The 72089-nt window shown below is 36.3% G+C and overlaps 1 protein-coding gene across 1 annotated transcript; it reads right to left on the reverse strand.

Annotated features, from left to right (window-relative positions):
* Window positions 1–6708: 6708 nt before the first annotated feature.
* On the reverse strand, window positions 6709–50188 carry LOC145672734 (very long chain fatty acid elongase 7-like). The gene is made up of 8 exons (XM_081741909.1): window positions 50065–50188; window positions 35312–35422; window positions 32185–32375; window positions 26753–26833; window positions 23887–23943; window positions 20188–20293; window positions 11922–12058; window positions 6709–6961 (listed from the first exon to the last, which is right to left on the reverse strand). Exons 2-8 carry the CDS (start codon window positions 35376–35378, stop codon window positions 6797–6799), a joined length of 804 nt encoding a protein of 267 aa, XP_081598035.1. The 5' UTR covers window positions 35379–35422; window positions 50065–50188; the 3' UTR covers window positions 6709–6796.
* Window positions 50189–72089: the final 21901 nt, after the last annotated feature.

Below are 72089 nucleotides of genomic sequence, written 5' to 3' on the forward strand. Positions count from 1 at the left end.
ATATATATAATCAACGAAAAGAGGTCCCATGGAAAAGGCCAAGTAAACTTTTGATTTCTTTTAACCTCTAGAATAAGTTCCTCAAGGGAAAGGGTGCGATTTTTAAAACAATTGATATATCTTCTTTCCGGCGCCCCCTCCAACCACGCGCCCGGGGCACGTGCCCCCTCTGCCCCCCCCCTAGTTGCGGCCCTGGCTGTAACAGTTTTAAAGATAATGAGTTCAAACCAAAACCATATGAATGATAATGGAATTGACAACATTCTTCGTTCTGTGCACATTGAGACGTACTTTAGAACGTCGAAAAAAGAAGCTCTGAACATTGAGGTTGGAAACCTAGAAATGGACACTTTTGAATTCACATTTACAAAGGAAATAAATAAGATTCACCTTCAATTCTTTGTCTACATAGAGAATAGATAGTAAACAACGTCCCAAACAAGTTTAAGATCTGAGAACTATATACTTGATTTTTTGGAAATTTTTAAACTTTGTGAATTGTCGATAATCGTGTATTTTCACCATCAAATATTTCAGGAAGGACAGAAGTAAAAAATCCCAAATTTCCACAAAATAGACAATAGTTGTGCAGTAAGAAGTGAGAACAAAAAACAACAAGGTTATTCCAGTTTCCTTAGTAGAACATACAGTGTAAGTTAGAAAAGTTTAACTTCCTACGATTACTTCTTATATGCTAAGGAAGACGGATGTTTAATGAAAATAAATAATTGAGAAATTAAAATTTTATTCTCTCTCAGCAGGAATCGAACATGGGTCCACGTCAGAGTTTGCGTGGGTCAATGAAAACTTGTCCCACGACCCACTGACCCACCACCCACCGTACCCCACGACCCACTGACCCACCACCCACCATAACCCACTCTGACTCACGACCCACCGTGACCCACCACCCACCATGAACCACTCTCATCCACTTTGACCTACTCTGACTCACCAAACTCCATCGTCATCAAGTCTGAACACGATCCACGGCCTCTTCTGAACTGACTAAACAGTTTACACTTGTAATAAAACAAGACTGTGAAATTGCCACTAATCGGAGTTTGAATTTCTAGTCAATCACTCAAGCACCACTCTGTTACAATAACGGTGGATCTGACCTTTACGATATAAAATGGTAAAGTATTTGTCAGTGAGGAAATCGAAACAGTTCGAGATGGGGGGAAATTAGTGTGTGCCTAAAATATACTTGTACAAAGAGAGTATTCTTGCAAGTGTTAATTTCTGAACGCATTCCATAAGAAACTTCTATTCGCAGGAAAATACCCCTGTACAATATGGGAAAGGTTATGATTTCTCAGTTCACAGTATTTTTCTCACAAAAGACTTGAAAAATCAGTTGTTCATAGGGTATAAAGGTGCTCAGATACCCTATGTGAGAGCAGCTCCATAAAGTATGCTCATAATTGTAATTTGTGTAATCACTAAAACACCATGTTAAATTTAAGTCATGAATATGCATAATTGCAATTATGAATATTTTTCAAAGTAGTTTACCTAAAGCAAAGAAGAGACTTATTAAAAATTAGGTACAAAGTTGAATAACACAAATAAGCCATTAGTAATACAAGTATAAATTTTCCGTAACTCGTAATTTTTCACCTTAAAACAAATCTGAAATCGGATTTATTTCCTGTTGGTAACTTTTTGGCGGTAAATCATCCGCAGTGGAATGATGTCCATCATTCAGCCAAGAAATAACTAGCTCGTCTACTTTGAGCTTGTCTAGCGGTGGGCTATTAACATTGATGAACAACAAGTTAGACAATGTTTGAGCACTTAATCTATTTCTAATATCAGTCATCTGTAAATTCATAAGGGGAAATCCCCGTTTGCACTCTATCGTGGAACTTGATAATACTTCTACCCGATTTCTGCAACTTCTCATCGACAATCTACTTGTTAGACTTAAGTCTGATAACGATTTTTCTCGGTCAGGTTTGAAATACTCAGCAAGAAGTATCATCTCTCTATCACCATACAACATCATTTCCATATCGACCATGTCAGTTGGCAACGTCACCCATGTAGAACAGAAACTTCATTTACCACGCCTTTGATAGGGAATCTTGTGAATAAATTATCAATTAAAGCCTGATAAACATGATTTCTTATTTGTTTATAAATTTAATTTATGTAATTACACATGAAGATTTGGTACCATTACCAAGTTCCCTCCCCCGTCTAGAAAGCGAAAGGGAACGAGGTTCCTGGAAAGTGTTCAGAGGTGAACGGGAATTTCCCTCCTTCTTCAACTTCAATTACCACAGTGCTGTTTGCCATGTGCCAAATTACGATGAATTTCAATTAAATTATAATAGTATAATTATTTCCTTGTTGAATTATCAATACTTTTCAGTGGAAAAAAGGATGAAATTTGAAAGTTCCAAATCAAAGTAAGTAGACCAACGCGAACGGAAAAAAGTATAAAATTTTCCATACAATTATGTGTACAATCCAAACTTCAAATTTCCGTGTAATTAAGCTTACAGTACAAAATTTATTCCTATTCTTCTAACAACTTTATGGGTTGATTGCCCTGTACTGTAAGCGCTCCATATAATAAACATAAGCTTCAGCAATTATTACAACAGAAAGCAATGGATATATGAAGCCAAGCACTGTATTTTTTGTTTCGGATTTTTTTTTCTTAAATAACATCGACCGTTTTCGATCATTTTTACAAACCAACTCACTACCAATTTTCCATATATAGAGAGTGCCCACCCCCCACATAAAGGAGAATTTTAAAAAATGCTAGGACACATTCTGTTTATTTTCAATAAAGAGTTAATATGTACACTGAATTTCAGCTCCGTAAGTTTAATGGTTTGCGAGATACTATTTTTTTTTTTCGCAAAAATTCGGATCCTCTCTATCTCCTTAGGATATTATGCATTATAATAAAAGCAATATAATATCCCAATTTGGATTAAGGCCTAACTATATACCAAAAGTAATTTCATTTGACTTTGCAATTTGACCGTAATGATCAGGCACACATAGTTATATTCAATTCTTTATAAATAATTTATATATTACAGTGATTCAAAAATGTATTTTTTCCAGTAGTCAGCTCTAAAAACTCACAGGTCTCGAAAGCCAAGTTGAAGTGTACGTCCTATTGCTATTATTACTATTAAAAATATCAATATCCAAAAGTGCCTGAAGTTCTTTTTTCACTTGGTTAGATATACTCACGTCAGGTAAGTAGACAGAAACAAGTGGAAAAGGAAGGGAAATGAAGGTCTTGAAAGTAAAACGGAGACAAATTTACCAGTCTTCAGAAGATACTGCCAACAATGCAGTAAGCAGAGAGGGTCGGTAGATCATACTGAGTCGGTAGGTCGCAGTGGGTCACTGTAGGTGGTGGGTCGTAGTGGGTCACAGTGGGTGGTGGGTCACAGTGTATCATGGTGGGTGGTGGGTCGCAGTGGGTCACGGTGGGTGGTGGGTCAGAGTGGGTCATGGTGGGTGGTAGGTCAGTGGGTCACGGTGGGTGATGGGTAACAGTGGGTCACATGCTGTTGACCCACGACCCACTGACCCACTCAGAAAACTTGACCCACTGACCCACTCCATCTCTGGTCCACGTACATTTAAACAGACGCGCTAGCCGCTATACCAGCAAGAAGAGCTTGTAAATGTTTGAGACTAACGTGTAAATAAGATATTCCATTGATTATAATGTTAGCTTGAGATTCTTCTAACTTCTATATCTTTTTTTTATGACCTTAAGTATTTCTACTAATCTAGGCTAGTACTTTACGAATATATATACCCGATACCATGTCAAGATCCACCATGTCTAGATGAATATACCATAAGCCTATCTAGATCCCCGATTGTTAGGTGAGAACGTTTACCTCTGCGCCCTTGTAGTACCTCAGACATTGAACTTTCTTGGCTACCATGCACCCGGAAAATGGTTTCTTCGACACATTGAAACGCCTGTTTAAGTTACCATCTCTAATAGAAACGATAGTATATTTCTAATCTTCATACCTCGAAATGAAATGAAATCTTTAAGTTTTACGTCCCACGCTTATGCCGGCTAGGCTAAAGGAGACAGTGATGATGAGGATGAATGAAATGGTGGAATGAATAAAGTGGGAGCAAAAGGGGAGAACTCCGAGAATACCCTTGCACACAATGTTTGTCCACCACAAAAGTTCACTTGGTGCGAACTGGGATCAATCAAGGATCACATGCACCAGAACGGCTTTACCACTGAACCACCACAGCCCCTGTCTCGAAATGTTAGCATTTTTGAGGTATGCGAGAAGAACACGGTTTAGCAAATAGCCTTGTCCGTGGTTCAGTGGTTAATGTGCGAAAAGGTTCATGATTCTACATCCGTCTTCGAAAGCTTATATATATATAAAGTTGTTCATTCTCCATATGTTAAGATCTTTCTGTCACTGCGCAGTTATCTAATGCTTCGCTGTAAAAATAAAAATAATAATAACAATAATAATAATAATAATAATAATAATAATAATAATAATAATAATAATAATTTCAAAAATTTGAGAAACTGTTTCTTATCTGTGCACCGAGATAATATTTTCTTAGAAATGAGATTTGGCAATTCTCAGTGATAAGAAAATTAACAGTATATTTTCTCGTTTGCTCTATGATCATCCCCTATAAACAGTTTTCAATGTTGTCCAGTCTGATTTTGAAGTTATAAAGAAAAATAATAATGTCGTCATATTTTATGTCTCCTGTGGGGGGACGCCGGGACCAACATGGTTAGTACTCCCTGTTGTTCTGGTGTTTAAGGTAAATGAATGGGATAAAACAAGAACTTGCCTTTGAGTAGAAAAGTCAGATTATGCAACGAGTAAGCTTCGTTTCACAGTGTGAAACTACGATAGACTTCCAAACTCTGTAAACTCGATGTTAAAACTATACGTAGTAAATTTATAACTTCCAGTTGTAATACAGGGGTCACAGATAGAACGTATTCATGTGCTACTAATTGCATATCAAGAAACTTCTTCTCAATATACAGAATGTTTCAAAACAACACCGACAACATTTGGAAAGTCATTCCTGACACAAAGATAAGACAAAAAAAAACAGATCAACCTCGGAGCAAAAATGCTTTCTTCCAGAGTTATAGGCTTCCGAAAACATGAAAAAAAAAAAAAAATAATAATAATAATAAAGTTTAAAGATCCATAGCTCCAAAACTATGGGACATACCGTAGTCGAGTTTAGACTTCATTTAGGAACTACAGGGTGTCCAATATACAATACAACCTGGAGTTTGCGATAGTAGAACTTTTGAACCTGAAGCGATACACAAATAATGATTATACAAAATTTTAAGCTTTGTTCATGCATATATTTTTAAAGTAGTAAGCGGGGGCGCGGTAGCTCAATGGTAGAGCGTTCACCTCCGGTGTTTGGGGTCTCTGGTTCGATCCCAGCTCGCGCCGTGTGGACTTTGCGGTGGATAAACACCGTGCTCGTGGGTTTTCTCGAGGTTCTCCCGTTTCCTCACACTTTCTTCATTTCACTTATCTCTCATCATCACCGTCTCCTTTAGCCTAACCGGCATAACCGTTGGACGTAAAACTTAAAGATTTCATTTCATTTTTTAAAGTAGGAAGCAACGATTGAAGTACACTAGGAACCATACAGTGTTACCAGATGTAACCGAGGGTATAAATCCTTTTTTTTTTTTTTTTTTTTTTTTTTTTTTTTTTTTTTTTTGCAAAACATGTACATTGACTCATAACTCATATGTATTGATGTTCTGTCTTTAAATTTCAGTTTGTTTAGCTGGAGTAGCAAGTAAACTATGGAGCAGAAAAAAGAATTTTTGATCTCCACCCGTAACTAATCGGATGAGGCCTCTGTAAGGTTGAACTAGGGAAATTGAAGTTTTCATAAGTTAACGCTTTGAATTGACAACATTGCTGATGTTTCAGTGCATCAAAAGGTGTGTTAAGGATCTGTCTACAATATGCAATTCCTGAAAACAATGAAAAAGAAACTTTGAAATTATCATGATAAAACTTTTAATTACATGTATCCGGCAACACTGCTACTATTACGAAACGAGTTATCAGTTCTACAGAGATGCTGGAAGTGCCTCCTGTTTTGATTCAAACACTGGTTCACACGTATCACCATCTTGGCAGCAACTTTATGAAAAGTAGAATTGTTAATATTCTCAATGGCACCGCGAATGTTCGTTTCCAAATCTTGTATAGTTCGAGAATATGTTCTTATATACCTCTTGCTTTAAGTAGCCCCATAGAAATGAATAGCAGTGTTGCCGGGTGTATGTAAGTAAAAGTTTAATCATGATGATTTCAAAGCTTCTTTTTCACTGTTTTCGGGAGAGAGCAAGGTGACTCAGTGGTAGAGCGCTTATCTCTGGTGGTCCTTGGTTCGATTCCCGGCCAAGTAAACTTGTGGTGGACAACATCGTGTCCGTGTGTTTTCCCAGGGCTACTCGCGTATCCTCCCACTCTTTCATTCCACCAATCCTTCCCTCATCATTCATTTGCATTAATCATCGTGTCCCTTAGCCTAGAGGACATAATCGTGGGACGTTAAACTAAAATAATGTCATTTTCCTTTCAATATTTACTATACTTATGCATAGCATTGTTTTTGAAATCTAATAAATACAAAATGAAAGAAAATAAGGTAAAATAATATTATCACTTAGATGCAAAGATAAATTATTTATTTACACTTTTTTTTATTTTTTATTTTGACACGCTTGGAGGTTATGATGTTGTATATAGATCGTCTACTGCTTCTTTGGTTTACAATAGGACTGAATATAAAATTTTACAAACTGGTAGGAAATAAGGAAAAGGTTAGGAAAATAGGTGTACGTAAGGATTTTCTGTTGGTACATGCAGTCTCCAATAATTCCCAGAGTTCCATGGCAGAACGAAATAGAGAACTGAACCTGAAACAGAGAGAGAGAGAAATATAATTATCAATCTCTAAACATTAGAACAAAACATGCAGTTATTAATGAACAAAATAGGAAATGAGATATTAGTCTGTTAAGCTGTGGATGTTCTGTTAAAAAGTCCGCCTTAGTAAGAAGTATATTCACCAGTGGCGTAGCACACTTTTGTGGCTCCCCCGGCAAAGTATAGAGAAAGGGCCCTACTTGTAAAGCCGATAGAATTAAGGTTGGAGTTCTACTTCTTTAAATCTTTATTCATCGCAAGACTTCGGGGCCCCATATACTTCGCCCCCCCCCCGCACTGCGGGGATTGCGGGGCAGCTGCTACGCCACTGATATTCACTCAGATCAAAACTGCAATTGATTTTTGTTTCCTGGGTGGAAGCAGATAGAGATAATTGCGTAAATCTGAATCGGTCCGTGAGCTGGACCAGACATTAAGGTTGTGTCTAATGCATGGGAAGCGATGGAACTTCCTCATATATATATATGAGTGGTGTTCATCAATTATTGTCCCTAATATAGAAGGGATTATCTGAAATAGATGAAACTGTACAGTCAGAAACAAATGTTCTTTTTTTCCGTTTGGTAATAATTATTTTCGCAATAGTGGTGGTATTTCTGGAACGTACAACGGTGGTATAGTTGGCACGTACACTCATGTCCAAAATTATTGTTGCATGTAGGGATACGTTGTTGTAGGAATACAATTTGATAACGAATTCGCCCGGTATTTCTTATAATGTTACTATGTGTATAATCGGCAGAAACATGTATGTGGCAAATTTCATGACAAAAGAGCAGTAAATAAGAACAATAAAACGAAAATAAAACTTCCTTGTCCATTTAGCAACATTTTGTTTTACTAATTCTAATTTTCGTATTTATAATTCTTTTGCCATGAAATTTACCACAAATATACATTTCCCGATTATACACATAGTATCAGTATTAAAAGTACCCTGCAAAAATCATTAACAAATTATATTCTTACGAAAAGACAGTTATAGATATGCAACAATAATTTTGGACATGAGTGTACATAACTTAAAATTAAATTCTTTTTTTAATTTACTGAAAACTGTACTCAAATTATCCTTCCATTCTGAAGTTGTTTACAAAACCAATTTCATCAAACTGGAAGAACTTTTGTCACTGACTGTACATGCAGCATAATGTATCCTTTGAATGTTTAGAGACAAAGTTTCAGGCATGTCGGATCTATAATGTCACTGTTTTGCTTTCCTTTTTAGGTCAATGTGAGCGGCGATTGAGAAAATGGATAAATCTGAACAAAGAGACGTCATTAATTACCTACAGAGGAAGGAATTAATACTATGGATGGCCACATTTTCCGGAAAAACGGAAAAAGGAAAATATTTTTCCGGAAACCGGAAAACTCTTTTTCCGGAAATGGCCATCCCTAATTAATACTCAAGGAGATTCATAAAAACATGGCAAATCTATTAGGTGATTACGCCCCTACATACCAAATCATCATAAAACTGATAACGTGACTTCCGGGGCGACATGGAGAGCTGTGAACATGCATCAGGTGCAGGACAGCCCGTAAGACTGTGCACACCAGAAATCATTAACATGATTCACGACTTGATAATGGATGACAGACGACTAATTGTGAGGAGGTTAGCTGAGGTTATTGGCATGTTATTCGGTTCAATAGACACAATTTTACACCAACACTTCGAAATGCATAAGGTATCAGTCCGATGATCAAAAGCGTCAACAAGTCCGTTGTTCAGAGACAAATTTGGCCTTGTCTAAGAAACACCCAGGTAATTTTCCTGCTAGATATGACTATAGATGAAGCTACGTACATCATTAGGATAAAGAGTCCATGCAATAGAGTATGCAGTGACGACACCATGATTCTTTGTACTACAAGAAATTCAAGACAATACCAATCTTATGGCCAAAGTTTTTTTTTTTGGGGGGGAATAGTTAATTTATTATCTGCAGGGCCAAAAGACAATTACAGGTGACTTTTATTCACAATTGATATTAGGGAAACAATCAAGGACAAACTCAGAGGGATGCTACACAGGAAAGTGCTGCTGCTGCTGCAGGATAATGCTCCTGCTCATAGAAGTCACCTTACCGCCGCCACTATTGCTGATGCCGAGTTCAAAATACTTGAGCACCCTCCCTACTCTCCAGATATTTTCCCAAGTGACTTTCACTCGGTCCTTAAGCTTAAGCAGCAACTGTGAGGGACAAAGTTTGTCAACAATGATCATGCTTTGCGGGCTGTAAAAGAACGGCTGTTAGCACAGCCTCCAAGTTTTTTTTTTTTAAGTAGTATTCGTGCTCTGGAACATTACAGTGCATTACAGTGAGAGAAAAATGACAGATTTTCTATGCCATGGACAATTATTGTTGACACTTCTCGTATAATTAACATTGAACACTTCATTTGAAAGTTTTATTAAAACCATTTATTTTACATATTTCAAAATTTGTCCAGGTCTGTATTATTATTAATATTACACGTTCAGTTTTAGTTTTTCTTGCTAGGGTAATATTAGAACGTGTTAGTTTAAAATTAATTTTCTTCCATTACAGAGCTGTTTAAAATTTGCCCTACATTTAGAAATCGCGGTCGAAAGTTCAATTTTTTTTTTTAAGCTAGAAAGGTAAGTTTCCTTGATTACCTCCCCGTGTAAAGTCAAAGCGGGTGGGCTTTGGAATGGCAATAAGGTGGAAGTTCATCTTTGAGCTACTCAGGGAGATTTGAACAGAAAACTATGACAAGGAGATGTGTTTGACCGCTGATAAAATCAAAACCAGTCCTTCGCCTCTAAAGATATGCCACATTGACTTGATCCCTAGTCTTCCGTTTCAAGCGCTGCTATCGGCTGAAGGAAATCCACTCGCTTTCTCTCGCTTAGCAACAGCTGAACCCTTAGGCTTCTTTCACATTATCCGACGATTTGCCGGATACGTTTCCGGCAGTTTGTCGGATAAAAAGCGTACCCTTTCATATTATCCGGCGTTTTGCCGTGGATGAAAAATATCCGAGCAGGGTTGCTGTGCAACTGAAGAAACAAAATCTTGTGACACTTGTCGTGTTGTGGTAGTTGAAATGGACAGATGCAAAAAGTGTCTTCTACTCGCCTTGTTAAGATAGACAGAAAAAAAGTCAGAGACACATATGGTTTCAGCCTTTTTTAGAGGAGTAGTAACTTGAAGGAGATTTTTCTATACTGTTTCCACAATCGATAGACTTGAGCAAAAGCGGCCAGGTTCTGGATATTTAAAATACGATCCCGGTATTGACCTGTTGTGACTGAAAAAACCAGGATAGAGTCCTTTCAGGATAGTCAGGATCATATGACAACAGTTACACAGATAGCTGTGCTTCCATTTGTTTTCTTTATCTGTTATTCTTGTGTCTTAGCATATATGAGCATAAGATAACAGAACTGTTGCCTGTGTTACTGTTGTCAGACGATTCACAGGTTTACAACAATCGTATTGTGACCGATTACTGAAAACATAGAACATTATTCGTTACTTGGCAGAGGTCCCAAAGATATTTTGCAAAGCTTTGCTCATATTAAACGATAAATATCAATGCAAATTCTCTCAGGTAGTAAATAGTTATTTTTGATATACTCGGAAGGCGATGTCTTTGTGCTGAAGTGACACACAAGTAACACGCTACAGTGGTAGTCATTTTGTGTTATTTCAACACCTCATTTTTTACAGTGCACAAATAGACCATTTTAAGCAATATAGCATCTTTTATCATCTTTTTTATATCATGAGGACAATTTTAGATATCAACTTGCTGTGAACGGCATTTATGTCTATTTAAAACTATGTACGAAATTGGATGTGATACTTTTTAAATCACATTTTCGAAATAAGGACCTTTGAAGAAAGTTCCTTATTTCGAAATTCCTTCCTTATTTTCAATTCCTCAGAACTTTGTTCGTAATTAATAGAAATATGACATATGCTGACCATAGTATTCGACTTTAGGGTACTTCGGATATGCATTACCACTTCTGTCTCACTTGTGTTATTACTGTAACAGAACCGTTCGAAATTTTGTTGTTTTTCGATGTTTCTGATACTGTAGTATCCATAGTTTGCAACGATGCGTAATAAATATGCTTTGTTAAGTTTTCGTTCACTATGTAGATTTAAAATATGTAATAACCTGACGTAGCGAAATTATTTAAATACAAATTTTTAGGGATTTAGGATTTAGATTTCTATGTTCTTGCCATCTGTGACCATTTAGCCCGTCACGTTTGAGGGATGACGTCCCTCGGCGAGCACACAATCCGGGGAAAGGTAAGGAAGAAAGGATTGGCGAAGGAAGAAAGCGGCCTGGGATCTATAAGTTAGGTACCAGCTTAGCATTCGCCTGGCGTGAATGAGGAAACCCCAGGAAAACCTCATTCAGGGTAGCTGGCCTGAAAAAGCGGTTTACACTTTTTCGACCGAGTGCCCCCACCGGAAATCGAACTCGAATACAACTTTTTATTGGGTTGGCAACAAGGTTAACCTGGTTGTATGAAAGAATACGTCAAACAATGTCCCCCACCCGACAGTTGAATGGTACAGAATTTTCTTTTGTCCATTAACTCAAAGTTACAAGGGTGAATCAAGATAAATGCTACAGTCAGCAACAAAAAAGTTCTTTCCGTTTGGTAAAATTTATTTTGAGAATAGCGCTGGTATGGCTGGAACGTACATAAAATTTCATTCTTTTTAATTTACTGAAAACTGTACTCAAAATTGTCCTTCCGTCCTAAAGTTAATTACGAAAGTACTTTCATGAAACGGAAAGAACTGTTGTCGCTGACTGTACAAGGTTTAATTATTTAAAGTTTATAGCGTAATTATTTTCTTTTCAGACGAAGGTTGATTAAATAACATTACTTGGGATGATGTACTATTATAGTCAAGAGATTCCACGTACCAGTTGCATTGCTGTCAGGTACTTTTTCCACCAAAGATACTTCTGCACTTTTGGTCCCAAAGCTGCCAAAAAGTAGTAGAGATACATGATGCTGTGAATAAGACAGTTCAAAGCCATTGACAACGCTGCTTGTCCTCCTGAAACGAGATAAAAATAAGGAATTTTTTTCTTTAAAAAATAATAAAAATTAAAACTATTTCGAAACGATACAAATTACATACAAAGATAATTGGTAGGTAATTGTTTATTTTTTTGTGTTTTTTTAAAACATTCATCTCTCCCCCCCAAAAAAAAAAATTCCATACACTGTTGTTTGTTTTAAAAGATTTAGGAACAGCTACCGATTACTATGTCAATGGTAAAAAAAAAATGGCCAACATTGTATAAAATTGAAATTAAGTTTTTATCCGAACAATTTTCTTCCCCAGGGGAGTGTGGTAGCTAAGTGGTAGAGCGCTTACCTTTGATGCGTGAGGTTCGTGGTTCCATTCCCGGCCATGTAAGTTTGTAATGGGTAGTATATCATTGTGTCCATAGGTTTTCTTAGCTACTCCCGTTTCCTCCCACTTTCTCATTCTACTAATTCGTCCATCATCATTCACTTGCTTTAATCACCATCTCCCTTAGCCTAACAGGCATAAACGTGGGACGTTAAACTCAAAAATTTCATAGATAGTTGTTTGGCTCGATTATTCATCCCGCTATATGGTAGAGCTCCCAGACGTCCCGGTTTATCGGGGACATTCCCAGATTTACAACATTTGTCTCATCAAATATCGTGTATGCCACGTGAAAAAAAAGTTTGGTTTGTAGATAGCGTGATATTTTGTGAATTAATATTGAAACCGGAAGTGGTACACTATTTCCGGTGTTGACATAGAGTATCTGTATAGTGAAGATGGAACACATTGTTAGAACGCTTAAATGGTCTAATCTATAGATTTCTGGGTCGCTGAGATGAACAGTGACACTTCCCATGTTATTTAAATCCAAATTCACCCTTTTATGTCCAAAATGTCCCCGTGCGAAGGACGGGTATCCTGCTAGTTAAATAACTCTTCAAGCCTTATTTTCGCTTAACTATAAAATTGTCCAAAGAGAATTAAAGTAAGATGTTTGAAGATAAATTCCCATGCAGAGTTATCGAGAAAAACGAAACTTCTTATGAAGTTAAATTATATGTGTCGTAATTGATAGTATTTATTCTGCTACTACAAATTATTATAATCACCTAAGTGTTAGGGTTACTTGTAATATAGTAATGTTAGTATGTAATGTTATTGTTCCATGATAACTCTTAAACGAATTTTTGAACTCTTTCTACACAATAGATAAATAGACCAGCTACATCGGCCGAGTTCATTAATGGGGTCAATCCGTTTGTATATTAACGAGTAACGGCGTCTTATGTCCACCCTTTAGTCTACGTAATAACTAGAGATCGGATATTTAGGCATTAAAACCTAGAAAATAGGCAGGCAAATATTCACTTAAAATTTAAAAAATAGGCAGTAAAATAGGCACTAAAGTGTAACTCGAAATAACTCAATACAATTAAAAAAAATAAATTCAAGTCATAGATATTTTTCAAAGAATATAGAAACATACTTGTTTGTTAATATTTTTTAATGTATATATAAAAACGAAGGTTGACATGTATTCCATGTGTATTTTGTAAATACATTCTATGCAGCGCTTTATCACTACATATAACAGTCCAAATTCTATACATTTTAATCAGTACACACAGCATTCCAAAGTTTTACAGAACTTTATTAGTACACATAGCAGTCCAAAGTTTTATTGCATCTTATTACTACAAACAGCACTTATTTCTCGAAGAGGTAGAATCCTTTCTTGAGATACTAAATTATATATTTTTACCAATAAAGCCTTATTTCGAAGAAAATGCATAGAATAGGCAACATTAGGAACTAAAGCAATTATTTAGGCAGAAAGAGGCCAAATAGGCAAAATAGGCAAAATAAAATTGGCTTAAATTGAAACTATAACAACCTATAAAAACTTTAAAACGTTATTTTTGACCATATCTTCAATATTAAAGAATAGGCATTTTGCCTAACATCCGGTCTCTAGTAATAACCTATTCAATAAAGGCGAATTTTTGATTTTTTTTTTGTGAATAGGCAGCTAGAGTGACTACATCTGGGAGCTTATTAATGGAGTAAATCCATTAGCATCTTGATAAATAACGTGACTTATTCCCGTTCGTTAGTCCACGCGATAACTTTTGGACGAAAGGTAATTGTAGAAGTCTGTTTCTTTCACAATAAACAGTTACAGTGATTATCTCGGCTAAGTTCGTTAATGGAGTCAATCCGTTAATATCTTAACGGGTAATGGAAACTTATCTCCGTCCGTTATCCTGTATAATAATTCTTGAATTAAAATGAAATTTTGAATTCTATGTTTTTCTTGCAATACAGATAGCTAGAGCGATTATCTCATCCGAATTCCTTAATGGAGTCAATCCGTTAATATCTTAACGGGTAATGGAAACTTATCTCCGTCCGTTATCCTGTATAATAATTCTTGAATTAAAATGAAATTTTGAATTCTATGTTTTTCTTGCAATACAGATAGCTAGAGCGATTATCTCATCCGAATTCCTTAATGGAGTCAATCCGTTAATATCTTAACGGGTAATGGAAACTTATCTCCGTCCGTTATCCCGTATAATAATTCTTGAATTAAAATGAAATTTTGAATTCTATGTTTTTCTTGCAATACAGATAGCTAGAGCGATTATCTCATCCGAATTCCTTAATGGAGTCAATCCGTTAATATCTTAACGGGTAATGGAAACTTATCTCCGTCCGTTATCCTGTATAATAATTCTTGAATTAAAATGAAATTTTGAATTCTATGTTTTTCTTGCAATACAGATAGCTAGAGCGATTATCTCATCCGAATTCCTTAATGGAGTCAATCCGTTAATATCTTAACGGGTAATGGAAACTTATCTCCGTCCGTTATCCTGTATAATAATTCTTGAATTAAAATGAAATTTTGAATTCTATGTTTTTCTTGCAATACAGATAGCTAGAGCGATTATCTCATCCGAATTCCTTAATGGAGTCAATCCGTTAATATCTTAACGGGTAATGGAAACTTATCTCTGTCCGTTATCCTGTATAATAATTCTTGAATTAAAATGAAATTTTGAATTCTATGTTTTTCTTGCAATACAGATAGCTAGAGCGATTATCTCATCCGAATTCCTTAATGGAGTCAATCCGTTAATATCTTAACGGGTAATGGAAACTTATGTCCGTCCGTTATCCTGTATAATAATTCTTGAATTAAAATGAAATTTTGAATTCTATGTTTTTCTTGCAATACAGATAGCTAGAGCGATTATCTCATCCGAATTCCTTAATGGAGTCAATCCGTTAATATCTTAACGGGTAATGGAAACTTATGTCCGTCCGTTATCCTGTATAATAATTCTTGAATTAAAATGAAATTTTGAATTCTATGTTTTTCTTGCAATACAGATAGCTAGAGCGATTATCTCATCCGAATTCCTTAATGGAGTCAATCCGTTAATATCTTAACGGGTAATGGAAACTTATCTCCGTCCGTTATCCCGTATAATAATTCTTGAATTAAAATGAAATTTTGAATTCTATGTTTTTCTTGCAATACAGATAGCTAGAGCGATTATCTCATCCGAATTCCTTAATGGAGTCAATCCGTTAATATCTTAACGGGTAATGGAAACTTATCTCTGTCCGTTATCCCGTATAATAATTCTTGAATTAAAATGAAATTTTGAATTCTATGTTTTTCTTGCAATACAGATAGCTAGAGCGATTATCTCATCCGAATTCCTTAATGGAGTCAATCCGTTAATATCTTAACGGGTAATGGAAACTTATGTCCGTTCGTTATCCCGTATATAATAATTCTTGAATTAAAATGAAATTTTGAATTCTATGTTTTTCTTGCAATACAGATAGCTAGAGCGATTATCTCATCCGAATTCCTTAATGGAGTCAATCCGTTAATATCTTAACGGGTAACTTTTGACTTATACAGGGTGTTTCAAAACAACACTGACAACGTTTGAGAGGTGATTTCTGACAACAAGATAAAACAAATTTGCATAGACCAACCTGGGTGCACTAATGCTTCCTTTCGGAGTTATAGGCTGCCGAAAACATGAAAAAATGAACTTTAAAGGTCCATAGCTCCAATACTATTTGACGTACCGTAGTCAGGTCAAGACTTTACTTAGGAACTAATAGTGCGTTATCCAAATATCGAAGTTTCAGAATCCTGTGCCACTTCCGCAGCAATTTTTATAGAGGTAGTTTTGAGTACTTCGAATTATATGCCCGTAGAAAAACTTCCTCTATAAAAATTGTTGTGTGAGTACCTTAGGATTCTGAAAAATGTATTTTTGGATAGCACACATATTAGTTCTTAAGTAAAGTCTTGACCCGACTGCGGTAGGTCCCATAGTTTTGGAGCTATGGACCTGTAAAATTCATTTTTCGGCAACCTATAACTCCGAAAGGAAGCATTTATGCACCTAGGTTGGTCTATACTTTTTGTCTTATCTTGCTGTCAGGAATCACCTCCCAAACGTTGTCGGTGTTGTTTTGAAACACCGTTTATATGTCCGTTGTCCCATATAACTGTTGAACAAAAGCGAGGTTTTAACTATTTTATGCGATATATAGCTAGAATATATCTCAGCCAAGTTTATTAATGACGTCAATCCGTTAACATGTTAAAGAGTAACGGCGAATTAAGTCCACCCTTTAGTCAACATAATAACTCTTGAACAGAAACCTATTTTTGAATTCTTTTCTCGTAATAGATTATTAGAGCAACTATCTCGGCCGAGTTTTTTAATGGAGTCAATCCGTTAACATAGTAACGAGTAACGGCGATTTATGTCCGGCAGTTAGTCCACCCGATAAATCTTTTAACGAAAGTGATTTTTTTTGAAATTTGTTTCCTGCAATAGACAGCCAAAGTTATCTCGGACAAGTTTGTTACTGCAGTCAGTCTGTTAATATCTTAATGGGTAACGGTGTCTTTAAGTGTAACCACCCATAATATCCCAGCTTCTACTATTGAAACAAAGTAGTTGATGTTACACAATTCGCCGTTAGATGGGAGCAAACATTCTCAACGGTCAACATCTACCGGACGAAACTGAAACTTCTTGTGCGTGTGGGCGCGGTGGCTCAGTGGTAGAGCGTTCACCTCCTCTGCTTGGGGTCCCTGGTTCGATCCTAGTTCACGTCGTGTGGACTTTGTGGTGGACAAACACCGTGCTCGTGGGTTTTAACAGGGTTCTTCCGTTTCCTAAACTTTCTTAATTCCACCATTTCATTCTCTCATCATCACCGTCTCTTTTAGCCTAACCGGCATAACCGTGGGACTTAAAGATTTCATTTCATTCATCTCTTGTGACTGATCCTTTTTACTGTCTACCAGATTCTATTTATTGATGTACCGCATATGTAAAAATACACAGTTAAGTGCTAGATTGTGATATATTGTTATTTGTATTTTTCTAACGGTAACCCACATCTCCTAACAGTGACACACAGGTACTCCAAATGACACAGTCTCTAAACCAAATGTGCATAACTGAAATTCAAGCTCACGACATCAATTCGACCTCATGCTCATCACATCTTTTCGACATCACACTCACATCATTTCGACATCACACACACATGCTTTTGACATCACAGTCGCATCATTTCGATATCACGCTCACTGGACATTACACTCACAAGATACCTTTCGACCAGTAGCGTCTCCTGACGTGGATGTTAGGGCGTTGGCAAGAAAGGAAAAATATATTAACCCTCACAACCATAGGTGATACTAGAGGGGGAACCCCCTCTTCCCAGGAGCAAAGATGGGCCCACCCACATTGTTTTACTGATCAAAATTATTGTGATAAATTTACCTCAATTTACGCATAACTATTTTAGTGGCATTCGCATTCAGCATACGAGTATTTAATAGTGACTATACTTTCCCTACTCATCGATTTCCTGAATATAGTCTGTACCTGGAAGTTCTCGCAATTTTCGAAAGTAAGGAACCATGATCCTCACTGCATAATATCCTATTTATGCCAACCTATAAATAGCAATTTAGTTTTAACAATTTAGTCTGGAAATTATAAAGAGCAATCAAGGAGGATGTTATTACGTAAGGAATACATTTGATTATAATAATTATAGTATAAGTAAATATACCCTCAAAATATGAAACTGAAAATCAAATACAAGCAATTATTTACTTACAATTACGTGACCTTTTTTGCTCAAGTCGTCTTTCTTTGCGTTGAAACCTCTGGATTACTGCTTTAGAAACAGTAATAGAGGCCCGAAACCGTAAGTCTTGAGGATGATCCACTAACGACAAAGTAAATGAAAATTAGGGAAATAAAAAGGCAAAATGGAAAACCGTTCTCTAGCTTCAGTCCAGACTTTTTGTTTTTGCATCAACTGACACTTCCAACACAACTTGGATCGAGAAAAAAATGTTTCTTTTCACAGTACTCCTTACGGATTTTAGGAAGAACTCGATTGCACCATTAACTTTTGAATTGAATGATATGTTTAGCAATAAAAAAGTGCGTAGATCATATCCCCTCTCCCCCCCCCCCCCAAAAATGTATTCCGTATTGCTATAAAATATCTGTACATCCACAAATAAATCTGCAGACTTGGCAACGCTTGAGAGAAGCAGAAAACTCAAGACGTTGATTTCCTAACCAACTGTTAGGTGAATTGAGTGATAGTGGTTGATTGGCCTTTAATGACCTATTGTGTAGTGCAAGTAATGGGATAGTCAGAAGAAGAGGAAAGTTGTTAATTTACTGTTGTGATACTGTAACAATAAATAAGTTTGGTAGCATTTATGTTAAGAAGTTACAGCTTTTAAGATAAGGGATTCCGATAAAGAGAATAGTGTTTGAGATTTTGTAAAGTAACGATATGTATGTGATTGTACGTAAGAAGTTAGTAGTTCCAATAAATTAACAAACTTAATAATTACCACTATCGCCATTCAAAGTTACTGGTCTTCGTTTTTTAAGATTATTACACCAACGACTTGGATCACACAAGCACGAAGTGAGGAACATGAAGCGGATGCACAATAGGAGTCTTCTAAAACAGTGAAACTTCAGCCAAAGCGTTGCCAACGACTTACTCGCAGAGTTGCCTCCTCAAAACATGACGGAGACCGCACAGCACTTCTCTGTTCTTTTGCATTTCAACAGTTGATTCTGTCTCGTTGAAAATAAAAAAATCCCAAGTTCTGACGATCCGTTTAATTAAATTAAAATACTCTTTTCTTTATTTTTCGCTGGGCGTTAACACACGACTTGCACACCCAGAGAAAACGCTGCTGCTTTCACCCCACCTCACATTCACAACATGATTTGGAACTCATGCTCAATTCGTGAGGATGAGGTCGAGTGAGCGTGAGTTCCGAAATCACGACCGCCGATCTCTTGAGTTCGGGCACCTTTGTTCTAAACAATACATTCCTAACAGTCGTGAGTACAGAACTACTTGCAACAAAATCATTTCCGTATATCCGTGCATGGAAGAATAAGAGGGGAAAAATTAAAGATAACTAAAGTGATATTTTGTACAAAGATTAAACTGGTACTCACCGGTTGCTATCCTTGTTATTGTCCAGCTTATAATAGCAAGATATACATGATGGTATTTTTTTACAAGGTTAAACTGGTACTCACTGGGTGCTATCCTTGTTATTGTTCAGCTTATGATAGCGAGAAATACATGATTGTATTTTTTACAAGGTTAAACTGGTACTCACCGGGTGCTATCCTTGTTATTGTCCAGCTTATAATAGCGAGATATACATGATGGTATTTTTTACAAGGTTAAACTGGTACTCACTTAGTGCTATCCTTGTTATTATCCAGCTTATGATAGCGAGATATACATGATGGTACTTTTTACAAGGTTAAACTGGTACTCACCGGGTTCTATCCTTGTTATTGTCCAGCTTATGATAGCGAGAAATACATGATGGTATTTTTTACAAGGTTAAACTGGTACTCACCGGGTGCTATCCTTGTTATTGTCCAGCTTATAATAGCGAGATATACATGATGGTATTTTTTACAAGGTTAAACTGGTACTCACTTAGTGCTATCCTTGTTATTGTTCAGCTTATGATAGCGAGATATACATGATGGTATTTTTTACAAGGTTAAACTGGTACTCACCGGGTGCTATCCTTGTTATTGTCCAGCTTATGATAGCGAGATATACATGGTGGTACACATGAAGGAAGGAAGCCTGGTTATTCTTTTTCCTCAAAATGAAGAATATCTGGAAAAGAAACAAGGAATCTATGTGAGTTTAGAAGCCATAGTATTAATGTACTTTTGTGAAGTATGGAAATACGAAGCATCTTCAGTATTTGTAGCTAGGTGAATACCAGCTCTGTAGTTCATTAAAACTCAAAGGTATATACGGGAAAATCAGTCCACATTTTCTCTCACTAGAAGTTACAATTTAATGTTGGGATCTAATGCCTAATCTGCTTTAAAAAAAAGTTAGAAGAGATTTTATTTTAGCAAGGCTATATGAAACATGGACTTACAACTCAACGTGGTATCCGAATCACATGAGCTTCCGCTGTAAATCGAACCTGGGTCTCCAATGACAAAGGCGCGTATGCTAACCGCTTATATACGAGGGGGTTCAAACTTAAAAGAGAATAACAGACTGAGGTGCTATGAAAAAGAGGGAGAGTAAGATCTTTTAAATGACTCAGAGGTTAGCTCTAGCACGTACCTTGCATTCTGTATTGATATTCTGGCACTTTTCTGATGTAATACTGTTCTGGCCATGGATCCGATGCTGTCAGATTGGCTCTAGCTGGACAGATGGCTTTAATCGGGTAGTTCGACAAAGACGTCCCACGGCAAGCTCTTCGATTAACTTGGTTCCCTGTTGGTATCTGCCCGGGTATTAACTCGGGACTGGGTCTTTGGTTGCTTTTCAACCTTCACTCTCGTTCACCTCAACTTCGTGAGTATTAGTTCTGACTCGATGAACTCCAAGGCTACTCGAAAAATTATTTTTTTTTTCAGTTAAACGCCCCATAATTACGCCTTCTAGACTATGGGAAACGATAATTAAAATACGTGAATGATGATCGTGGAATTGGTGTACTAAGAAAATGGGAGGAAACGGGAGTATCCTGAGAAGTTCCACGGACACGATGTTGTTCACCACAAACTTATTTGGATGGAGATCGAACCAGGAATTCCACTTACCAGAGGTAATCACTTTACCACTGAGCCACCAAGGCTTTTAGAGTGACGACAGTATTTGTCAATTTTCAGAATGGTCTTCTAGTTTTCCCTTTCCCATTTTTAAATCTTTTTTTTTTTTTTCATTTGATCATTCTGAACCAAAATCAAAGTTGTCTTCCGATGTTCTGATGCTTCTGGGTATTCCCATACTACACATAATTAATTTCATAGGGTCTATGTAAAAATATTGACTATAACTATAACTAAAAAATATAAGGTTCACTGTTGCATAAAGCAATTCTCCCTACTGGGTCTTTCTCTTTACACTGTTCCCAGCATGAGCCATCAGAAAGCAGCTGAATGATTTATGGAATATAGCTAAAAATGACAAAACTTTTCTACAATTATGCCAAAATTTACAGTTAACAGGATTTAATAATAAAACGAATGGAATATTTCGTAATTTTACTGTACATACGTAAAGGATTCTGTAATATATTTCCTGCCATTCTGAAACGAAACACTTAAAATACTTAATGCATATCAAGGTATTTACAGTAAGCTTTGCTAGCATGATTGACCAGAAATACTCTATATCTCTTGATTTTTCATTCATTCCCAATATTCTTGCGGTAATATTGGCTATACAAATCGGTGATTGTAGATCTAATACAACACTAAAATAACACAATCCTAACTAAAAATACGGTACCCTCAAAACACTACTATGCGGGTTAATCACGAGTTGAAGTTAGCAACGAGAATTGTCATGCTTCTCATCTTCTCTTGATTTTGAATATGTACTTCTTGTATCGTTTTGTGAAATGTCTTATGCAATCTTTGACCATTATTGCAGTGTGCGGATCCAATATTGTGCAGAAAATGGTTAAATCTATACATACATTTAAAACATTTCTCACTATCTCTGACCGTTATTGCACCCTTTGAACCCAATATTGTACAGAAAGTGCTCAAATCTATACATTTAATACGTTTCTCACTATCTCTAACCACTATTGCGCTATGCTGATCCAATTCTGTACAGAAAGTGGTTAAATTTATACATTTAAAGCATTTGTCCCTATCTCTGACAATTATTGCAGTACGTAAATCTAATATAGTACAAAAAAGTGGATAAATCTATAAATTAATACATTTTCACTATCTCGGAGAATTATTGCAGTGTGCGGATCCAATATTGTGCAGAAAATGGTTAAATCTCATACATTTAATACATTTCTCACTATCTCTATACACTATTGCACTATGTTAATCCAATTCTGTAGTTAAATTTATACATTTAAAGCATTTGTCCCTATCTCTAACAATTATTGCACTATGTAAATCTAATATAACGCAAAAGTGGATAAATCTATAAATTAATACATTTTTCACTATGTCTGACCACTATTGCACTATGCTGATCCAATTCTGTACAGGAGGTGGTTAAATCTATACATTTAATACATTTCTCCCTATCTCAGACTATTATTGCAGTATGCAGATCCAATATTTTACAGAAAGTGGTTAAAACATTTCTTCCTATCTCTGACCATTAATGCACTATAGGGATCGAATAAGTTTTAGTATAGAAGTAAAGGCTGAGATGAAACCTATTCTAGGGACGTTGATTCATACCAATAAACTTCTTTTGATCTTTTTTGACCTATGAAGGTCAAATATTGAATCCCTACTGTGACACAGAGATAAGAGCAAAGAGGAATCTACACTTGAAAGCTGATTAAATAGAAACAATGTTCATTATCTCCTAGCGATATTGGCGCATACGGATCAGTATTAAAATAGAAAGAGTTAAACAACTAACACTTCTGGTTGTAAAAGAGAGATAAAAGCAGAGACAGAATATATTACAGGGACAATAAAACCATTCTAAACAACTGTTTCTTATTATCTTTAACCGTTCTCGTTTTCATACATATTGATATGACACATACACAAGGTCATAGGACTACTATAAGAATTACCCAAACTCATGACTACGAAAGCCTTTATCACTGTTTTATTTTAATATCATTCGTGTTTTAATATCTTACACTTGATTGTAATTTTATGAAAATTTTAAGGAAGCTTTCGAAATATGAGTGTGGAGAAGAATGGAGAGAATCAGCTGCCTCGAGTGAAAAACGAATGAGAAAGTCTTAAAAATATGGCGAAAAAGAAAAGAACAATTTTTGATATTGTTAAGAAGAGGAAGAGAAACTATTTTGGGACATTGGCTAAGAAGGAACTGTATCATGAGAGACGTGCTAGAAGGTATGGTGGCAGGAAAGAGAGGGAGGAGGCGAAGGAGATTACCATTAATGGACAATATCAAAATGGAGCAATCGTACGAGAAGATGAAGAAGTTAGCGAAAGACCTTGGAGCATGGACGATTCTCAGCTACGGAAAGAGACCTGCCAACAATGGCAGAATACCTATAATGATAATGATTATGACAACATATTTATGTCTACAATGTTTCTACGTAACATTACTCAAAAGTTTTTATAGTACTGAAATTATCGGAGAAAGCAATTGAAATTTGAATATGTAAGTCGATTTGATTATGTGGCTCAGCCTTAACAAGAGTTATGTAAGTCTACGTTATTTATATCCTAAACCCTACCTCAAAGTTCCAATGATATGCATAAAGTACTCACTGTATCTAGGAAGTCCACTAGCTTCAGAATGTAATAGAACCAAAACAATTGTGCCATCTGTAAAATAAACAATAAAAAAAAGAATTTAATACTATAGTATTAATTAATACTTTTCTGACCAGATTATATAGTTATTTATGAAAATTAAAATAAGTCGTAACAGTTTCAATAATTTAACGTTATTTTCATCAGACGTTAACTGGCAGAAATATCTTCATAATATTAAATTAATATTGTTGTAACAAAAGAGACACTGACCAAAGCTTAAAACACACTTTATTTTAAATTATAATTCGTAACGGTTTCGGATATCTAACAGTTAGATATCCGAAACCATTACGAATTATAATTTAAAATAAAGTGGGTTTTAAGCTTTGGTCAGTGTCTCTTTTGTTAAAATAATCAATCCAAAGCCATGGATAGTCTTAATATTGTTGTGTAATTTTAATTGTTTCATTTTATAATTTTAAATTTTTATAATCATTATTATTTTCACTTTTCTCTTTTATTATTATTATTATTATTATTATTATTATTATTATTATTATTATTATTATTATTATTATTATTATTATTATTTTAAATAAATTATTCCAAATATCAGTTAATTTTGAAGTTTTCTCCCAATTCAATGTGATATCATATATAATTTTATTTTTATTGCTTCTCTTAATAATTTTTCATCCGCCAAGTGAACTTTGTGGTGGACAAATCGTGTGCGCGGGTTTTCTCAGGGTTCTCCCCGTTTCCTCCCATTCTTCATTCCACCATTTCATTTATTTTTCATAATCACAGTCTCGTTTAGCCTAGTAGGCATAACCGTGAGACGTAAAACTTAAAGATTTCATTTCATTTTTTTTCGTGGTTTTTATCCTTTCATTCGTTTCAAGAATCTATCCCATAATTCATGTAGTTGAAGTCCAGTTGTCCTGTTCATTAATCTCAAATTCATTAGATTATTTTTAAAAAGAGTTTTTTGACGCAATTTGTAGACTCTCTACTCAATCAGCTATTGCTAGAATTATGGTTTTAAACGGTACCAGTCGCATGTCCCTATCATTTACCTAAGAAGAGAAATTTCAAAAAATGATTTTTTCCCCTGAAATAATCCATTTTCCCCACTTTGGTCGCGATTATCGCGCCTCGGATACATAATAGAGACACCTGACTGGTACAGTTGAAAACACTGCTTCATTCCGAATAAAATGAAGGTAAAACCATGATCCTAGGATAAATAAGGATGCGCCAGGAAGTTTTTTGAATAAAACTCTAAAAATTTACTCTCTTATTTCTTTAGTTTAAGTTTGTGACGTCACTGTTCCCAAGCATCACACGCGTGACTGCAAAATGCCCATAAAGCATGTTCTTTGATGTTTCCATGCTTGAATGAAAGTTTAAAAAAAAAAAAAAAGGTGTGGAACGCTTTACTAGAGATTTATACAGAAAATTCCATGTCTTATAAGGGTTAGTACAGTGGCGTATTTAGGGGGGAGCTTCTGGACTTAAGCCCCCCCGAAATCTTACTTACTATAGTAAAGTATATAAAATATCTTGCAGAATTTTCACATTTTCAGCAACCCCCCCCCGAAAGTTAGCAAAGCCCCTCCCGAAACAAAATCTTAAATACGCCACTGGGTTAGTAGATAACTGATTTTACGACATTTTAAACTTAAGTGCACTAAATCTAAAATAGCTGTTCAAACGTGTACAAAAGTATTCAGTACTCTTTACCCAGATCGAGTACTGAGACAATAAAATGCATGTTCTCATTCATCTCACTTAATTGGTTATATTAATTTCTGGATTAGCAGATTCTATGAGAGGTAGGGCAAGTCAATTGTTCAAATTTACTTAAATTTAATAGTTTAGAGTTGGTGCTCCCTCGGTTTTGCATACTATGTGGAGCTAGCTGGAGACAATTTATAGTCACAACTCACTACGACTATTTTCGTGGCACCCAACAATCTATCTAGTACTCACGGAAAAGGATGTCTGTCTTCTATTAGGTCTGAATGATTATCAATGTATAGCACAAGAGACTTGGTTTGATTCCTCTTTGGTGAAATGGTGCGTGGTCAGCTGTCTTGTGAAGCTTGGGGGCAAGAATTTAGCTAAACATCATCGCAATGTCTGTACGCAGGATTTCAAGTGTTCTTCTTCAGTGAACACTTCTACACACTCGCAAGTAGCTAAAATTTCGATTATTATCTACCTAGGTTGCTGTTGTTAACATTTTGGTATGTAGCAGACTTTTTTTTTTTTTTTTTAATTGAAGCTACGTTTGAAGATTTGTATTTGCTATCAGTTCATAGGTGTGACTTCGGAAGAGTAGAGCCAGGCCCCTATCCAAGGGGGTTTTAGGGGATTGCCCCCCTAAATTTTTACCTGCCCCTAAAATTTTCACGGTAGGCTTGCAATTAACTATAATATGGTGACGGTAGAGTATGGTTGGATCGGCCCCCCTAACTTCTACCGGACCGCCCCCCCTAAATTTTTGGGCTGCCTACCAGCCTGAGTAGAGCCTTCCGGTCTCCAGTTCGGAAGAATTTCTCTTGCCAGCGCTATATCGTTCGCTTCGACAAAGCTTCCTTATTGAATCTTGCTGTAAAGCCCCATTACACACATCTTTTATGATTTTCCCAGTGCGTGTGGACTTCATGTACCCATGCACTTGCCAGAACATATTCTACCACATTATAGATATTTGTGTTACCTACTGGTATTTGAAGAGAAAATGGAGTAGAAACACACATATCCTACATATAAACAAACAAACAAAAAAAAAAAAAAAAGATATTACAAGATTTTCGGACCGTACTGTATATATTATCTTGAGTAGTTCCGAAGCAAAATCTTTCATACTTACCCTTAAAGCTTTGGGATTGTTGCTTGTATCTACAGGTTCACACATTAAATTGTAGTCCCTCCATAATCCTGATCTGAGAGCCTGAAACATTAGATTCATTTTAAACACATAAATCATAATAACAAGTTAGAATAAAGTATACAACGACAATAATGTACAATAGTGAAAGCTGGATAAACACAAGGACCTAGGAAGTAGAAGAAATGGAAGTGGATGGAAGTAGATAGAAGTAGAAGAGATGAAATTGGATGGAAGTAGATGGAAGTGGATGGAAGTAGGTGGAAGTAGAAGAGATGGAAGTAAATGAAAGTAAATGGAAGTGGATGGAAGTAGGTGGAATTGGAAGATATGAAAGTGGATGAAAGTAGATAGAAGTAGAAGAGATGAAAGTGGATGAAAGTAAATGGAAGTGGATGGAAGTAGGTGGAGGTGGAAGATATGAAAGTAGGTGGAAGTAGATAGAAGTAGAAGAGATGAAAGTGGATGGAAGTAGGTGGAAGTGGAAGAGATGGAAGTGGATGGAAGTAGACGGAAGTGGAAGAAATGAAAGTGGATGGAAGTAGATAGAAGTAGAAGAGATGAAAGTGGATGAAAGTAAATGGAAGTGGATGGAAGTAGGTGGAGGTGGAAGATATGAAAGTAGATGGAAGTAGATAGAAGTAGAAGAGATGAAAGTGGATGGAAGTAGGTGGAAGTGGAAGAGATGGAAGTGGATGGAAGTAGACGGAAGTGGAAGAAATGAAAGTGGATGGAAGTAGATAGAAGTAGAAGAGATGAAAGTGGATGAAAGTAGACGGAAGTAAAAGAAATGAGAATGTAAGATGGATATGTAATGTGACAAGAAAGAATAGAATAAGGAGCGATAATACAGGGTATTTCAAAACAACACCGACAACATTTGAGAGATGATTCCTGACACCAATATAAAACAAAAAGTATAGACCAACCTGGGCGTACATATGCTTCATTTCGGAGTTATATGCTGTCGAAAACCTGAAAAAATGAACTTTAAAGGTCTTGGCAAAAAAATTAAAAAAAAAGTATCAGAACATTTAAACCTCATTAAATGTACCATGCATCCTTCGTGGTTAGCTCGTAGAGTGTAAGCGGTTACCGTATGCGCCTTTGGCGTGGGAGACATAGCTCCAAAACTGTGGGACCTATCGTAGTCGGGTCAAGACCTCACTTAGGAACTAGTATGTTCTCTATTCAAATCTCCATGTCTTAGAATCCTGGGGTACTTCCGCAAGCATTTCTATAGAGGTAGTTGATAAGTACTTCAAATTATACGTCCGTAACCAAATCGTCTATAAAAATTGTTGCGTGAATACCTTAGGATTCTGAAACATGTACTTTTGGATAGCGCTATATTAGTTTCTAAGTGAAGTCTTGACCCGACTACGGTAGGTTCCATAGTTTTGGATATATGAACCCTTAAAGTTCATTTTTTCATGTATTCGACAGCCGATAACTCCGAAAGGATGCATTTGTGCACCCAGGTTGGTCTATACTTTTTGTCTTATCTTGGTGTCAGGAATCACCTCCTAAACGTTGTCGGGGTTTCTTTGAAACACCCTGTATAAGAGGCACTGGTAAGGTGGGAAGCTTGAGTAGAAAGTTATAAAAATGGAAGCTGAGATGGCTGGGATATGTAGGACGATGAAACGACAACAATGTTGGAAAAATAATTGTAAAGCTGAGGTAACAGGAAGAGAACAAGATACAAGAGGAGATGGAGAGAATTGATATGAGGAGCGGAAATAGAAAATGCAGGATGCCCGTAATAAAGGGGGATAGAGGAAAAGAATTAAAGAAAGAAACGTCGATCCCATACAAACATGGGGAAGGCGAAGAAAAAAAGACAAATCAATTCTGGCACTGGCAAAAGTTTGAGCAATCGCATTCACGAAAGAACACCTGATGGGCATTACATTACATTCACCTGAGCTCAACCTTATACAGAAGGTTGTTCGCTTTATGTCCGACCATTTTTGACGGGTACTTACCTTAAGAGATAACGCACCACCACCAACGATCATGTTCAATTGGACCCCCAGCATTGTTTACTATCACACTGCATTGCAGTTTGCATGGCAGCAAGCTCCGGTACAGGACAGTAATGGGAATTCTATTCCACTACTCCCTACAAGCTTTTCGTAGACCATCCTGGGTGCACGGGCGGCGATGTTGAAGACGTAGTTTCAACAATTCAAATGCACAAAAATCCATTGCATTGCTATCTGGGCTTTTCACAGAAATGTCTTCAAACGAAATGACATGAATTCCTAATCCGTTTGCCATTTCCAGTTAAAAGCGTAGTCATATTCTGGCGGTATGACTCGAAGCCTTGACCGTATGACCTGGTTTGCGCCCATAAGGGCCATTGCGTAACTCTCCCATTATCGGTTGATTTTCGGCACCATCTGATAACACTAGCAACATTCACGCACCTACAAGGTCAGACATAACAGTTATCCCGCCAGCAAACTCATAGTTCCAACATGACACGCCAGGTGGCAGCACAGAATCGAAAATTGTCGGATATACAGAGAACAACCTTCTGTACAGTCTGCACATATTAAGCATATAGGAATCTGTTTTGTGTAAGTCTGTGAAACTGCAGAGTGTTTATCACTTAACAACTGTGAATAATAAGAGCAGTAGCTAATGTAGATTCTCACATATTGAAGACAATTACTAAAAAATCTAATTGTGACGTGAAGCATGTTATTAATGTTAGTATTGTATTATCAACTTCGTACTACATTTGACTTGGACCATACTACATGTCACTAACGAAAAGAAAGGACTGTATTCTGAATGAATCATCAGTTGGCACAGTAGTTTGGATGGTTGAATTGGAAGTTTGCGTTTACCACCGAGATTATATGAGACGTGGGACTATAGCTTAATGTGGGATCCGAACCACACGAGTTCCCACTGGAAATCGAACTTGAGTTTCCCACGCCGAAGGTGCGTACGCTAACCACATACTGATGAGGAAATGTAGTACAGTCGAAAATGCAGAATTTTATTAAGAGGGGTTCAAGCCGCTAGGTTCATAACATATAATTTTTGTTCACATTCAGATACTTATCAATTTAAAGGTACCACTGTGAAGTATTACGTCTATTGTCAGTGGCGTATTTAGAGGGTGGTATCGGGCTTAAGTCCCCATCCCGAAATAAATTTGATATATGCAAAACTTTATTTAAATTTGTCGCCACCCAAAAGGAAAAAAATATATATGCTTATTCACACATTGTGCATAACCCCCCGAAACAAAATCCTAAATACACCACTGTCTACAGTAAATATGTAACTGGAGTAGGAAACATATTAGATGTCTGGGTTTGTAACGGACAGGCGGGGACAGCAGCGTCGGCCACTTGGTGATGGGTGTTGCACTAAACCGGCAGTCTGCTGTGAACTGAGCAAATGGTGAAGTGTAAAATTAACAACATACCTGACTTCCAAAGAAGCAAGTTGTTGGAGCTCGGTTACATGGTGCATGTATGACGAAAATGGTAAGTGTGTTGGGTGTGTTGCAAGGGACAGTATACGAGGTGATGACGTCATACGAAACTCATGGCAAACTCAATCGGCGAAGAGTATCAGTGGTCGGAATGAAATTCTCGGTAGCAGGTCTGCCGAGCATTAAGAGGCCTATTTGCTGCGAAATTAAAGTACCGATAATTTTACAATAATTATGTGATATCTTCAAATAGATAAAGGACAATATTATTCTGCATGAGTTACCATTATCACGAGTCACCTAGTAGCTTTCCGTTTGCAGCCGTTTATAAGCGCGGAAATTCATATCGATTTTCCAAATGGCTGGAAATCGGAAACAGATAAGTGAGTCGTGATAACGGTATCTCATGTAAAATAATATTGTCTAACGAGCTCTTGTTCCACTTTTCGATTATCTTTTATCTATTTGAAGATATCACATAATTACTGTAAAATTAGCAGTATTTTAATTTTGCTGTGATGCGGGTTCTTAAAGCTGATTTTCATTAGGATTTTGTGGGACTGTGGAACAACTGATCGAGGAACTCGAACAACACTTAAACTGTCCGCTCCGAGTTACATGAAATGGAGATGCGAAGTCGGGTTGTAAAAGCGAAAAAAGTTGATAAGGGACCGCTTTAACACGATGCTAATGATGCCACGAACATGCACAACAAGGACTGCTGATAACTAGAAACGTGTAATATGGTCGGATGATTCATCTTTCATCCTGTTTCAAATCATGGACCGCGTTTACGTATAGTGAATGCTCAAAAAAGCGTATGATTCGCATTGTGTCCGACCAGCGTGAAACATGGCGATGGGTTCTGTGTTGGCGCTTTCCAGTCGCTTCACTGCTCGTGATTATGTTACTATTTTAGGGGATCATGTGAATCCTTTAGTGCCCTGAGATTGGTTAATAGTAGATCTATAGATATTTCAGCATTTAATAGTAATGCATTTCAATATTAGCCTACATACATATTTACATTTACAAATACAGTAGAAACCCTATAATCCGTCACCTTTGGGACTAGGAGTATGGACAAAACGCAAAAAAGTCGGATTTTCAGAAAATACAGAAAAATACGAATTTACAGTAAAATAAACAATCTCTGGACTCAAACATTGACTGTATTGTTCTCTACAGTAAAAACAAATGAACAGAAAACACTAAACTCTGCACAATACAGTACAGAAAACAAGCATAACGAAAGAAATTATACAAGATATGACGTAAGCACTAAGACATATAAGCGGTAACAGCAAGTAAACAACGATGCTGCGGCGGCAGTACGCACTAATGGATCTTGTGAGTCACCAACGAGCTGGGACAAGTTTGGCTCAAGCACGGTTGGATCAACCGAAGTGGCGGAAGAGCCAAAGGCGGATGAGAGGTGTTCTACTGTAATTTATTTACCGTACACTGCACACAATTACCATATTAACTAAGTTACCTACAACTGTGTAAGTTCTGTGTAAAGAACATCTTTCATTTATGAACAAATCATAATGTTTCACCAGTGTCCGTTAATGAGAGGTTTTACTGTAATAATAATAATAATAATAATAATAATAATAATAATAATAATAATAATAATAATAATAATAATAGATACTGGTGCTAGTAATAGTATTATATTTATTTATTCTGAGCTGTTTTCAGCAGCGAGCAAATCGGAATCTCCACTTCAACATAGTCCAGGTTTTATGACCCACCATTGGGTAACCAACCCATATATGCAAAGAAAAGAAAGGTTTGTTAGCTTTTCGACTTATTATTATTATTATTATTATTATTATTATTATTATTATTATTATTATTTAAACCCACAAAAATTAGGCACAGTCTTGAATTGACAAAACTGAAATATACTAGGTAATACTTATGAACCAGCAGTTGTTAATTTGATACGTACCTCTAAGAAAATCCATAAATTGACTATAATTTGAGATACGTTGTAAAATATTAATACTCCTTGTAAACTGTAAGGTGGTCTGTTTTTCATGTATCGAGGTCCCAAAATTTTGATGAAGTACAAATAGCATAAACATAGGCAGTACGTAGGCCAAGGACTACTCATAAGAAACCAATTCTTTGTTCTTGGATCTGGAATAAACAAAGATCACATTAAATATAATAAATAACTTAGTACGAAGAGCATTCGTAAGGTAAAGTACTTCTGTATCATCATCATCATCATAAGAATTTTGCCCTTATTCGCAATGTCACTTGTCGCAACTGAGAAGTTTCCCATACACCACTGTCTTCAACAAACCTCTTCGTCTTCACGCATGACTTTTCTGTTTTGATATCGTCCATCAATTGTAGCCTTTTTCGCCCCCTTCCTCTTTTTCCTGTTGCCATAGCACATCTCACATGGTTCAGTTCCGTCTCAGCCAATGTCCCAAGCAATAAATAAATAAATAAATAAAAATAACTCTCTAGGCGGACAAGTAATATTTTCGTGCGTAAGTTTGGTATGCTGGCTTTCACTGTAGTCTTCTACTTCCCTCTAACGGCTGTTTCTCATTGCTAGAGACTTTCTATTTCAACTGTGCCCTCGGAAAATATGTGAAACATACTTCTGCCACCCCCCACCCGCCATTTTCTGATGGACCAAACTCTCCGTTTGTTTAGGGAAAGAAGTGAATGACCTCCGCTGTGTTGCCAATTTGTCATTCAGTCGTTTGGTCTCGACGAGTGAAGATCGTAGGCTCCTTAGAATGGCTAACAAGACAGAGCATAGCGAAGTCCGTGAAATAATTCATTGTGGCAACGCTTCCGCATCCAACTATGGAAGGATTTCGGCCAAAGCAACTTGTCCCTCCTCTTTCGAGGGAGGTACGGGAAATCACATATCGACAGCAGCGCCAGCAGGGGCACAGTTGGAATAGAAAGGCTCTACATGAAGTCTTATAGGAGTAATAAGTGCTTATAATATAAGTGCTGCGCTGCTTCAGAATCTCGCAAACTGTGGGCTGTGCTCCGTCATATTTTTGTCCGGGTACAAGGTAAGCTCCCGTGTATATTCACAAAGCAATTGTTCCCGTTTGTGGGAAATTGTTGCTGGACAATACTTTCACAACGACAAAGAAGATCAAGAATGAAGTTGAAATGTGGCTTCAGAGACAGCCACTTGAATTCTATTGGCTATGATATATAGATTATAGTATTATAGCACTAAAGCAACGCCAAAAATATAGGCAGGTTGCGCGCGCACCTTACAGCTCGCTGTTGTCAACTCTCCCTTGTCATGTGCCACCTTCTTCCCATCCTGTTGCAGGAGTAAGCAGACGACAGCCGTTTATCTAGCCACAGCTCAAAGCCTGCGTTCTGCCGTAACCAATCATTCAACAAGCGCGTGAAACATGAAACCTTGACAGTGATTGAGCAAGACAAATGTAAATGTGGCAAGTGCGTAGTTGCTAGTTGGCTGTTGCTCTCTCCACCCACTTTTTTTGCGCGCGCAACCCGCCTATATTTTTGGCGTTTGCAATAGTTAACAAGTGTTTGGATCATGGTAGGAATTATGTCGAAAAATAAACCCTGTATTACTAAATATATTGTACTATACAAGATATTTTGTCAAATACACATTTTTCGAGTGAATGTGATCTTACATTCCAGGTTCACAGGTTCACCTCGTACTGGTTCACGTAGTGGTTGCATTGTTGCCATTTATGGGACGACATTCGCTGTGTCATACCCATAAGGACGGCCGACAAAATGACAGGCGCAGACAGCAATGCTTGAACGCTAGCAACGACAGTACTGTGTTAGAATAACCTAACTTTTTCCCTTTTTTTAAACCACACATTGACATTAGTTTGCCTTTATTATTTTTTATTTTTAAGTTTTAGATCCCACTTCATTTAGCCCAGCTTCATGATCCCATTTTATCAATCAAAATTCTGAGATGGGATTGTTAACCCGAATCCCCAAATATCCTCGATATTGATGTATGACACGAGCTGCTGGACTGACAACCTCACAACTGCACAATATTATTTTTGTATTATTCATTGGGAAAGTACGTGACTTTGTGACTATATTGTAGAGCCGCACCTATTATGGTTTTAAGCTCTTTTTCAGCTCTAAGACTATACTGCACAATATGGTTCCTACTATTTAAAAGCTATGAGTGAGTTTATATCCCCTAGTAACTACTAGGACGCTGGTATGTAAGTTCTTAAACTACTTATTGTTCATCATAATCTTTTTCTTCTCTTTCTTCTCGAGCGGTCCCAGGTTCGATTTCCGGTGAGGACATTCTGTAGAAAAATATACCAGCTTTTCTTTTTAGGCCAGCCATGCTGGGTTTATCTCATTCACATCAGGCAAATGCTGGGATGGTACCTACCATAGAACTCCCAGGCCGCTTCCTTCCTTCCCTCTTTGACGGGCAGTGTCCTCGACGAGAGATGTCATTCTTCATATGTGACGAGCTTAAGGCCATACATGCCAGTAATCCCAGAAATATGTATAAATAAATTATTATCATTATTACTATAGTTTAACGTCATAGAATTATGCACTGAGGATAAAGGAGACGCAATGATGATTATAAATGAGAAAGGGGAGTACCCCGACAAAACCCATGAAAACGGTGTTCCTCTGTCACAAAGTTCATTTACCGAAAGCTGGGATCGAAACAACACATTCTAACTCAGAAAAATTATAAAAAGTGTTAACAACAGAATCATCATCATAGGTATTCTGACATTATTGGCAAGTCATTTACCAGAACTGAGAAGCTTCCATGCTCCACAATCTTCACCTAATCGTTCACTAATTATAGTCTCTTCCCCCTCCCTCTCTTTCCTGCCACCATACCCTCTAACACGTCCCTCATGATACAGTTCCTTCTTAGCTAATGTCCCCAACAGTTTCTCTTTCTCTTCTTAATAATATCTAAAATTGTTCTTTTCTCTCCCACCATTTCTACCACCCTCTTATTCGTTTTCCGCTCAACCCAGTTAATTCGCTCCATTCTTCTCCACACTCACATTAACAACAGAAAAAATAATCTTTCTGTAACTTACCTGCTTTCAAGTAAAATACAATATCGTCGTCATTGTAAGGAAGTTGTTCGTATGTTGTGACAGTCATTGTGAAGAAACGTTTCGGATACTGTGCAAGAAGCAAGTTTTAATCTGAAATAAACGAAATAAATATATTTTCTTTTAAATAACACACGCAATTTACACCAGTAGATGTAGATGCTGTATTGATAACTTAAAAAAAAAAAAGAAGAAATTCAGTTCAATTTATTCACATTTAGTTAAAATATATAGTGTGTTTCAAAACAATACCGACAACTTTTGGAAAAGGTGATTTCTGACATTAAGATAGGACAAAAAGTATATACCTACCTGGGTGCACAAATGCTTCCTTTTGGAGTTATAGGCTGCCTACCGAAAACATGGAGAAATGAACTTTAAAGGCCCATAGCTCCAATACTATGGGAACTACCGTAGTCGGGTCAAGACTTCACTTTGGAACTAGTATATGCCCTATCCAAATATCCAAGTTTCAGAATCCTGCCATACTTTCGCAAAATATATATATATATATATATATATATATTGAGGTAGTTGGCGAATACTTCAAATTATATGCCGATAGCCAAACTCCCTTTTTAAAAATTGTTATGTGAGTACCTTAGGATTCTGAAACATGCATTTTTGGATAGCGCACTTATTAGTTCCTAAGTAAAGTCTTGACCCGACAACGGTACGTCTCATAGCATTGGAGCTATGGACCTTTAAAGTTCATTTTTTTTTTCATGTTTTCGGCAGCCTGTAACTCCGGAATGACGTATTTGTGCACCCAGGTTAGTCTATACTGTTTGTCCTACCTCGATCTCAGGAATCACCTCCCAAACGTTGTCGGTGCTATTTCGAAACACTCTGTATTATTACTTCTTATATAACGTCGCATGAGAACCAGAGAAACGTAACTCCATTTTCGTAGGTTTACAGGCGAGAGGACAAAAATATTATTTTCTTAGAAAGATGTGTTTTTAATAAGATGGTAATTGAGCTACATTACAACAGATGATCGACAAGGAGAACAGATGGCGCTACGTTCTATTTACACCAAGTGGGGCTTTCAAAATTATGTTCAAAACGAAGAAAACGAAAACTGCATTTTTGGAGTTACGTTCCTCTGGTTCTCACGCGACGATACGCAGTTCAAGACGTATTTATTATTTACTTCTTTCAACGATAGAGATGTTAGTTATTAAAATTAATTTGCAAAAAGGCAAGGTATAACCAATAAAATCTAATTGCACAATAATCACATATTACGCACAACGCTCTTATTATGAATCACTATAAGAAAACAAATGAGATAAAAGAGGAACATCAATAATCGAAATACTGCAAGATGCTGTACAATTTTAGAGGGGAAAACCGTAAGTGAAGAATAAGAAAACATGAAACTATCAACCAACACAATAAATTTTCTTGCTCTTGTTTCGTGAATTAAATTGTTATGCTAAAGTTATTACAGAGACATCTTTTATGCAATATTAACTCAATTATAGAAAAAAGTCACTACCAAGGTAAATTTAGCGATGGACGGTTCCTGAAAACATAAACCGGGGTTTCGATTTGTCAAACCAATTTGGAACAGTTAACCGAAACCGAACCAAACCGCTAACAGACCGATTTGAACCAAACCGTTCTGAAACAGAACTAAACTGTCGTGAAATCGAGTCAAGAGGTTTGAAACGTGGATTCGTTTATTATTGGAATATTGAACTGAAACCGAGCAAAACACTCCTCAAACAGAGTCCAGTAGTTCTTAAACCGAGCCGAACCATTCTGCAAACCGAACCGAACCGAAGTAATCAGTGAATTATATAAAGAAAACTGACATTATTACTTTCTTGGAAGAAGGTTGCAAACGGGACATTTTGGCTGTGAGGAGTGGGTACGTTTCCATTGTTTATCCATAACGTATATAGTCCCTGTGTCACGGTAACAACATTCGTCCATGGTCACAAGATGATCTTGAAAATATTTTTCATTGCTTACACACAGAGTCAACACTTCAGATACATTCAACTCATTGCTGTTTCTAAAAAGAAGTGAGCATAGTTGGACACTTTCCCTCATTCCACACATCATAACTTCAAACCTCTTGTATTTATTTTTTTTAAAATATACGTCAATATCTTAAGGCAAGGGAACATTTACTACGTAAGTTTAACACATGTAGCACAAACACCATCCATATGAGAGCAAAAACTTATTGACCGAACCACGTACACAACCGTGGCATTTATGTCTCCATAGGAGATTGTTAGGCACTTGTTGTCCTGTTAGACGACGGAGAACATCCCCATTATTTTGTAGTTAAATGTGAGTTATATACGCTTGAGCAGATCAATGAATGTATAACACTGAGAATATTCCAACTGATCCAATCGAACTAATTATGAGTCATAACAAATTTACCTCCGATTACGGCGACCGTAAACTTAAGAGGCCCCGTCACGGCGAAATTAATTTACCGCTACTTTTACAGTAATTACGTGATACCTACAAATAGATAAAAGATGATAGAAAAGTGAAGAAAGAGCTCGCTGGACAATATTATTTGACATGAGATACCATTATCACGATTCACTTATCTGTTTTCGATTTGCAGCCATTTAGAAAATCGGCATTCATTTTCGTGTTTCTAAATAGCTGCCAAACGGAAAGCTACTAGGTGACTCATGATAACGGTATCTCATGTAAAAATAATATTGTCTAGCGCGCTCTTGTTCCACATTACGATTATATTTGATCTATTTGAAGATATTACATAATTACGATAAAATTAGCAGTATTGTAATTTCGCAGTGACTAGGCCTCCTAAGAAACAAATTTAAAATAAACCAAATTTCAGTACATTTCAAATTCTAGTACATTTCAAATTTAAAAGAAACCAAAAGAAAAAGAAAAAAAACATACCGATAATCTATAAGGGAAGTTCCTCTAAGAGCGCGCGGCCTCTAAGAGTACGCTCAACAATTTGCCAGATCTGGCAACGCTGTACGATGTTTGTTTGTATTCCTGCAGAAGCGTCGTTGTATGAAAGGTGGTTGTACACAAGTTGTCTGCTGCCAGCATCTGTGCCCTACGTTTTATTGGTAAGTAAATATTTTTGATACTTCCAGTGTAATAATTGAGTTCCCATTAATTAGTGTGTATAGTTGAATACAGATATATTCTGTTTCTAAGCTTAGTATCAAATATTAGATGTCACAATCAAGTTTGGGTATAAGGCAGATAATACCATCATATCTGGAAATTACTGCACACTTGCGATAGATTTGTAAAATGAGTGCGATTCCTCTAAGAGTACGCATTTTCTTTCCTTCAAGAGTACGCGCGTACTCTTGGGGACCGGTGATGCCGTACTTTTGGAGGACTGTGTAGACAATTGAATTTGACTATCAGAGAAGATCACCTTGTCAGATTCTTTTCCAATTCTGACACCGTGGGGTTACTTTGAGGCAAAATGAATAGGTTTCTCTAATATAAACAATAGCAGTGTGCATCGCTGTTGATTCGCATAGCCCGAGAAAGTAGGTAGGCCTAGGTATGATGTGAATCGCTGGCGATTTACATGGCTCACTGAAGTAATACTAATGTGAAATCACCGATGATTTACATTATAGCAATGTGAAATTACGCTATTCCTGAAGTGAATGAAGTAGGACAAAATCTCAGAAAAGTGGGTATGATTACTTTCAGGATCAGAAAATTACAAATTTGGACCTACTGCATGCGAACTAACCTCGGAAAAGATTCAACTAACATACTGCAATGATTTTTTAATGGTTTTTGTTTAGCTACAGTTTCTTTTTTTAAATTTTTCCAGAAACTGCCCCAACGTCCGTGCGACAGATAAAGCCAACATTCAGCCCTCTGCAAGAACAAGAATTGGCTTAGTACGTAAGGGACCTTGATTCTATGCTTTACGGTATCACATGCCAACAATTGATGGACTTTTCGTTCGACTATGCAGAGAGAAATCCCACCAACACACCTTCAAGAGAGAAGAAGAAAGCCGGAAAGAATTGGATATATGCATTTTGCAAAAGGAATAATAACATTGCGCTCACCGGAGAAATGCAGCCTTGGAAAAATAATTGACTTCAACAAAACTCAATACACGATATTCTTCAGCAACTTTCAGGAAGTGTTACAAGACAAACAATTTCTCTCTCATAGAATGTTTAATGGATGAAAATGGAATTTTAACTTTTCCAAATAAAATTCCAAAAGTACTTTCGCCAATCGGTAAAAGGCATGTGGGTAAAGTTGTCTAGTTAGAGGGGACAGACGATTACTGTTCTCTGTTACATGTCTCCAATTGGAGTTTACGTGTCTCCAGCCATCATATTTCTCAGAAATAGAATGAAAATAGTGTTGAATGAAGATGGACCTGAAGGAAAGTAGGTAGGCAGAAGGACCTCTGGTATCAGATTTTGGATACATAGCCAGCGAACGTTTTTCGGATTGGTTGAAACATTTCTCTCACCTCGTGAAGCCAACTCAAAATGATGAAGTGTTGCTACTTTTTGATAACCACACCACACACTGCACTTTGGAAGCAGTGCTGTATTGTAGGGATAATTACATTACCTTTCTTTCTCTTCCTCCGCATGCAAGCCACATGCTGCAGCCCCTTGACAAGGGATTTGGACCTCTGAAGACTGCCTTTGCAGCTGAATGTGACAAATGGATGGTCAACAACCATTGATCACCCGTGGGAAGAATAACACAAAGGGACATTTCCGGTAGCATCCACATTGCATACGAAGGGATTGCAACAATTGAGAAAGCTTGGAGTTCGTGTAAGCTACAGGGATTCACTCTTTCAATCCTGACGTCTTGAGCGAAGTAGACTTCCAACTTTCGGCACTGATCGATCAACAATTGTGCTCTGCTGACAGCGAAGAGAATGGTGTAAAAACATCAGATGTTCCAAATGAACCAGTAGCAGTACATCGTCAGCATGTCTGCCTCTTCCTAAACACTCAGGTGTACAGAGCAGGGAAGAAGTCTGAGATTATGACGTTTCCACCGTTTAAAAACAAACTTAAAACATCCACAGAAGCAACTTGCAAGAGGAATAGGCCTAACGATTAAGTTGATGCCAAGACTGAAGGAAGATATCGTGTTTCTTCAGACCAACCACGATCTTCATCCGATAATTACTTCTGCCCTGGATGTGATGAGCAGTACACGCAACCCATCATCGAGGTTTAGGTGCAGTGTCATGCCTGCAAGAAGTGGTGGCATGAGGCCTGTTCAAATTATGAGGGCCTCGGGGTTTTTAAGTGTGACAGCTGCTAATGATCATATAAATGTCAGATTTTAGATGCATAATTTTATTGTAATGTTCTATTTGTTTTATTTGCGCATATAAGTTTCTGTTTAGTTTAAAAGCAGTGTCAACTATACTTTGGTATAATTTGGCAGTTTTCAATTCTATTTTGCAATCTAGGCCTAGGTTAATTGCAGGCTATCTTTTGGTTTCCCTCATTATCAAGAATTTGAATACTTTTGATGTTACATTTATATTTGTATTCATTTAAACCAAAAGAACTTTGTACCTCTTTTCGTATTTCTGTCATAATTTTCTTTGAATTGTGTAATATCATCTTCGTTTGCTGCCTTGTTATAGTATTATTCTCACATAGCAAATGCGTACTCTTGGAGGACACATTGCGTACTCTTAGAGGCATAGTCCTTCAAGAGTGCGCAAATGCATTGTTTTATAACAATACGTCTATTGTTGTAACTATTGCGTCACTGTCTTTATATTTGCCTCCAATTTTGACCTTAAGGAATGAATAAAGATTTGTGATAGAAATTATTACTCTGGGTGATTTCCCTTTTTTTCGTTACGTGTTTAAAGACTAAGTGCGTACTCTTTGGGGAACTTCCCTTAATAATTTGTAACTTTAGAATCAAATTAACTTCACTCAAATATATCCAAATGCAGAATTAGTGATACGGACAAATACTAACGTCTACACTGAAATCATCATTTCCTCGCACCATAATACCTAAGTAAAATCCAATAAGCAGCAGCTTATTCTGATCAAGTTATTCAATGTTTGAATTACGATACTTCATAGTGGAACAGATGGTCTGTCGCAAATCTCTCAAAAGCACCGAAAACAATCGAAAGGAATTTATGATTATCTCCAGCAATAACATTAATAAGCTGAACGAAACTAGGTATTTCTTGTCTTGACCAGAGGCCATTCTCTGGACTATATTATATAATCAATGGAGGTGATAAGGTCTCGCAAATGTGCTGTGTGGTGACTGAAGAACAGTGAGAGAAGATCAGCCCCACATACATATCGAACTACATACTAAAAGTTTAAGCTGCAGGAAAGAAAACTCTTCATTGAATTTCACATCTGAGCTTATATTAAATACTAATTTCTATTGATTGGTAATTAAATATTAACTATTAGTGGAGTACTTTAACGTTATACTTTAATGGTTTAACCTCTAATATTTTAACCTCTCATCCTTTTGTTAGTACACAGTGGCGGTTCTAGAAGGAAATAACTGGGGGAGCAGCGGCCAGACCCCAGACTATGATAGGTATATCATGAGTTTATTATACACTTTCAAAAATATATAAATTATTTTTATCACTCATAAACTGGTCCCCCCCGGCCCAGGGCTAGAACCGCCACTGTGATTATGCCCAAAGGTTATCATCATTTAATTTGTCTTAAGGAGAGAAGAGCGTTAATGTATGGTATTTCCAAAGTATCATTTTAGTATGACCAGAAAAAAACTGCAACTAGACGAAACTCCTGCTAAGGTAATTTTAACTGGAGGGAAAACGCTATGGAACGAGATACACAAACTAATTTTCCTCACCGAATACGTAGGTTATCAGAAGGAATTGCCACAACAATGGAAAGTATCAATCATTGTTCCAATTCACAAGAAGAGCGACAAAACTCATTGTAATAGTTATCGAGGCATCTCTCTTCTGTAAACACCATACAAAATCCCCTCAAACGTTCTGTTAACAAAACTGGCTCCATAAACGTATGAAATTATTGGAAATTTTCAGTGCGGATTTAAATAAAATAGATCCACTACTAATCAGATATAGTTAACAACTAGTCGAAAAGGAACGGGAATTATAATAATCAGCGTCAATTATTTATTGATTTTAGAAGTGACTCGATTACAAAGGAAACATTGTACAACAGTCTTATGGGGTTTGGAATACCGAAAATGCTAGGTTAATTAAGATTTGTTTAAAGGAATCCCAAAGTAAAGTTCGAGTAGGAAAATATTTGTCCACGAGCATTCACGTCGAGAATGGTTTTAAACAAGGTGATGCATTATCTCCACTCAGGGGCGCCCATGTTGTGGTTTCCAAGAGGGGGCAAGTATAAGCGACATTTCAAATGTAGTCTCAAATTTTGCGGTAACTATTCTAAAATATCCATTGGGTTTTCGATCTTCCGAAGCACAATTTCTCTAAAGGGGGGGAGGGCAAGCGTCCCAACATGCCCCCCTGATGGACGCCCTTGTCTCTCCACTATTACTCAAGTTCGTTCTAGAATACGTTGTAAGGAAAATCAAAGATAGCAATCAAGGCCTAGCGCTTGATGGCACTCATCGGGTTATGGCTAATGCTGATTAAGTAAACATTACAGAGAATTATATGAGAATGATAGAGAGAAATGCAAAGGTTATTATTATGAAACGACTGTAGAAACATACGGGTTTAGAAGTAAATGCAGACAGGCCGGTAGCCAGCCCAAAAATGTAGGGGGACCCGGCTACAGTTAGGGGGGGGCCCGATCCAAAAACATTATATAGTTCATTACCATATTATAGTTCATTTGCAAGCCTACCGTGAAAATTTTAAGGGGGCCCGCAAAAATTTAGGGAGGGCCCGGCCCCCCTAGACCCCCCTGGATACGGGCCTGAATGCAGATAAACCAAATACATGCAAGTTTGACGTGACTATAATACGGTAAACTATTGATACGTTAAAATATAAAATAATATTTTCGACAACTTCTTAAAGTCGAATACTTTTGAGTGGATACTTTAAAATATCTAGAAACAACGTTAAGAGGCTGAAACCTTATCCACGAAGAAATTAAATGTTAGCATCTGTTATTCAGTTCACGCGGATTGTTTTGAAGAATTTGAAGGATGAAGTATATAAAATGATAACTATTACTGTTGTACTATATGGTTGTGAAACATGGTCGCTTAGTTTAAGGGAAGAACGCAGACTGAAAATATTTACAAATAAAATCCTAAGGTGAATATTCGGACCCAAGACGGATAGAAATGGGGAATGGTGGAAACTTCATAACGAGGAACTACATAATTTATACGGTTTACGAATACTGTATACGGTTTAGAGGCATTGTTATAATGGTACTGTTTGGCTCTAGGGGACATCACGGCGAACACGATAAACGAGTCTGCATCCTCGGAAGCAAACCGAGCGTTCAGTTGGCCCTAGCATCTCTTTACAGCTTCATAATGGAGAAAACATTCAAATCATGAACAAATATATACTTTATGCTGCAAAGTTGCTTTCGCGTTTTCGCTTGTGAACAAAATTCTGAATGCTGATTTAAATAAAGGGTTAAGTTCCACAGTTGGGCGTCCGTTTCCAGCAAAATTTTTAAAATTTACAGGAAAGATATGGATAGTTTGATCGTTTGTGTGCTTCATAATATATAAGAGTCTCGAAAAATCTGTTTATTTGTTATATACTAGCAGCGTTCACCCCGCTTCGCTGCGGTCACCCCGGAACGCAATAAACTTTGTTACTTAGATAATTTTTACTTTTTCGCTTTCAAGTGATATGATAAAAACCATAGAAGATTGCAGTAAATGTTAACATTATATCGCCTGTCATTTATGTTAACCCGCCCCGCTTCGCTGCGGTCACCCCGGAACGCAATAAACTTTGTTACTTAGATAATTTTTACTTTTTCGCTTTCAAGTGATATGATAAAAACCATAGTAGATTGCAGTAAATGTTAACATTATATCGCCTGTCATTTATGTTAACCCGCCGAGTGACACGGTCATGCGGGTTGCATATAAATACGTTTATTTTTACCTATGATGATCTAACAAAGGATTTGTACGTTATGGACACTTGAATGGTCAATTATCTCAAGACACTGGTAATTAAAAATTAAAGTGATATGATAAAAACCATCTAGGGTCCAAATCCTAATAACCCCCCAAAAATAAAAGAAATTGGTTCAGCCGTATTAGCGTGATGAGGGAACAAAGGATTTTGTACGTTCTCTTTTATATATAAGATAAGCGGTTATAAACATGGGACTATACGGCGAGCGGAGGGAACTACTTGGCGCAAGGTAACCGAACAGTTGCATTGTGGGAAAGAAACGAGCATTTATGTTATCAACATGGCGAATGTACAAGGACAATGAACTAACAGTTTTAACATTTGTGAAGCAATACGTTGATAACGAGCAAAATCCTTTAAAAGTTTGTGAAGAGCACGGATTAATGAACCTAATAAGAAATTGCAGAAAGTGTGCAAAGGAGATAACAGCGAAAAAACATGGCAAAAGCGGACGCCCAACTTCGGAATAAATGGCTAAATAAATGCACATGAATTGCAATGTTTTAGAGGAAGGTGTACTTTACCTATTTCAATTGTTATAGTCATAAAGGATCAAACTTAACAAATCTTCAATTTTAAGAATAAATCACAAAAAAAAAGTTACACATTTAATTATAGGTTATTTTAGAATTTTGTATCTTTCTTATATAAATTTATCTTTTTTCACCCGATTTATCAAAAGAGATGGCGCTGAATGAAAAAACCATTATTTCCTACTTACAACAGGCAAGACAATGAAAATACAAACATATAAGACAATAAAATGCAGTATGTCTAACTGATTAACAACAGCTCTTAAAGAAGACCATGAAACTTTTAATAAAGAAACAATTTGTAACTGAATAAAACGAAACAAGTAAACACATTGTTGGAGACTAATCATAATATTAACAGTTGTTTTCATGCATTCGTAGTCTGCCGATAATTGGAATTGAATTCGGCTTTTGCAACTTGATTAGAAGGAATTAGGTATTGATTAACCTGGTTAAGTACTCCCTATATTCTTAATGGAAATTCAATCGACGATACTACCGGCTAGAGTTGTAAATAACTGCATCATTTCGCTACTGACAGTAGCTAATTGTATCATTGGCTAATTCTATCAGACTCACGCGCTCTGAGTGATCTGATTCGTTCTTGCTTTTAGTAGTTCGTAGTACCCAACTTCCTTGAGTGCCGGCGCCACTGTCTCCACAGTTTCAGCGGGAAATGCAGCTGAAACCTTTTATACTATATTATTACTTTATGGAATTGGACGACTGAAACGAAATTCACAAGAACTATAGCTTCTCGGCCAATGATAAAAACGCGAAAAAAAAGGGTAAACGGCACCTGAACGGGACAACCATGGAACGGCAGTTGTTGAGAGATCTGAAGTGCGATTGTGGCTAGAAATCTGACTAATTATTGAGAGTGTATTCGAAAATCATGGAGATAATAAGACGTCCCGTTCAGGTGCCGTTTACCCAAAAAAAATAATCAATTTACACTTAGAAGGTGGGGCGAGGGGTATAGCCATCAAAATTTGTCCAAACAGGATGAAACTTCCAAAAAGTAATTTCTGTAACGTCCGGAGAACAAAAATAACTTTTAAAGTTCTTTCTATCAGTGTTTGACGGTAGCAGAGTGGGCATATTCCCAGGGCATTTTTTAAGCTACCTTTTTGTATCCAAATGGATACCCAGGCTCAGCACTTGGATACCCAGGATCAGGAGTTTGGATACCCAGTGCACTTCATAAATTTTTAAATTACCGGAGAGTAGGCTACTTAACAATAAATTACTTGAATTAGTATGTTTAAAATTATTTCAATATACTTTGGTTTTGTGACTATATGTATTAGCTTGTATTCTATGAACAGGTATAAAGTTGCAGAGCTTCATTCTTGCAATCTCAGATTCCTCTTTCCTTCGTTTCACGTAGTCATTTGTCTATCTCGAGATGCTAACACTTTTATTCTATTCCAGGCCGGTAGCCAGCCCAAAAATGTAGGGGTGCCCGGCCGAAGTTAGGGGGAGCCCGACCCAACCATATTATAGTTCATTTGGAAGCCTACTGTGAAAATTTTAGGGTGGCAGCGAAAATTTAGTGGGGCCCAGCCCCCTAGACTCCCCTAGAAACGGGCCTGTCTACTCTAATAAAGAGAAAATTAATAGACCAACTAAAGAGGTAGAAAGATTGAAGCCGAATTCTCACATGTAACGGTCCAAATGACGTTTGGCTTATATACCTTTTGAGTAGTCTCTGAGAGTAAATAACAGAAGAAAACAACTTGCTATTTGGAAATGAAATGAAATGAAATATTTAGTTTTACTTCCCACGGTTATGTCGTTTAGGTTAAAGGAGACGGTGATGATGAGAGATGAGTGAAATGGTGGAATGAAGAAACATATACAGTATAACATAAAGCTGTCGTATGCAATATACGGAAGACTGGTAGATGTTTATTGCAGTGACATGATGTAACATCTAAACAGGAAAAGCACGTATGTGGCAATGGATAACATATGCTCCGTATAAATTTCCGTAGTAGACACAAGGACTCCGTATATTTGTACAATATACCGCTGTCCGGATAACGGATTTTTCTCAGTGTATATATTTTCTTCTACAATTTTTACCCATGACTTTAGGATATGCTGTACTTTTCTGTATCCTGTATTGTACAACGAATTTCATTGGTGTAATGTGCAGTAAAATATAATGAGTTGTGAATAATTCACCCCTTATTACGTAAAGATCGAGTCTACCTTAGATCGAGTTTACGTAACTCTACATGCAATTCTGTTTAATTAGGACAGTGGTTCTCAAAGTAATTTATATCACGACCCCCATTTTATCACAGTCTCTTGCCAGCGATACCCTAATGATTTCGGGTTAGTAATAATCTTATATGGGATTTTTAATATACTTATTGCGGAGATCTCTCGATGTCCATCTATTTCTATAATAATAGAATCCATTTTTTGTATATAGTGGATAAAGGAACTTCCCTAAAAGCGAATGGATTTAAACCAAATTTGGTCAGTTCATTCATGATCCTCATACCGTTTCAAAATGGAGGCCGTTTGAAAATTTTAAAATTTCATAATTCTCTTAATTTCGGTCATGTAAAAAAAAATAAAGTGATTTCTAATTTTGCTTTTAAAAAAAAAACTTGGACAGTTCTTAATAAAAGTTATTGAGTATTTTAAATGACTTGATAATATGTGCCACCAAATTGATCCGGACATTGCCGCTCTAGTGAAATCACACCATGCTCAGGTATCTCATTAGCTTTAAATTTTAATTGTATTTCAATATGCAGGTTTTGTTGCATTTGTATTTTTCTGGTATTTCAACATGTAGTTCTCGTTAGTTTCATATCGTACCTCTTTGATTTAAATTGATATTTAAACAACTCTGTTCCTGTTGAAAATGTTACCTACCCCAGGGGTCGCGACCCCCAGGTTGAGGAATCCTGAAGGAAAATTTTCTTTTTTCCTATGGCGTGGTCTTCGGGTCATTTTTAGTTTTTAGTTTAGTTTTGTAACATATTGGCTTCCACAAACTTGTGCTTTGGTTTCTTACGTGTCTGTCTCTGTATAATAAAGAATTTCGGTATACTTCGGTATACTTTATGCTATCTACCGTGTCTGTCCATCTGTTCTGGAGACAAAAATCTTAAGAACTACTTGATCAATCATAGTCAAATTTGGTGAGAATGTACACCGAGAAAAGTCCGTTATCCGGACAGCGGTATTATTGTTAAAATATACGGAATTCATATGTTTACCGGTAGTTAGGGATGGCCTAGTGGAATCGGTTTTCGGCTCTGAGCGAATCCGGTTCTAGAAGATCCGGTTGTGGTGGAACCGGTTTTTCGGATCCAGGCTGGAACCTGTTCCTAAGATCCTAAGATCAAAGTATTTGTAAGTTTAAATACAAATACAAAATCAAAGTTAACAAAAGTGTATTCACGTTTACGGAAAATGAATATGCTATTATCAAACTTTGTGATTTTTTTTTTAAAAGAAAGTACTGTTATTAATTACGAAACTGAACTTGTACGTAAACATGAAAAACTGACAATGTAAAATTACGACGGTCGAAATTGCATATTTCTAACCATTTATACTAATTAGTCTGCGATATCATTTTGAATTTCAACATTAAAAAGAGTGAGAAATAGACCACTATCATGACTGTATTCACGGGCATCTGTGACGCGCCCCCCCCCCAATATTTTGAAGTACAACATATTCAACATATTCCTTCAATATTCTATTGTTATTTTATTTTATTTACAAATGACAGAATAACGTATAAATAATAATTATTATATTTATTTGGAATCCTTTTCAGGCTGTGAAACGATTATAACAGAGCTCTTTATATGTCCCACGGGCTCCGTGAAGGTAAGCACAAAGGTAACAAATGGAATTAAAGATAAAAACAGGCTGGGCTAGGTAGGACCTTTTAAATCACCTTCTTTGACGCATCCCCCATCCCCCCAAAGTTTACATGCCAGAGACGCAAGTGACTGTATGTACTACAAGTTAAATCATTAGGTCTACATTCAGCAAGTGGCTCCGCGTAGCTTAGTCACTAGCACTCTCGCCTTCGGTGCAAGGGGTCCCGGGTTCGATTCCCGGTGGGGGCACTTGGTCCAAAAAAGTGTATAAGGCTTTTGCAGGCCAGTCTCATTCACACTAGGCCTGGTTTTCCCCGAGTTTTCCTCAATCACACCAGGCAAATGCCGGGGTGGTACCTAACTTATAGATCCCAGGCCGCTTCCTTCCTTCCCCAATCCTTTCTTTCTTCCCTTTCCCCGGATAGTGTGCTCACCAAGGGACGTCATTCCTCATGCGTAACTGGCTAAATGACAATAGATGCCGAAAGCCCAGAAGTCTAAATCCTATAATCAACAACTTAAGCACATTTATTCTATCATAATAGAAAACCTTCTGTTTATTAGGTACACCTATGCACTTTGTGTGCAGCCAACACTTGCAACAAAGACACTATTTCTGAAAGTTTCACCACAAATTGTACCGGTACAATTTAGAAAAATGTATCGGTGAGGAGACATAGTGCTGTTTTTCTCGTTCATTTTATCAAATGTGGAATCTCTGAATTTTGGTAACAACTACATTACTGGCAATTTAACTGCTATGTTATATCTAACCTGCGTCGTGTAGGAGCTTGGGTTTCCTTGCAGAAAATAAGATAATAAATAGTGAAAATATCTAAACATGTATGAACTACAGATCGTCGTTTGGTACATTGTCTATAAACATTATATATAGTGTATGATCTATGTGACGGCACACCATGCAGATTATTATTTAGGAGACACTACAGAGGTGCAATTTAGGAGCCGGTACGATATAAGGGACTTTTCCCTGTATGTTCATATTACGATTTACATTTCCAATATTTTTCACAGGTTTGGATGAGGTTTTGAACTAATTACTCACTGTGTATGTTACCATTTATAATAATAATAATAATAATAATAATAATAATAATAATAATAACGAATTTATTTCAGAATATAGCTAAGCTAATAAACCTATTAATTTAATTAAAAAATAATTGAATAGATCCACAAATTATAAATGTAACAACATACCTCTGATTTTTTTGAACACACACGCACACACACGCTTACATATGTACATACATCCACACACAAACGTTTTGACCAGTTAGTTGCACTGGTGATACTAACATACGATCACTAAACTTCTTTACTGTTTAAACACCTACAATTAAGCGTATTGATTAACATGGCCTTATTATAATAAGAAATAACATCATCCATTATTCATTAAGAAAGACCAAACAATAACAATTGTCTCCGAGGTTACTAGTTTATCATTCCATCTGTGTATGGGTGTTAAAATACAAACACAGAAAAACCATTGAGAATAATCGACCACTGTCAATACAGATAAAATAATCTATGACGAATTTTACGTCATCGACTGAACGAAAGTGAATTTGAGATGAACCTATTATAGTCCCACGCTTTCTATACGACAATTCCAAAACAATAGGAAGTCATATATATAAGATCTTGTCTCGGCAACAATTAATGTAATTGTGTTCTCAAATGTATTCTGCTGTAATATAAAAATTGTAACAGTTTATTCTATTATCTCGTTTTCTTGTTTTGTTTTTGTTCAACAAAGCAGTGGCGAAGCCTGCTAACAAAGCTTGTAGTTAAGTTGAGTTTTTGAGTTTTACGTCCCGTTCAGCAGCGAGGCTATATGAGACGTGGACCTACTGATTAACGTGGGATCCGAACCACATGAGCTCCCACCGGGAATCGAACCCGGGTCTCCCACGCCAAAGGCGCGTACGCTAACCGCTTAGCCACGAAGGAGCTCTAACAAAGCTTGTAGTCGAGACAAATGTTATTTTAAACAAATGCTGGTCTTCTTTATTCTTCCAAAGGCCTGGGGGGTGACTCAGTGGTAGAGCGATCATCTCCGGTGCTTGGGGTCTCTGGTTCAATCCCAAGTCGCGTCGTGTGGACTTTGTGGTGGATAAACACCGTGCTTGTGGGTTTTCTCGGGGATCTCCCGTTTCCTCCCACTTTCTTCATTCCACCATTTCATTCATTTCTCATCATCACCGTCTCCTTTAGCCTAGCCGGCATAACGGTAGGACGTAAAACTTAAAGATTTCATTTCATTTCATTTTTCTTCCAAAGGCTACGCACAAAATGTTAATTAACATACGTATTTTGCTTTAAGTAAAATGTTAAATTGACCAAGGATTTTTTTCGTCATACGGGCGTCAATTAGCCTTTGGCACTAGGACAATTGACTGTCCAAAATTTAATATTGTCTCGAAAGAAACCCGCTGTGATCAGAACACTTTCCAGAAGAAGTAAATATGTGCTTTCTTGTTATTTACACCATTTATCATCATATGCATTCTGTCATTATTGGCAGGTTTCTTACCTCAATTGAAAAAGCTTCCATGCTCCATGGTCCTCCTCTAACCTCTTCGTTCTCACTTACGATTTTTCAGTTTTGATATCCTCCATTAATTGTAGTCTCCTTCGCCCCTCTCTTTTTTTACCACTATACCCTCTAAAACGTCTCTCATGATACAATTCCTTCTTAACCAATGTCCCAACCACCTTCTCTTCCTCTTCTTAATAAAATTTAGAATTGTTCTTTAATCCCTCATCATTTCTAACACCATCTCATTCGTTTTCCGTTTGTTCCAGCTAATTCTCTCAATTTTTCTTCACACTCACATTTCGAAAGCTTCCAGTCGTTTTCCATCCTTTTTGCATAATGTCCTTTTTTCTGTCTCATAAAGTACAATACTCTACACGAAGCATTTTATGTGTCTTTTTCTCAACTCTTTATTCAAGGTACCACAAAATAGTAGACCTATTTTTCTCCTCCTAAAAACTTCTTTCGTCATTCCTATCCTCGCTTTTATTTAACGTTCACACTCCATATCACCACTAATAATACTACTCAGCTATCGAAAACTAGTCACCTGTTCTATTTTTCCCCCTCCAACTTCTACAGGATGTTTCAAAACAACACCACCAACGTTTGGGAGGTGATTCCTAACACCAAGATATGACAAAAAGTATAGACCAACTTGGGTGCACAAATGCTTCCTTCCGGAATTATAGATGCCGAAAACGTGAAGAAAAAATAACTTTATATGTCCATATCTCCAAATCTATGGAACCTACCATAGTCGAGTCAAGACTTCACTTAGGAACTAAAGGAAGCATTTGTGTACCGTATCTAAAAATACATGTTTCAGAATCCTAAGGTACTCACGTAACAATTTTTATAGAGGCGGTTTGCTTACGGGCATATAATTTGAAGTACTCAACAACTACCTATATAAAAATTGTTGTGAAAGTACCACAGAATACTAAAACATGGATATTTGGATAGGATACATATTAGTTTCTAAGTGAAGTCCTGACCCAACTACGGTAGACCCTATAGCTTTAAAATGCATATGTTCATGTTTTCGACAGCTTATAACTCCGAAAGGGAGAATTTGTGCGCCCAGGTTGGTCTATCCTTTTTGTCTTATCTTGGTGTCAGGAATCACCTCCCAAACGTTGTCGGTGTTGTTTTGAAACACCCTGTATATTAGACACCGATTGCTTCGTTCCAATCACCATGGCTTTATTTACACTATTAAAAAGGGTCATTTTTGTTTCCTTATTATGTGAAAACTATTAAGAATCCAGATATAGAACTATATAAGGAAAGATGCAATACGATTTTCTCCTCATGTTGTCGTATATAACTCTGTTCCGAAAGAGCATGTGATATAGCAATTTTTCGAGGGACAGAGACAATGTATACGATATAGAATTTTTAATTAATATATACATAAAAATGAATAACAGTGCTTGGCAGCCAACTCACAATACATCGCTACACCGATTTTGAAGGTCTTTGGTATTATACAAGAGTGTACTATAGGTTAACTTGAATTTACGTTTTCTAGAGCATTGATTCTTAACATAATTCCTATCACTCCCCCCCCCCCATTTATCATACCCTCTTGCCAGCGACCCCCCTTATAATTTCTGGTTTGTAATAAGCTTGTGTGAGATTTTTAATATACTTATTGCAGAGATCTTACAATATCCATCTATTTCTATAATAGTAGAATCCATTTCTTGTATATACAGTGGATACAGTAACTTCCCTAAAAGCGAATAGATTAAAGCAAAATTTGGTCAGTTCATTCAACAGAGCTCTGCAAACCCAGGCCCGAAGACGGCCCGGCCCGACCCGAATGGATCTGAAGTCTGTGCCCGGCTCGACCCGGCCCGGCCTGAACACCGTGAAAGACGGATCGGAAACTAATGTTGGCAGCCTGTGTTAATCGTAATGTGTTTGGGAAATTAACTCTTCATTCAAGACTGTATAGTACTGTACTTCTACTACTCTTATTATTACTACTACTGCTACTGGTATTATTATTATTATTATTATTATTATTATTATTATTATTATTATTATTATTATTATTATTATTATTATTATTACTTCTACTACTACAACTGCTACGACTTCGCGTCAGAGTTGACATGTCTGGTGGTACATACTTTACAATCTAAGTACAGAAAGGGGGGCCGCGGTGGCTCAGTGGTAGAGCGTTCACCTCTGGTGCTTGGGGTCCCGGGTTCGATTCCAGTCCCCGCCAAGTGAACTTTGTGGTGGACAAACATCGTGTGCGTGGGTTTTCTCAGGGTTCTCCCGTTTCATCCCACTTTCTTCATTCCACCATTTCATTCGTTACTCATCATCACCATCTCCTTTACCCTAACCGGCATAACCGTGGGACGTAAAACTGAAAGATTTCATTTCATTTTTTTTCTAAGTACAGAAAAAACCGAAGAAATACTAGTTATTATGGCCAGTCTGCGTAGAATGCGAACAGTTGCTTGACGAGGGGCAATGGTGGCTCAGTAGGTAAAGCATTCACATCTGGTGCTAGAGGTCGCCGGATCGATCCCTCCTCGTCGTCGGATAGTGATATTAAGAAAATGAAAACATAAGGTTTCCTAAGAAACCAATAGTGCAAAATGAACATAGCTTTACTGTATGTCCTTGTACGCATCAAATAGCACGGAAACAGAGTCAACAGTTTCAGGCTTTAGAGCATTTCTCCGTTCCTGAGTACTAAAATCTCTTTCAGTAGACGCACTAGAAACAGGGATGACGAGATACTGACGCGCTAATTTACACAATTTTGGTAATGTTTGTTCTTGTTGCTTCCACCACTGCAGTATATCTAGTTCTCTTACACATGATGACATGTTGAGGTAGATGTCTACTTCATCATCAAATTCACCAGAGACTGAATGTCTATCTTCCCAATCCATTAGTTTATTCTTCTTGGTAGGTGGTTCCAAGTTATGCCAACTAGCCTAAAGGAGACGATGGTGATGAGAAATAAATGAAATAATGGAGTAAATAAAGTGGAAGGAAACAGGAGAACGCCGCGAACCCCCCACACGGTGTTTGTCCACCACAAAGTTCACTTGGCGAGAGCTGGGATCAAACCAGGAACCCCATACACCAGAGGTAAACGCTCAACCACTGAGCCACCGTTCCAGGAACACCTAATCCACCCTGGTGACTTGGTGATTTATTTTATTATTATATTTTATTATATTTGTAGCATCATACTATAAACAATACATAAACATGTAACACCATTCGCTATTTACCTTGCTAATTGAACATTACTACAAATTGCACTGATCTTATGAACACGCCAGTTCATGGTTTTGCCCTCCGTGGTCCAATGGTAGCGTACCAAATTCTACTTACTAGGTCAAGTACTTGACTTTATCATACGTTCTTTAGGTAACTACGGCTCAGGCTGTATGGATGATAATGGGATGAATTGGTGGAAAGAAAATAGTGGGAGGAAGCGGGACCACCCCAGAAACTCCCACCCACACGATGTTTGTCCACAACAAAGCTCACATAGCATGAGCAGGGATTGATTCGACGACCTCTAGCACCAGATGTGAGTGTTTTTTCTACTGAGCCACTGTTCTCCCTCGTAGATCAACCATCGGTTCACATTCTACGCAGACCGGCTATAATAACTAGCATTTCTCCATTTTATTCTGTACTTAGAAAGTAAATTCGGTACCACCAGACATGTCAACTCTGACGCGAAGTCGTAGCACTTGTAGTAGTATTAGCAGTGGTCGTAGTAGTAATAGTAGAAGTAGTAATAGATGTAGTAGAAGTAGTAATAGTAATAGTATTACCAGTACATCGCAGTCTTGAATAAAGAGTCAGTTCCCAAACACATTACGATTAACATAGGCTGACAGTAAGACCGTACAAACACGGCAAAAATAGAGGTAGTGGAGGACATTAAAAAAACAAATAGGCTGACAACATTAGTTTCCGAACCGTTTTACAGAGTATCCGGGCCGGCCCTATATGTGCTCGGCCCGGTTAGGGCCCGGTCCAGTTGATATTACTTGAAACGGGTCGGGCCGGGCCGAACCGGGCGCGCCCGGCCCGTGCAGGGCTCTGGTTCATTCATATTACATATATAAAATCATATCCGTCATATACTGTTTCAAAATGGAGGCCGTTGGAAAACTGTAAAACTTCATAACTCCCTTTATGTTGGGTCATATGATAAAAAAAAAAAGTGATTTTTAATTTCCAGTTAAAAATAGCTTGATAACGTGCCTCATGAAGATTGAAGTGGACATTACCGGAGAAGTGTAATCACAAAATGTTGAGGTATCTCGTTACTTTTCAATTTTAATTGTATTTCAATCAGGGTTGTTTTGTGTAAAACAAAATGTTTAAAACAAATGATTAAAACTTGTTTTAAACAATTAATTTTGTTTTAAACAAATTTCATATACGTTTTAAACATTTTGTTTTAAACACGTGTATTTTTTAAGACTTGTTTTAAACATATATACTTATTTTTATTTCATTTCATTTTTGTAAAAACAATCTGCCAGAGAAAGAAAATGGTAAAAAAGTGATTCTCATTCAAAAGACTATTTTCTTCCCATGTGATTGTTTTGATTTCTCGTGGATACAGCAGGTCAATGTGGTGATGTACAATTTCTTTTGTCTCTTTTTTTCTCTTGTTTTTAACGTTTATTGTACTGTTTAAATGCTTATCAGTTAACTTGCGAGAAAGTGTCGTAGTCGAAGGTTGGACTTCTTATAGAACTGATATTAAAAATAATAAAAGAATTATCATGGAAACAAGTTTTGGGGTTGTATTCAGAAAACAAACAAAGGGTTCTTTGCTAAATTGTGCTACTGAAATATCGCAGGCATTCGTTGATACAGTGTTGGTTCTCAGTCTTCATATATACATTTTTAGAGAAAGAAAGAATCCAAAATGAATGAAAGAAAAACTACATGACAAGATGCAATCTAGAGTTTTATATGATTGCCGCTAGAGAGGGGCGTCTGTTTAGAGGTCTTCCGCCCTCTAGCCTCAATTTCAGATGTTGGGATCAGTAATGCAGATTTAGAAACCCTTTGCTGAACAAAACCCACACAAAAAAATTGAAGTCCTTATACCGAATAAATATGGACTTTGATCATCATTTCTAATGACCGTAAGGAACTATAGGCCTAAATTGCTCTCTTGTTTACTTTTTGGCCTAGGATTTGAAAGGTGGATCTATTTTCAAGTTTCGGGCCTGCTTAAAATTCTGGATATTAGGCCCAAGCAATGCTCCAGTATTGATCATCTATATTTCCTCCGTATTTATTCGGTATAACGACCAGGGTTGGCAACTTATCTTAAGAAAAATCGGTAAACACTATCCCAACACTATTCACGAACTGATAAATCGCATCTCTTAAAAAATGTAATAAAGCTAGAAAACATGAGCCATGGCAACAATTGCAAAGTTTCAATTGGAATATTAAAACATGCGGTGAAAATTAGGAGTGTTGCCAATTTGAAAGATCGAATAATGGACGTTTGGTGCACATTAGAAGCAGTCCTAAATTCATACTGGTTAACGATAGAACAGAAATAAGCATACCATTGGCTTTTTGGGAAAAATTGCTATTAAAATGAGGTGTCACATGCTATCATTTTCATTTTTCAAAATTCACTTTAATTCAAAATGGCGGATTTCAAGATAGCTGCCGTCAAGGATACCCTTATACTATCACTTCCCTCTAAGCATAACATGTATTACCGAAGCTTTTATCCACTTATTACAATTAATACGCGGGTTAGAAGCGTAGGTAAGGGACTTTCGCACGTAGTAAGTGAACAATTAAATGCCTGTAACTTTTCCCCAAATGGGTGTATTTCAAAACTAAGATCTATTCCAGGCAACCTGATAGGAAACTCCCCTTCCTCCCACCACTCTCCAGTACGGAGGGGAAATCAAGCCGTTGACCTTCACAGGGAGGGAAGCTTTTCTAATAAACAAAATCGTGTACACACTAAATTCGTACGTCAATTCGCTCGCACCTGATGATGGTGAGAAAGCACTGACTGCTGTTTCTACCTGTCAACCCCGAATAACAAACAATTACTGTTTTTAATTGTTGTCTTTAAGAAAAGTATTTTTTACTATTTATGTATTAAAGTTTTGGCTTTAGTCCTATTTATTAAATTGAATTTCTAGAAATAAGAACTAATTCGTTATAAAGTTAATTTCCATCATTGTTTCACTTAAGAATCGGGAGAAAAAGCAAACCAATCCTGTCTTTATTTACAATTTCAAGAAAGGCAATCTGGCTGTCTGAGTATCGAGTGCGCAGACTATCGACCTGTGCAAATATTGTATGAATTTAGCGTGTGTGGTAACTATATTATATACAGTGTCGTATGAAATTAGTGCATATTAAATTGTATTCTGTATCCATTATGTTTTGTATAGTTTATATTATCTGAAACAAATTTTAGTGCATATTAAATTGTAAATAATTGCGTATTTAGTGCTTTGTGAAGCGACAATTCATGATGCTTGCAGTAGTTCTGTGATAAAACATGAGGCCAGGACAGCGTTACGAAGTGGTGAGAAGCGTTGCATTTTGAATATCTTCCATGCTTTAAGAGAATAACACCCTAATTTAACTGTTGAAGAATTCGCCGACATGACTGGGAAACAGACAAGTGTAGGAAAGGCAACTGTTTATAGTTCAGGCGGGAGGCTAAATTCAATGAAAATAAATTAAGAAGTCCCAAAAATACGCGTACAAGTATTTCCCCTCTCGGAAAACTATGACGACTTCACGAAATCGGCAATTCGATCAAAGGTACATCAGGTCTTTTCCCGTAATGAATTGCCAACGTTAAATAAAATTCTGATAGCTATAAATACCGATGATGAACTGCCCTGCTTTTCCCACTCAACTCTCCATAGACTGTTGAAAATAATGAAATTCAAGTATGTATAGCACCCATTAATTGCATTGACCTCCAGACAAGAGTTCTGTGAGAACTAAAAACTTTTGTTGGGGCCGTGGTGGCTCCGTTGTAGAGCGTTCACCTCTGGGGCATAAGGCCCTGGTTCGATCCCAGCTCGTGCTTATTGGGCTTTGTGGTGGACAAGCACTGTTTTTGCAGATTTTCTCGGAGTTCTCCTGTTTCCTCCTACTTTTTTCTTTGCACTGTTTCATTCATTCTCGTCATCACAGTCTCCTTTAGCCTACCCCGCATAACTGCGATACGTAAAACTCAAAGATTTAATTTCATTTCCAAACATCTGTTACTCTCCCTCCCCCTCAACGGTCGTCAGGACTGTTGACAACTCCGTTTTTATTAAAATAGTCAAGTAACAATTCAAAAGTCAATTTCCTCTATTATCAATTGGCTAAACTCAAGGCCAACGAAAGGGCCGGGTGAGGATTGCAACCACACAAGGCACCAAATTTTAGGGGATTTTAGGGGCGTCAAATTCACTATGATGGTTAAGCTCCAATATTATAATTTTGCTTGAAACGACAGACTCAGACATGGGCCTGTTCAAATTACATAGCATCTGCAGTTACTATTTCGTGTCAGGCTTCAATCAATCTGGTATTTTTTTTCTAAGTCCACCATAACAAATTTTCCCCCTTAATAAACTCAGAAGACTCCAATGTTGATGAATCTTGTATGTATGATGCTTTACCGTGAATTTATCGCCGCGTATTAATAAACAACAAACAAAAAAATATACTTTGCCACCATCACATCAGGTGTACGTACGAAGAGAAAAACGTAGGAAAATGATTTCACTGAAAAATAATTAATAGAAACCAGGGCATTTGCCTGAGTTGAGGCGCCTGGGGCGAGACGCATTTATTCACTATTATCAGTGTGTATACATATGGTTATTTTTCTTCTGGTTCTTTTTAATGTAAGAACACATGTATATAAGAGAGGAAACAAAAAGTGTATTATTATTATTATTATTATTATTATTATTATTATTATTATTATTATTATTATTATTATTATTATTATTATTATTATTATTATTATTATTATTTCAGGTTCTATTGTTATTATCTTAACGCACTGATAATTTACCCATACATATTGTACTTGGTTTCCGATTTTATTTATGAAATTCATGTATCAAAGCAGTAAATACCAATTCAATTACCAACCCTGACATCCTTTGCCATTCCAACATTATGTCATAACCCCGACTGCCAAAAAAGAAGGAAAATAAACAATACAACTGTTCAATAAAATTTCCATTAAAATGACACATGTGCTACTTACTCACTAATGCAGGTAAATGTCATTAAGTGTTTTAAAATACTCAATGTTATTATGAAAGTTGTAATTTATTATTTAGGCCTAGACATATTTAAATACACTCTATACCTCCGTGTGCGGGGGCTGATGGTGGAAGACGGAACACCAACATTCACCTGTACTTGAGCGTGGTGGGGGAAAACTTCTTCTTTTTCCTATCCTTTTATGTGAAACAGAGAATAGCTTCACCATTGTCTTTCTGATTAAATTTTAGCCCGAAATTATAGTAGTTTCGCATACAAAAGTAAAGTAAATTCCTAATTATATATTCATAACACGTAGCAAGCTGCTTTACTTTCTTGCATTTTACAATCAAACTTGACATTGATAAATAGCTTTGAATTACATATTCCGTGGAGATGTTGTACATAATAATTGTTTTTACGGGCAGTATTTTTATAGTATGACAGTTTGAAGAATGGATACACCTTTTTTTCCACATACTAATGACACATAATGTATGCAAGTGCAACCGGAGGTTGTATAGAGAACATGATACATAATAAATGTTTCCGGTGAAAAAGAAATGTTAATTGGACAAGCAGAATACAGAAAAGAACCTTTCGGAATTAAAATATGCAGATCACACACGTAGAACAATTTAATATAAAGTTGGATTCTTTAATATGCAGCACATGTAACGCGACAGCTGTTGGAGAATATTCTGGAATTTTGATCGTTGGAATGAGTGAAAGAAAGCACTGGAAACTTCGAGATTTTTTCTAAATTTATTATTGTGGGAATAGGGAAAAGAACACACTCGAAACTTCTGGAAAGATTGAAGAGCATTTAAATACTGATGCATTTGCATGATGTGTACATTTCGAAAGAAGACAGCAGAAACATCAAGTGTTAACTTTGCGAAGAGGATATTTTACTACTAGGAGAGATTGGAAGATTGGTAAGTACTAACGTTGTAGTTTTCTTGTATTATACTTGTTCATTTTTATATGGGAGAAGGACATATTGTAATTGTCTGGAGTATAAGGGGGCGGAACTGTTTGGTTTTAATCGGAATTGATTGCGGATTTTCCAGCATTGAAAATGATATGACTCGGTGTACTTTTATGGAATTATAACGTGACTAAGAAATAGTATAATGTAATATGGAGGGTACAGGGAATCAACATTTTTTTATTGCACCGGGACTCGAATTAGTATTCTACCACGTGGAGAACTGTACGCTAAATATTTTGCTTGCAGTGCGAACTTGTTACTTATACATAACTATGAATTGTGTAAGACATAACAGGTATATATAAATTATATTGTACAGAAAGTTAGCAGAATGCGCCCCCGGGAATCGAACCAGGACTCTTCCACGTGAAAAGCCGTACGACAAACATTATGCTTAGTAGATGTTGTTACTTATATGTAGCTATGAATGGTATAAGACATAACAGGTATATATAAATTATATTGTACAGAAAGTTAGCAGAATGCGCCCCGGGAATCAAATCAGAGCTCTTTCACGTGAAAAGCCGTACGAAAAACATTATGCTTAGCAGATATTGTTACTTATATGTAGCCAGTGGCGGATCTAAGGGAAGGGCTATAGGGGCTATAGCCGCCCCCCTTGACGCTCAGGTATACACTGAATAAAATTGGCTTCAATCGTGCTTTACACTGGATAAAATGGCAAAATATGGTTTAGCCCCTCTCTTGATCATATCCTGGATCCGCCCCTGTATGTAGCTATGAATTGTGTAAGACATAACAGGTATATATACATTATATTGTACAGAAAGTTAGCAGAATGCGCCCCCAGGAATCGAGCCAGGGCTCTTCCACTTGAAAAGCCGTACGACAAACATTTTGCTTAGCAGATGTTGTTACTTATATGTAGCTATGAATTGTGTAAGACATAACAGGTATATATAAATTATAATGTACAGAAAGTTAGCAGAATGCACCCCGGGAATCGAGCCAGGGCTCTTCCACGTGAAAAGCAGTACGACAAACATTTTGCTTAGCAGATGTTGTTACTTATATGTAGCTATGAATTGTGTAAGACGTATAACTGGTTTTTAGAAAGTATATGGTAAGAATTATTATTATTATTATTGTAAACTGTTGTGTTTTGTTTCATAAACGCTAGTGTAACAACGAGGTTATATGGCGACAGAACATTTAACGTTACCACAGATTGAACTTAAGGGTTTTTCATGTTGAAAGCTAAGGCAATAAAAAGAGACCCGAGATTGTTTGAACATATTACCCAGGATGAAATGTAGTAGTTAAGTTAAAAGGGAATTTTTATACTTATATTTTGTAATTGGAAATCGTAATACAGCAAATAATTATTTTTTTAAATTCTTTTATTGTTTTTAGGTGGTGAAAGAAATAAAAAATCCTAATAGAAACACTTGAGAACAAACCTTATTTTCCTGAATTGTTTGTTGTTGAAATATAGCGGAGGTTTTTTTTAGTGAAAAGGAGTTATAGATTGGTCTTAAAATATGGATTTACTGACACGGTTGGATCTTAGTTGTATGAAATATCGAAAATATTGGATAATGTGTGATATGAATATTGAATACTGAAATATCGACATAAAAGTTATTATAAGTGTTACATCCAACGAATATACTGGCTAGACTAAATGAGACGGTGATGATGAGTAATGAATGAATATGGTGGAATGAAGAAAGTGGGAAGAAGCAGGAGAACCACGACAAAAACCCACGCACATAGTGTTTATGCGCCAAAAAGCTAACTTGAAACAAGCTGGGATCGAACCAAGGACCCCATGCACCAGAGGTGAATGCGGTATTGCGTACCCACCATAGCTTTTTCTATGTATTATATTTGGATGAATAAAAGTACGCATGTATAAGTTGGTGGAACGAGAATGTAGGCGGAAACGGGAGAACTTCACACACAATGTTTAAACTAGAAATACACTTTGAATGAGGGAAAGCATTTTGTTTTAGAAGTGACTTATTTTTATGATCAGCGCTTTTTAATGTTTATGAACGAGGGAAGAAACTTACTGTAGCAGTTATTGGAGAATTCCTTTGAAACTTTGAAACTCTTTATACAAAACTAGGTGTTTATATAACTTCATACATACTAGTAAAAAAGATATATTTAATAACACGTAATGTACGTTAGGGACAATTTTGACATTATTTAAGTAGTGTAGGTAACGACTCTTAAGGCAATACAAGAGACGGACAATTATTTGACAGCGCAGATTAGTCTTATATGCAGATGGAAACAATTGCTTTAAATAAGAGATAGCACTTTGAACGTATAGTTTGGTTAAAATTGCTTTACTTTAGAACTCATAACATTAAGTACAAGGTAACCAACACCATTGGCGATAACTATTAGCAGGACTGTGAGCGATGGGAATTAGCGTGTTGGAGAGACAGATACATTTTGCGTACATAATAATAATGAGTATGAATATTTGACTTTGGCACTTAGAAGATTATGCAATCAACATTTTATAAATGTTTCGACGGTTGCATATAATATTTACAGACAGTCTGATACGATTTTGTATTTTATTTGAAGTGTGATTAATGTTTGAATTAAAAAGGGTATTTTATTTATAGGTCTTGTTTGTAAGTTAGAAAAACAAGAAAATATTCTTGTAATGGTGTTATAGTCGCTAGAAGCGAAATAATTTAATACCTTCTATTACAGGTAGAGCTATCATGTCCTTTTTTACAGTTGAAATAGATATCTGTCAATTTAAACTTTAATAAAAACTAGTCTGAATTTCGACAATTTTAACTTTATTGTAATTGTTACAAATGCATAAGAAAATAGTATTTTAATGTTTTAGTTGTCTGCATATACAGAGCAGATATATTTGTGAGTGAATACATGACATACAGTTATAACTTATCAGAAGTGATGTACTCCCGAAATTAGATCTTCCTAAACCTTAAAGAGATTATACTGTGCAGTTTTCACTTATTGAGTTAAATTTGGTAATTTAAGACGAACTGTGGTTTTGCTCTTTACCCACTGCAGTTGTATTGGATTTAAATACTGAACTTTCCTTACTATATCTGGATTTTTAGTTACTGTTTTACTGGTTCTATGAATGATTTGGGAGGGCTGTTGTTTAAAGTGGAATTTGAACCATTACTAATGCTTGTAACGAGAAACTATATATATATCTATTGGGAAGTGTGGACTTTCTTTTACGCAGATGAGCAGTAGCCTGTGTGTAAGACAGCAATAGGAAAACGAACATTTGCACAACGAATTGAATTACTATTGCTTACAACAAGATTTATTTTAACTTTACCTGGGACTTTTGATTGATAAGTAAATTAGTAAATTATATTTTAAAGCGGTGTTGAGATTTATTTTGTATTAGGTTATCGACTACTGTTTGGATTATTTTTAATTTATGTTTTATATAACAACAAGGTTATAAAGAACAATATAACAGTAATATGGGTTTCGAACCACAATAGGGATAACTTTAATGCAGTTGCTGTGTATATGAACTGTTATGGAACATTAATCACTTAGTATATAGCATTTTTATGTTATTGTAATTGCAAGAGAACTGTATTATAAGACTACCTAACACATGTAAATAATAGTTAAAGCTAAAATACTGAATTACTGGCAACTGAATTGTCAGTGAGAGTAATGTATTTTTAAAGAAATAAACTGATATTAGAAAACATAATCTTAGTTGTTTGTATGCTATATGAAGAAACTAGTGTTTAAGAAGCAGTGCATTAAAAGAAAAAATAAATGTTTTCTAAGAATATGGTAGGAAACTGAAAATATTTAATACTTTGTTTTAGATTTTTAGACATTACCAACGTGAGTAAATGATGAACTATTGTCGATTGAACGGGAATCACTGAGGTTGATACCTTGTGTTTAGTTTATGATATGAAGACTTTAACATTCTTGTTTACACAGTTACTTTTAAATGAAAACAACATATAATCTTGTATACAGAATTGATTGAATTCAGGGCGTACCAACGTGAGTGATTCATTGGATGCGGACCACATTTAAAACTCTATAACCCAACAAACATTTCAACACTTTCTTAAGAGAATTATGCTTGCAGTAGGAGAGAAATGTGTGATATACTGTAGAAAACTCGATGTTACAATACCCTTGTACTCTTTATGTCTTATAAAAAGAAGTTAGTGTACTCTTTTGCTGAGAATATAGATGGCAATATTGTAAAATTACGTGTCGTTTTATTGCAACTAGAATAATGTTACTTAAATAATGCTTAAACACAGTGACTGTTAGTGCAGAATCCACCTTCCAACAAATTTTAGGATGTGCAGACCCTTACTTGGTATATGATTTTAAAAAGAATAAAGATTGTACGGTAACCTCTTGAAACTTGTAGACCCACAGTGAAGTATAGTCGGATATGGGAGGAGGGCACGGTGACTCAGTGGTAGAAGAGATTTTGATGTTTGTGATTTAAAACCGACCAAGTTAACTTTGTGGTGGACAACATCTTTTTCTCCTAGTACTTCTATTTCCTACATTTATTTATTGGCTTAATTAGCTTATCCGATCTTTCTCTCTTGTAATAGAATCATTGCAAGGCTATGATCATACCTTATAATTATTATTAAATAATCCTTATTGAAGGTTTAATTTACTTCACGATTTGTTTGGAAACAATAAAATTTTTTGCTTGAGATGGATTGTTTTTTCAGGGAGGAAATGTCAGAATCATGAAAAAACTTGCTTACATGCTGTGTGCCAAACATAATAAGCCCTTGGCGGGCTAAGATCGAACTATGGACCCATCACGCGCCAGAGGTGAACGATTTGAAGGCGATGAAGAATATTTTATAATTCCACAGTAGTATTAATAATTGTTTGAGATTCTTAGTATACTATGTGATACACAGGTTACACGAATTTTATTTTGTTCTTTTTGAACTAATGTTTAAGAGGACCAGAAGGATAGCTTTCAAGAACTACCTATGGTCCAAGGATTACAGTTTTAATTTTACAGCTTTATACACATGCATTCAAATTATAGGGCCATTAGATGGTTGTATAAGACTCTTGTTGGACTTGACTTGATTTTGAGTTTAACGTCCCTTTTCACCAGCGAGGCTATATGAGACGTGGACCTATTGATTAACGTGGAATCCGAACCACATGAGCTTCCCCCGGGAATCGAACCTGGGTAGACTCTTGTTGGAATAAATGTTTTCGCTGGAACCTTTTTTAAAATTTAATGTAAAACTTTAAACATAATGAAGAAAATAAGAACATGCTGAGGTGAACTAAACTTGAAAACTCCCACCGTGCAAAAGAATTAAGGAAAACAGCCTCTGTTTTCAAGCTGAGACTATCCATGGTTGAGATTGACCACCAAATATAACGATTATTTTTCTCAGATGATGAGTTTGTATGCTTATGCCAGTAGCTAAAACTGGAAAAGTGAACCAGGTAGTGTTTGTAAAATGGTATTACATGGTTCAATCTCAGAACATGTGCAATTGTGATGGACAAAAATTCCATGGGTAGTGGTGCTGGTGGACAACAACAACTTCACGAAACATCTGTTGGTATTAAAATTAACGATACATGAACTTTCAAAAGACGAAATGTTTCTTTATCTGGACTGTTAATACTTTTTTGAAATTTCATCGGAACAAGCATTCAACTTAAACTCTAATAAACGAACGAACTATCTAGTTGCATTATAGGAGGGCTATACAGGTGTGGATGAAAAGTTTATGTATTGATTTTTGAATACGAGTTGTGTGCGAGTAATTCAATTTTATTTAACTTTTAATATTAAAGATTATTTTATACGACCATTTAATATTTTATTATTTTTTATACATATTCGCTTTCATCATTTGTCCATTGTTTTGTTAGTAGAAAAAATGTTTTATTTAACAACATAAGCACGAAAACCTACAAGAAAAATATTAGACAACATTCATAATTATCACTATACGGAATACTTCTTTGAACGGAAACAGTTTTTGTCCATTAGTAGAGTGTATCCATTTGGCACGAGGATCCATTAGTTCAATCCCAGACCATGACAATTTGTGATGGACAACACCCTGTGTATTTTCTTGGGGTTCTCCATTTCCTACCACTTTCTTCATATTCAACATTTTTACAATCATTAGCCATTTCAACGTTGCCAACTTGTAAAATGTCTCAAGTAGATGAGTATATAAGATGTAGGAAATGGAAGTACTAGGAGAAAAAGATGTTGTCCACCACAAAGTTCACTTGGTCTGTTTTAAATCACAAACATCAAAATCTCTTCTACCACTGAGTCACCGTGCCCTCCCCCCATATCCGACTGTACTTCACTGTGGGTCTACAAGTTTCAAGAGGTTACCGTACAATGTTTATTCTTTTTAAAATCATATACCAAGTAAGGGTCTGCACATCCTGAAATTTGTTGGAGGGTGGATTCTGCACTAACAGTCACTGTGTTTAAGCATTATTGAAGTAACATTATTCTAGTTGCAATAAAACGACACGTAATTTTACAATATTGTCATCTATATTCTCAGCAAAAGAGTACACTAACTTCTTTTTATAAGACATAAAGAGTACAAGGGTATTGTAACATCGAGTTTTCTACAGTATATCACACATTTCTCTCCTACTGCAAGCATAATTCTCTTAAGAAAGTGTTGAAATGTTTGTTGGGTTATAGAGTTTTAAATGTGGTCCGCATCCAATAATTCACTCAATAATCACAATTCAAATAAAATACAAAATCGTATCAGACTGTCTGTAAATATTATATGCAACCGTCGAAACATTTATAAAATGTTGATTGCATAATCTTCTAGGTGCCAAAGTCAAATATTCATACTCATTATTATTATGTACGCAAAATGTATCTGTCTCTCCAACACGCTAATTCCCATCGCTCACAATCCTGCTAATAGTTATCGCCAATGGTGTTGGTTACCTTGTACTTAATGTTATGAGTTCTAAAGTAAAGCAATTTTAACCAAACTATACGTTCAAAGTGCTATCTCTTATTTAAAGCAATTGTTTCCATCTGCATATAAGACTAATTTGCGCTGTCAAATAGTTGTCCATCTCTTGTATTGCCTTAAGAGTCGTTACCTACACTGCTTAAATAATGTCAAAATTGTCCCTAACGTACATTACGTGTTATTAAATATATCGTCTTTACTAGTATGTATGAAGTTATATAAACAACTAGTTTTGTATAAAGAGTTTCAAAGTTTCAAAGGAATTCTCCAATAACTGCTACAGTAAGTTTCTTCCCTCGTTCATAAACATTAAAAAGCGCTGATCATAAAAATAAGTCACTTCTAAAACAAAATGCTTTCCCTCATTCAAAGTGTATTTCTAGTTTAAACATTGTGTGTGAAGTTCTCCCGTTTCTGCCTACATTCTCGTTCCACCAACTTATACATGCGTACTTTTATTCATCCAAATATAATACATAGAAAAAGCTATGGTGGGTACGCAATACCGCATTCACCTCTGGTGCATGGGGTCCTTGGTTCGATCCCAGCTTGTTTCAAGTTAGCTTTTTGGCGCATAAACACTATGTGCGTGGGTTTTTGTCGTGGTTCTCCTGCTTCTTCCCACTTTCTTCATTCCACCATATTCATTCATTACTCATCATCACCGTCTCATTTAGTCTAGCCAGTATATTCGTTGGATGTAACACTTATAATAACTTTTATGTCGATATTTCAGTATTCAATATTCATATCACACATTATCCAATATTTTCGATATTTCATACAACTAAGATCCAACGGTGTCAGTAAATCCATATTTTAAGACCAATCTATAACTCCTTTTCACTAAAAAAACCTCCGCTATATTTCAACAACAAACAATTCAGGAAAATAAGGTTTGTTCTCAAGTGTTTCTATTAGGATTTTTTATTTCCTTCACCACCTAAAAACAATAAAAGAATTAAAAAAAATAATTATTTGCTGTATTACGATTTCCAATTACAAAATATAAGTATAAAAATTCCCTTTTAACTTAACTACTACATTTCATCCTGGGTAATATGTTCAAACAATCTCGGGTCTCTTTTTATTGCCTTAGCTTTCAACATGAAAAACCCTTAAGTTCAATCTGTGGTAACATTAAATGTTCTGTCGCCATATAACCTCGTTGTTACACTAGCGTTTATGAAACAAAACACAACAGTTTACAATAATAATAATAATAATTCTTACCATATACTTCTAAATACCAGTTATACGTCTTACACAATTCATAGCTACATATAAGTAACAACATCTGCTAAGCAAAATGTTTGTCGTACTGCTTTTCACGTGGAAGAGCCCTGGCTCGATTCCCGGGGTGCATTCTGCTAACTTTCTGTACAATATAATTTATATATACCTGTTATGTCTTACACAATTCATAGCTACATATAAGTAACAACATCTGCTAAGCAAAATGTTTATCGTACGGCTTTTCACGTGGAAGAGTCCTGGTTCGATTCCCGGGGGCGCAATCTGCTAACTTTCTGTACAATATAATTTATATATACCTGTTATGTCTTACACAATTCATAGTTATGTATAAGTAACAAGTTCGCACTGCAAGCAAAATATTTAGCGTACAGTTCTCCACGTGGTAGAATACTAATTCGAGTTCCGGTGCAATGAAAAAATGTTAATTCCCTGTACCCTCCATATTACATTATACTATTTCTTAGTCACATTATAATTCCATAAAAGTACACCGAGTCCGCAATCAATTCCCGATTAAAACCAAACAGTTCCGCCCCCTTATACTCCAGACAATTACAATATGTCCCTCTCCCATAAAAAAATGAACAAGTATAATACAAGAAAACTACAACGTTAGTACTTACCAATCTTCCAATCTCTCCTAGTAGTAAAATATCTTCTTCGCAAAGTTAACACTTGATGTTCCTGCTGTCTTCTTTCGAAATGTACACATCATGCAAATGCATCAGTATTTAAATGCTCTTCAATCTTTCCAGAAGTTTCGAGTGTGTTCTTTTCCCTATTCCCACAATAATAAATTTAGAAAAAATCTCGAAGTTTCCAGTGCTTTCTTTCACTCATTCCAACGATCAAAATTCCAGAATATTCTCCAACAGCTGTCACGTTACATGTGCTGCATATTAATGAATCCAACTTTATATTAAATTGTTCTACGTGTGTGATCTGCATATTTTATTTCCGAAAGGTTCTTTTCTGTATTCTGCTTGTCCAATTAACATTTCTTTTTCACCGGAAACATTTATTATGTATCATGTTCTCTATACAACCTCCGGTTGCACTTGCATACATTATGTGTCATTAGTATGTGGAAAAAAAGGTGTATCCATTCTTCAAACTGTCATACTATAAAAATACTGCCCGTAAAAACAATTATTATGTACAACATCTCCACGGAATATGTAATTCAAAGCTATTTATCAATGTCAAGTTTGATTGTAAAATGCAAGAAAGTAAAGCAGCTTGCTACGTGTTATGAATATATAATTAGGAATTTACTTTACTTTTGTATACGAAACTACTAATTATGTATCATATTACCCTATTCCCATTTAAAAAACTTGACCTTAATTCAAAATGGCGGATTTTAAGATGGCTGCCGTCAAGTTCATACCTACCATACAACTTCCCCCTAGGCCTTATATGTATCTACATGGTTGTTCTTTCATTAACGTTCCGTTTACAAAGGTTAGTAAGGGACTTCTGCAATAATCTCTAATAACCACATCACAACTCTTAAAAATTATTTTTAAAAAATAGAAAACATGCACCATGCAAAAATTTCTGTCATCACAAATAATACATATATGTTCTCTATCAGCTAGAAAAATGTCATTGAAATCGGAGCCGGACAATTGCGTGATGTCCCTTGTTAACCTTTTGTCACTCGCGCCAAATTTAGTAACATAACTACTCGCGCGTTTGCTTTCTTCCAACAATGACATTTTGAGGTACAATAATAAATTTAGTAACATTTATTTGAAGTAATGCATGCAACTGTTGAGTAAATTACTTAGAACATTTCGAATTGCTGCTATAGTGTTGTCAAAATGTCTTGATCATGGCAAAAATGCGAACTAAAACTCAAGCCATCGACACACCCACGCGTTGAGCCAATTTTTTTTTTTTTTTTTTTTTTTTTTTTTTTTTTTTTTTTTTTTGCTGAACGAGAAAGGGTGTGGATTCGTTCAGCCGATAGCAGCGCTTCGAACAGAAGACTAGGTGTCAACTCAATGTGGTATATCCATAGCTTGTCAATATCTCTTATCTGAGGTCGGGTTTCGAAATCATCGAATTTAGTGGCTCTGAGTAGCATTAAAAAGCTCTTGTAACTCATTGCTGCTCTTACGATTGGAATTCTTGTTCCGTCACATGCCCACAGTGATCTTACATCATCACGTGCTCCCTTCTTTGTGGCAATCAAATAAAGACGTCGAAATAAAGCCATTAATTCCGCTCTTGAAGTTGCTGTACAACTGCAGTGCGTTCTTCGTCGAAACTTGTTCTTAATTTGTCCAAATACTTGTTAATGCATTTTACAATTTCATCAATCACGGCTATATCGATAAATCTTTAAAAAAAGCATTAATTTACTCAGTGATACCCTTGGCAGTAAGTTTCGGTTCTAGCATCTTTTTCACAATGTTTTTACACTTTGTCTTTGCCGATGCTGCCAGTTACTTCTTCCATTTTGTTTTTCTGTCTTTCCCAATGAAACAATCTTCACTATTTTCACTGTAACTGTAACTCACATCCATATCGTTTGCATTAATATTGTCAAGCCACTTCTGTATCTCACTTGTATTCAACAAGCGAGACATTGCTTAGAAAAATAAAACTTCACTCATAAACAGTAATTATTACATTAACGATCACGTGTTGGTAAATTTCAAACTCCATAAAAATATACGGTTGCTAATGTAATCACGGAACTACTCGCGCGTTTGAAAAAAGCAAACACAGACGAAACTATTTTCTCAACCTGTACTGGAAGCTACTACAATTGCAGCACGTCAGCGAGCTTTTGGTGGGAAGAGGGGGAGGAACCACTTGAGAAATAGCAGTGAGGGTGACTCCTCTAATGCGACCGTTCGTAAAAATTATTAGTTTTTATTAACCTGTTTGCTTTTTTTCCAACAGCGCGAGTGACCAGAGGTTAACAAACAAAAGATTTCGTCGACCACTGATGAATAATACTTAGTATCTCAATACCCTGCTTTCAGTGTACTGGCTCTCTGGGTGGGGTGTTACTAAGAATACATCTCATGTCATATATAGTGGTACTCTTAATATTTCTATGTTTCTTCAATCATTTATCTAGTTTTATAACACCACTATAATGTTATTTTCACATTGCTCTCCACTGTTTCTTTCTGAAAATGGT

The sequence above is a fragment of the Thermobia domestica genome, chromosome 16, assembly GCF_964235325.1.
Source record: "Thermobia domestica chromosome 16, izTheDome1.hap1.1, whole genome shotgun sequence".
NCBI lineage: Eukaryota > Metazoa > Arthropoda > Insecta > Zygentoma > Lepismatidae > Thermobia > Thermobia domestica.

Coding starts and splice junctions, on each gene's coding strand:
- LOC145672734 (XM_081741909.1), bottom strand. CDS start 35,378: ATGACTGTCACAACATACGAACAACTTCCTTACAATGACGACGATATT. Junction 12,059..20,187: donor AATAACAAGGATAGCACCCG/GTGAGTACCAGT, acceptor ATCTCGTTTCAG/GAGGACAAGCAGCGTTGTCA. Junction 6,962..11,921: donor ACCTGACAGCAATGCAACTG/GTACGTGGAATC, acceptor TCTCTGTTTCAG/GTTCAGTTCTCTATTTCGTT.